The sequence below is a fragment of the Cryptomeria japonica genome, chromosome 10 (genome assembly GCF_030272615.1).
Source record: "Cryptomeria japonica chromosome 10, Sugi_1.0, whole genome shotgun sequence".
Taxonomy (NCBI): Eukaryota; Viridiplantae; Streptophyta; class Pinopsida; order Cupressales; family Cupressaceae; genus Cryptomeria; species Cryptomeria japonica.
This window is the reverse complement of record NC_081414.1, coordinates 731,324,070-731,396,158: the sequence shown is the minus strand read 5'-3', so window position 1 is coordinate 731,396,158 and position 72,089 is coordinate 731,324,070. Positions and strand designations below refer to the sequence as shown.

Genomic DNA, 72,089 nt, shown 5'->3' with positions numbered 1-72,089 from the left:
TTCTTGGAATTCATTGATATTGTCTTCCTCTTCTTCTTCTATTTCCATTTGTCTTGTTCTAGATCTGGTTTGAGCCATTTTGTTGACAAGTTTTTGTTGAAGTTGGGTGAAAATGATGATGAGTTGTTGATGGAATGAAAGATTGATGTTTGGTGAAGTGTTTTGCATATGGATCTCTAGCACTTAAAGGTAAATGTGACCAAAATTCTTTCTTGAATTGCTTGTTTGTATTTGATAAGGTTTGATATGATAAGGTTTAACGAAATCTGAGATGTGTTACAGATTTAACTACCTAGTAATGAGAGGATTCACTCATACACTAGTTTTAACCCGCATAGATATGTCTCTTAGGATGAGCTTATCCTAGATGTAGAAACAATATAAAAAGTGATTTTGTTGTGTTTGATTCAAGTAATATCCAAAAGAGAACTTAGGACAAGAACCTCTTAATGTTTTGAGAGTTGAAATGAAGTGATGAAGTGAAGGTGATAAATGAATGAAATGTTTAACTTCAATAAAATCTTTGTGTCACATATGGGACAAATTCTACCTCTTCCCTTTCAGGAATTGGTGGCATTTCTCGAGCTACGTTGTATGTGATACAAATGTCTGGGAAGAAGTTAGGATTGATCTTGCCTCTTTGGTTTTTGTGATAACTCAAAGCTCTATATTGCATAAAATCTCTGCAGTTCAATGATTCTGGATCAAATTCGTTTGATTTGCCTTGAAGATAAAGGTACATGTGATGCAGAAAAGATCTATGAGAGACAAAGATTTGTCTATTTAGATAGAAGAATTTTTGCCTTTTGATCAAAACCTTTGAGCTCAATGGTCTTCTTTTCAAGTTGATGTGTTGATGAATATTCTTCTTTCTCAAGATGTGAAGAATGGTCATATAATTTGATACTTGTCTCTTTGTTTTTGATCTTTTTGGTTGTTTTGAAAAATGTTTGGTTGGATGAATACTTGTTCTGAAATCTTGGATTTTATGATGTTTCTTTGACAAGAAAACAAAGCAAGAACACAAACACAAGCATGTTGCCTCAAAAAGGCACAAATGAGTATGGGTCTAGATCAACCCAATCCTTGGACTGTTTATGACCCTTTAAGTGTATTTTAGGTGTTTTTCTTTCCAAAGCCTGAAGTCAGCTCAATTTGTACTTGGTCTTGACTATAACGAAAACATTTCAAACACTTTGTATCCCTAAGGTCAAATGGCCAGTTGCGATAAATTCAGCCCACATCTTGATATTTCTTCGACTTTGGTACTACATACCTTATGAATCTCGCTGTGGCAGGTAAGGATGTGATATACTAAGTCTTGCGCGAGCACAACAAACAGATGATCCCTATGATGGGGGAGTCACCACTTTTATCAAGCCACAAATGACTTTTGAAAAAGCTATGTTTTTACTCAAGGAAATATGTATGGTGAGTATCTTGAGAGCAAAACCATCTATGCTCTTGCACTGAATTATATCACAAATATTCTCAATCAATAGAACGGGTGGGCTATTACTTAAAGGTGTTTAGTAATTTTCGATGTCCTTGAATATAAGTTCATTCTGCATTGACTCACTTAAGAGCCTTATAACTTGTGGTGGGGTCCATTTGTCCTTTCAGCAAGTTACACTGTAGGAACAGCTATACCCAAGGCTACAACTTTCGCTCTCACCTAATTTCTATAGCGGCTCGAAGGATTTACCGCACGAGGTCGTTCCCAAGAGTAGCGATCCCTTGGCAAGTTTCTCTTAAAAAGATAAAAATTTGAGTGTTACTAACACTTTTCTCTTGCACCTAGGACCACGAAAGCCAAGGGAGAGGATAGTGTGTGTTAGAAGTAGGACCACTCGACCAACTTTTTGCACAAGTGTGCCAAACATGAAAAGAACTTGTTCTTTTTAACTTATTTTCATCACAATGTGATCTAACTATTTGGAGATGTTGCTCCAACCATCATGGTGTTTTTTTTAACTTCAAAGGCAAAGGTTTGAGTAAACTATAATTTTGAAAATCCTGGTCAACTTAATTTAAAGCACGTATGCACAAAGTAAATCGCTTGTAAAAATTGAAACAAGTTGATTGTGAATTTTATTTGCACCAAAATGGAAGTGTGGATTGTGAAATTTTAGTTTGATGCAATAAAGAAATTTGTCTTGTCTTGTTTTAAGCACCAAATAAAATGAACCTAACTTGCAAGGAAGTAAATTTGTTTTGTTCAATTTTTAGAGCACCAAATGCAAATGATCCTAATCTTGCAAGAAAACAAATTTGTTTTGTTCAATTTTAAGGCACCAAAAACAAATGATCCTAATCTTGCAAGAAAACAAATTTGTTTTGTTCAGTTTTCAGGTACCAAAAATAAATGATCCTAACTTGCAAGAAAAGAAAAGTTGTTTTTGTTCAATTTTAAAACACCAAAAACAAAATTTTGATTTTTAAGGAAGTAAGTTTTAGACCTGCACAAAAAGAAAACAGTTAGTAAAATCCACACCTAAGGGGGGCTTCCACAAGCCTAAAACAAATCAATTTTCGGTTACAAGGCCTTCCTTACAATGCTCTGTTACAATAGTGCTAGTTTGTGTGAAAACAGAAGCGCTAGTTAACCAAAAACACGTTTTTATAGAAACAAAAGTGCTAAAAGAAGAATTTGACAGTAAATGCAAAAGTGCTAGAATAAACTCAAAAGCGTTAAAATAAGCACAAAAGCGCTAAAAACAAGCACAATAGTGCTAAACTTGAGACAATAGCGCTATTGTAAAAACAATAGCGCTAGAATAACAAGTTGCAATAGCGCTACAACGCGATCAAAAGCACTAAAGCGTGACCTGTGTGTCAATTTCAACATTCAAACATGTTAGTTGGTTTTTTTTTTTTTTTAAGTTTTAAGTGTTTGTGTTCATGTCGGGTTCATCAAATGATGCTCTGCAAAACCGATAGCTTAGATCAAAACCTATGGTCGTATAACACACACAATCAACAAGAAACATGATTAGTGTTAGTGTTATTCAACCAAAAATTAATCTAAGCAAGCATATCAAAAGAGATACTAAGATCATGCTAACATATCCAAAAAATGAAACAAATATGAGAAGGCATCTCCAAATGCCTCTTAACATGCTCTTAGCTCCTTCTCCCTTGTTCCTCTCCTCTCCAAGTTCCAAACTAGTGTAGCTCTCAGCAGCTTTTTGCACTATGGATGCTTATGGAGGTTTGAGATTGAAGTATTTGCTCTAAATGTGAATAAAAAGCTAATAGTAGATGCTATGATGCTAAAATGATTTATTTTAGACCAAAATAGAAATATATGAGTTGATTTATACTATATGCTCTCTAGAATTCACTATAGCTTAAATGCATACAAGTTTTTAGGATCTGGATTATGAAGAAATGGGCTCTATTTATAGAAAAAATGGAACAATGTATGGTTGAGATTGAGTAATCTCAACAAGGGTCAGGATTGAATGATATTCAATCCATGTGATGGATTTCAACCCAATCTCAAGATGACAAGTGTCAATATGAGAGAAGTTGAGAGGAGAGGGAATAAGCATTAAATGATTGACATGACTTGAAGGTTAACTTGGGAGTTAAGGTCAAGGTTGGGTTGAGTGAATAAATTCTTTATTCAAAGAATAAAGCTTTTATCCAATGGATAAACTCTTATGCAAAGGCAAAAGGGATAACCATGGTAAAAACAATAAATGCTTGAGGAGACCCATGAGTGCAAGTGGAATTAACCATTAATGGTCATGTAAGAGCCATAAGTGGTTTGGAAGACTTTGGAGGTTAATTTGTTGAACACACAAAGCATTAATTGCTTTTCAAAGACTTTGGAGTCTTTGAGAAGTGACTCCAATTTGCTTAGGAATGTGACAATATTTAGGGGATGGATTAGGTTAATTGATTAGGATTAGAAGAATCTAGAAGGGGGTAGGATTGCAAGTGGATTTGGTGGGTGAGGGAAAATAGGATTTTATTAAAATAAAAATTCATTTATTTCAATAAATGTGTGCAAGTTGCATTTGTAGGAAAATGCAAGTAGGGGGGGACAATGATTTAAATAAATATTTTATTTAATTTATTTAAAAGAGGAAAGAGGATTAAATTGAATAAATAAGATTTATTCATTTAATTGATTGTGAATTTGGTTTAATGAATTAATTAAAATAAATTGAATAATTTATTTAATTAATAGGAGAATGTATGAAGATGAATTAATTAAATATTGATTTAATTAACTAATGGCTAGTGGATTTTTAATCAAATAAATAGCAAATATTCATTTAATTAAACTGGACAGATTTATGTGACTACAAACATTAATTTAACTAACTGTTGGCTAGTGGATTTAATAATCAAATAAATAGTAAATATTCATTTAATTAAATAGACAAATTTATGTGACTACACTAGTTATCTATTATCTCACTATCTTATACCTTGGGGGATGGAACCTTAAACCTCCTCCACAAAATAATATATTTGGCTATAATATATAATCCACAAGAGCTATATTTCATCATGCTAAACATTGACATATGTATGTATTTAATTACACAAGTTATCCTAACATACACATTCAATCCTTTATAGATCACTGTGCATTATGTATTACTTTGATGTTCAATCTATAGCTAATCATTTTCTCACTTAATTAATGAAAACACTATAAAATGTTTCTGCTCTTTAGCTACTTATTCTATGGGTTTCTTTCTTTTTCTCACTTATCATTTCCTGAAACACATTAAAGTCAGTATAGGATTGTAGGTTAATTTTATCAACGATGCACTGTAATCAAGGCATAAATAAGGATGTTATGGATTTTATCTTCTATTATTAATGCCCTATTTCATAGATCTCCTATATTATTTTTTATTGTAATATCAAGAGGGTAATTATGAAGAATATTTTTGAAAGCTTTGCAGTCAAAATATCTTGCAGAAATATCCAACTTTTATAACACTTTGTACCACCTTGTATTATAGGTGATAGATCACTTTAAGGTCATCTCTTTGACCTTGATGCCTTTATTCTTTTACAATTCTCTCTTCTTAAGAAACCCATAATTCTACAAAGAACATTAATAGCTTATAGTTTTCTCCAAAATCCAACCCTAGAATTGACTAAAATAATTGGATTTTTGTTACTCCTCTTTGTCATAAAAACCCCTAGTTTCATCTTTCATTACTTTCTTTGAATTACCTTATCCAACTTCATCCTATCCAACCATTGAACCCCAACCTCTTCTTAATCTACCCATTTCACAAATTCTTTCGTTTTGGTATATAGACCTATTTTTCTTAATTATCTCTTTGGAATTCCTTATCACTGAATCATATTCGCCTTAATTAAATATTATCTTTTCATAGACTCACTTTTATATGATTCTCTTAGGATAGGTTTGTATTAATCCAACCCCGGTAACTACTAAAGTCCTTTTTCTCTTTTTTTTAAAGCTTTTGCATGACACATTTTTCTTGAGTTTTCCTATTGTTTTCTTCTTTGTATTAATTTTGAATTTCCTTTTTGTCAATGAGGATTCTCCTATTCTACATTCACTTTCTATATTTGATTTTTTGTCTCCTATATTTTAGTTATCATGCCTTCTTTAGCATCACAGGTTACATTTGGACTAGACAATTATTCTTTTTCTAATCAATGGTTCCAACACGTTATGGTAGAGCTATTAAATTTGGAAGAATTATAAATATCATGTGATTTATCACCACAAAATTATATAAATATTTTCCTCCTTTTTTTATATTGCACTTATTAGAATAATGTCCTAGTTTACCATAGTTATAATATCTTTGGCCTTTTGGTCCTTTGTTTGGTACTTTTATTATTATCGTGGTAGCCTCCCCTACCATCTCGTCAATAGTTATCATGGTAACTCATGGAGGGTTATATATCTTGATTTGTAGTACCATATACTATATATTGTTAAGTGGTCTTATACTTTCTCTCAATTAGAGTTCCCATAGCCATAGGCCAAACAAACATTGAATGCTCTTATGGTTAAACCCTATGTTCTATCCATACACATCCAAAAAAATCTTCCCTAGTCAATCCATGAACTATTGGTTCATATTTTTCTTCTTCATGAAGTAACATTGGACAACTATTTGTGTCATCTTTGTCCCACTTTATAATTTACAATATATACTTGCTATATTTCTAAGTAATTTCTCAATTTCTTTTAGCGTGGCAGCCCCCTTCATGGCTTTGATTATCAAATATTCATTCCTTACATATTATTTCCTAATGTAATTTTTAAACCAAAAATTGTACTTCCTCTAGGTGGGGGAGAAGTCTCATATTTTTCACCTTTCATTATAATTTGTCACTTCAACATTACATTTTTTAACCCTAATTAAAATGACCAATTTCATTATTTCCTATTAAATCATTCTCCCTTGTCTTTGACTATGATTCTATTATGGCAATCAATTGTACTACATCCTTATATCAAGATAACATATTCTCATCTATTTCTTCTATAATCTGAGAGGTTAACCCTAAATAAAACATTCAATTCATTTCTTTTATGTCAAGGTATCTTCTATCTTTCTAACCACACTTTTGAATCATTGTGAACTCATAATATTCTATTGATTCCTCCTTAGTTTTGTCATCTTCCATATTTTTTTATCTTTTTGTTCAAACATTAGGTGAATGGAAATAGGTTAGCAATTATTAATGTGGTGTATCTACTGCTGGAAGAAAAAATAGCAAGGGAAATAAGGTGGAAGACTTTCAAGGTTTAAAGATTGGTTTTATCATATGCTTTATACCTTTTGGGTATGATGGTATGAGTAATCCTACAAGAATGGGTTCCACAAAAAGGAAGGGAAATGGGAATTGGGTTGAAAAAAATGAGTAGGGAAAATAAACAAATCCAAGTTTTTTAGACTTAAAGGAAAAGTGAATCCTCAAATTAGGAATTAAGGATGGTGAATGCTCAATGCTAAAGGAGACAAATCATGGAAATTGTAAATGGAGAATAATTGAGGCTCGTGGATTAGTCTTTTAGCTTAATAGGTGCATACATACATGGAGACATAAATCCTAGTGCCAAAGGTAAAGTAGTGAGTAGAAGCATACGAAAATCCATGATAAAGTACATAGGTAAATCCATGGTAAAGTACATAGGTAAATTTATGATAAAGTACATAGGTAATGAGGAGTCTAAATGACTAAAATAATCAAAGGTATTAAAGAAAAATGTAAATGTTTGGTTTCAAGGAATGGATGGAAATAATATTGGCAAGAGGAAACCTATAAGCCCAATAAAGGCTACAAATAGACATCATTACAAAAGGGTCAATCTCACTTCCTTCTATGGTGCGTCTATATGTGTTTTTGTGAGAAGATGCTTGAGAAGAGAAGAGTATCTGAGAAAACATGGAAGAAGGTCAATGAATATGGTTGTCTTTTCTTACAATTTCCTACATTCACATATATGAGAGTAGGATGTTTTGATGATCATCCTTATATGCTCCCAAGGTATCCTACAGATAAAATCATCTTGATGAAGTTAGGAAGGAAAATGATGGTTGTTCATGTGAAACAGTTAGCTACTCAAAAAATAAGGTTCACCATATCCACCCAAAATCCTCTTATCATCAAAAGGTATTTATTGACAACCTCTACTAAACATAAGGCCATGGAGACTGAACTTCAAGAGATAAAATTGAAGAAGTTCAAAATCAAAAAAGATTTTGATTATAGGGGAATGAAGGACAAGATAAAGAGATCCTTTACACATGTTCATCATGTTGAGGATATTTGGATCAATCTTCACACAAATGAAGGCATTAGGAAACTGGATTACGACAAGCTCACTCTAGATCAAATTTTATATCTAGATCTAGTTGATATTCCTGAAGGTGTGGTAGATAATGGAGAAGTTTTAGATCCAGTTTATGAACAAAAGAGTGCAGAAACCCGTCTTCCTCCTATGTAGTGGTCTCAAAAGGAACGTGCTTCTATCAAGGAAATATTTCAACTAATTCTTGGTTAAGAAGCAAAGGCATAAAATTGAAGAAGCTTAAGACTGGGTTAGAAGACCATACAACAGGCTCGGTTGGTCATAGATCCGAATTGAGAGAAAATAATTGGGAGCATGCCTCTTCTTCTAAAGGTACTAAGATCATAATTAATGTTGGGAAAGCCAAGATTAAAAATCAAGAGGATACATCTGCTAAAGGAAAAGAGTATATTGAAGTACAAGATGTTGACCATGGTGAAGAAGATCAAAAAGACGAAGAACAAGAATCTTTTGTTGCATTAAATAAAGAATTTACCCCTAATCCAGTGCTCCTCAAGTATCTACCTCTGTAAATATTTATGTGTTTCCTCTAGATACTAATGTTGATTCTTTCTCCACAATAGTGGTTATTACTATAACACCCATTGCTTCTACACAGACTATTGGCTTGATGATGATTGTAATGGATGACTTCATCTGTTGTCATTGATGGAACATGTATACACACACATATGTTCACATTAGTTTAGACAAATTGCTATTAATTCTAAAGTTACTTGTATTGCAACCGGTATTGTTAAGATTGTTTAGAAGGTGTCTAACCAGTATATGCAAAAATGGCCTGGCACCAACTTGGAGCTTCAATGGAAACCATCAAAGAAGTGAATGGAGGACAATCAGTTTATATGTTGATAGTGGTTAACTCCAAACCGGTATCAATATTCCAACCAATATTCATTGATTGTTTGATGAGTTACCCTTAACCGACATTTTAGCAGTAGTTTGTGATGAGTTGTGTTTGGTTGTCTAGATACATTGCACCTAGGTAATTGTGATATAATTTTTAAGTCGACATGAAATCTAGTGTCTATATAATGACATTATGATGAGAAATTTTGATATAGAACAAGAGATGATATGATGCACGATAGAAGTTGAAGGCATTGCACAATATGTTGGTGATGAAATTGGTGATGCAGTTTTGAGCAAGTAGAAGAAGATCTATTAAAGCAAGTTGTGCTACTATTAGATCACACCACCTGTTGTTTTCTAATCACTACAACAGTCAAATCCCCTAACTGGGTAAGCTCTAACAAGCTTCATTATACAAATCCTCTAACAAGGTGATCCATTAGTTTGGATTTAGAAATCCTCTACTGAGGTTACTCCTAATAGGGTATATCTCCTAACGGAGCTTTGGGATCTTTAACAGGATTCGCTCCTAGCAGAGCATTTTTTGTAGGCCCTTATCGGTCAGTTGTCTATTTTTGCAAATAGTTAACTTGTGAGTCCCATCTCACCGTGGTTTTTCCCATTTGGGTTTTCCACGTATAAACACTTGTGTTATGATGGATGCTTTACTTATTGTGGATGCTTCAATATCATTTTGGATTGCATGCACAGTGTTTTGTAAACTTGTTAAGTATCTCAATCGGTCAGTGTTCAAAGTGTTATTGTCTTTACTGTCACTGATTCACCCCCCCCCACACCTCTCAGTGGTTTATAAGTCTATCAATTGGTATAAGAGCCAAACTTCTTTAAGGCTTAATCACTTGGAAGGAAACCCTAAAGCCACCATGGGGGATATGAGCTACTTAGAGATGGTTAGAGTGCTTGATGCTACTAAGGAAGAGCTTGAAACCCTAAGGGTCAGATTTAAAGGTTTGGAAGTCAGAAGGAGAGAGCTGAATGAACAACTATTGGAGATATCTAATAATAGTTCTTCAGATGAAGCTAACATTGATGCATTCACTGAAGAAGTTGAAAAGCTTAACAGTAAGAAGGTAAATCAAAGAAGAGAGTTAGAAGCCCCAACTATCTGCATGAGCCAAGAGCTGGAAGCTAGGAGGGTAGCTGAAGACCTTGTCAAAGAAAGAGATCATGATATTGTTAAGATCAAATAAGAGAATGCAACTTTGCATGAGCATTGGCATGCTTAAAAAGAAAAAAAAAGAGTCTTTGCAACTAGATCTTGAAATGGCATCATCCCTAAGAGAGACTCTTACAAAACACAATGAAGATCTTACTAGAGAACTCATTGAGGTTAATGGAAAGCTAGAAAAGTTCAATAAAAGTTCTTCTATGTTAGATGAGTAGATCCAATCTCAAAGGATGAAGGAGATACATCTAGACTAGGCTTTAACTCATCTGATAAAGGAGAGTCTTTTGGAACAAAGAGCGACATTCACAAGGACAAAACTGCTCCTAAGGCTAACAAGCCTACTAGTAAGAGATTTTTTAAACCTGTTTTCTTTATCTATCTTAAACCTGGACATACTGCAAATGTGTGTAGAAATAGACCCAATGAGAATACTGGCTACAATGCAAATACCAGGTATGTATCTAAGAGATTTGAAGGTCATTGTTTTGCATGCAACATGTATGGACATAGATCAGTTGAATACAAATATGGAGATAATAATCTAGTACCTCACATGAATCCAAAACCTAATGGTAACAAAATGAGAATCTATGACAACTGGGGAAAGATGAACTAGGAGAAACCCTATGTCAACTAGTTTAGTCCATTTGAGATGGAAAAGGTAACTAATATCATTTGCACCATTTGTAACAATTGTGGTCATGTGGCTATGAATTGCAGAAGGAGAACTGGAAGAGGCAATGCAGGACCTTGGAGATTATTCAGAATGGCTTGTTATCATTGCCATAAACCGGGGCGAAGTTCTGTAAAACTAGCAAGAACAAACTAGTCAATCATCCTGTAGACTGGAAGGGTAAGTAGAAGGTAAATGTTGAGAAAACCAGAGAAGAGATTAACCGAATATGGAAAAAGAAAAGTGATGATATGCCTGTAGAAGAACCTGATCCTTCACCCAATATGGAGAATCCTGCATCAGTGAATTAAGCATTTTCATCAAGGCTAAGGGGAGCATAGCGGTAAATCTACTTCTGGACCCCTTGAAAGATGAGTGGTAAGAAAGCTTGCATTTTTTAATCATTCTGTGAGAAATCTTGATATCTTTGTCTATCAATTTTTTGAAAGTTTGTCAACAGTCTTTACATCTGTTAAAATTAAATGTATTTTTAAGCAGTGTATTAGGGGTTTGTAACCCTATCGGTCGATCAATTAATGCAATAGGTAAAGATGATAAAAGCAAATTTTTACTATGTTATTTTTACCCTAAACGCATTTGAAGAGAATTCTTGAGAACTTGTAGAGTGAAGAGAGATTTGCTAACTGGACTTAGATGAATTTGTGTTGCAAATTGCATGTTTGAAGTTGATTCGAAGATCACTGAAGGTGGAATTGGTGTGCATTTGAGTAATCAACCGGTAACTGAGGCAAAGCATGAGAATTAAGGCATTTCTTTGTAAAATCCTTCTCGAATTGAGTTTATCAAGAATGGCTTCATCTTCTAAGCAAGTAGAGAGAATAATGATCACATTAGAACCTATGGAGGTTACGAAATCAGAACAAATAGTGTCTTACAATGCTTTATCTCAAGTTCCTGAAGTTGTTATTATAAAAGGTGATTTGTCAAGTTATATTGATTGCAAAATTGAAAAATTAGGATCATTGTCTATCTATTCTCAATTGAAATCCCTGTGTGATAAGAACGGCCAGATAAAACCCGAGTTTATTAGGGTTTATGAGAAGGGTTTTCATAATGCAACTTATTTTCTTGAGGATTTTGAAGAGGAACACATTAGAATAATTCTAAGTCATGTTCATGGTGAAAATATGTATCTAGAAAGGTCACACACTATAACCAAGGAAGCTATCCATGTTGTAATTGGTTTTTGTCAAATCGGTGAAGTTCCCAAATTGAGGTGAATATCTAAAGAGACTGTAACCATTTTAACCTCGTCTACCTCTGATGGGTGTGCATTTTCTGTTAATAACATTAAGGACCCAACGGTTAAACTGGATACTATGGTTATAGCCTACAAGATATTCTATTCTAGTAGGATGAATAGTGTGCCATCTACAACAGTGCATACAGCCTATAAGATGATTGCTGAGAATGTAGATTATGACCTATGTGAGGCCATAAGAAGTCAATTAATGGTAAATCTGTACTCAATCAAGAAGGACAACAGTCTGAAGTTCAAACTTGGTCAGTTATTGATTGGATTATTCTTTTATTTTTCAGAATTTCCTACCAAAAATTAGTGATATTGAATGCTCAAAATACCTATCGGTAACTGGCCAGGTCAAGAACAACATCAAGGTTGTTAAGAACATTTTTTCTGCTGCAATGAACAGGTACTTCAATGAATTTCAAAAGAAAATGATTATGAGGGTTAGGCTCCCTGAAGATGTCGTGAAAAAATTTGCTAAGGATATCATTTTCACACTCACCACTAATTTCTATTTGATGGAAGCTATTGAATCTAGAGAGGATGAAATGGAAGACATGAGATATGAAGTCAATTATGACTTATTGATTGGTTATGCCAATAACTTGTTGGTATCTCCAATGGACAAGAAGAAGAAAAGACTGGATACTATTGAGGAGCAAACTGTAGAAGCTGAAACCAGTAGTGCTCCACCCAACAGTGGTAAAGGGAAGAAGAAGAAGGCTGAGAAAGTGCCTTTGGTGTCAACAAGTATGAGAGTGACACGAAGTTTCCAAGTTAAAAAGGAACCGATACCAAAGGTATACATAAAGAAGCAACCTGCAACAAAGAAGAGAGCTTGACAACTGATTCTGCCAATAGAATTTGATGACACCGACATTGAGGAGGAGCCAAAGAAAGTGAAGGCAACTGGTAAGAAGGCCAAACCAGTTGAAGCTACCTCTTAGAGTATTCCCATTAAAGCTTTGTCTTACAAACCTATGTCTGATTTTGAGAGAACGGTGAAGACATTAGGAAGGAATAGGTTTGATAATGTTAAAGAATGTTTTGATTCATTCAATGAAGATCAAAAGGAACACATTGTTCAATGGGTAATCAACCATTTGTGTCATTACAATCGATTACCTCATGATCTTAAGAATGAAATTTCTGACTCTTTATATTCTATTCTTTTGAATAAATGGAAGAAGTTGCGAAGAAAGAAAAAGAAATTATTGATGATGCATTTCTTCAATACTTTCTCTGATTTGTCTAAAGATGAGTTAATTGCATTGATTGATAACTACAAAATACAATTTCCTTTTAAGTCAAGGAGATTAAGGTTAATAAGTGGAAAGATGCAATCTGTTGAAGTTGAGACTTATCAGATAGCAAGGGGCATTTAGACAATGTATAAACAGATAGAGTCCCAACGGGCTAATGAACAAGATACTGTGGAAAGACCGGAAATGGATGAAGAAGAAATATAAAGGCTTCCTCATCCAAAGGGGATGACTATATTAAATATTAGGAAAATTCAAAATATATAGGAAAATTCTAAATGTTCATATTAAAACATGGATAAAGCATGCATCTATACATTATATTCATATGAAAACATGGATATAGCATGTGTATGATACTATGAAAACATTTTAGAATGCAAACATCGAACATACAACATTATCAATAGACTCAATGCTCAATATGCACTCATAATTCAAAATTTCAATTCATTCACGTTGTCAATATGCATATCATAATAGATATTAAAGAAATATCATACAAAATGCCCAAAGGATACATTGTTGCCATATTGTTTCATTGTCAATTACGATATGGAAATCAAAATTGTACTAAGTAATTACTAAAAAGAAAAGTATAATGTTGCCCCTAATTTTCATCTCCTAACATTGCATCAAAATCAGAGTCCTCTGAGTCTATGCCACTGTCCTGGTCAATGTCCACCTCATCCAATGGAATCCAATGGAATCCCAACAAGATACTTTATTATTGATTTTCTATCTCCTCGACTGACCCTTTGGCTTTATAAAGGCTTCTCCCCTCATTGTAGCATTTAACTTTGACAGAGAGTGCAATACAGGACGATATGGACACGGTTCTAAAGCTCAAATGTTCTAAGAGACAAATGGTTGTAACTAGTGAGATTAAGGCAACTCGTTTGAAAGGTATTGTTAGTTCTCCTCATGATCTAGTTATTAACGCCATTTTACAAATCCTAGGGGAATATTTCATTCACAATGAGGACAAAGCCAGAGGAAACTCTAATATCTCCTCCATGTTTTTAGCAGTAGTGTTTCATTTTGAGCTTAAGAGGGAGTTTATCAGGAAGCTATGCTAAAATGTCTTTAAGCACATCATACTGGGAGAGCTTGACCGAGTAATGGTAAATGCTACCAATGATCTTCTGGCCCCTAAGCCCTAACATTATGGCATCCTAATGTGGAATAATCGTCAGGTTCCTCGATTCCCAATTCTGGCAATCGATAATCCTGTAAAATTCGCAAACAGGCATCCTATCATTCAAAGGAATATCAATTTCCTCATGTGGTGGCTTCATGTGAAATCATCCCCCTATAAGCACTGGCTGGTTGTATACCTCTGAGATGAAGGACTAAACATGGATTTGGCAAAAGGAGTGGAAAAGCCTGACCTGAAGTTTCCAGCTTCGCCAAAGAATTCACTACCGGATCATGCAGGGATACAAGAGAAAGGGTCTGCCGCTTGTAGTTAGACTTGTGAAGATGATCTTCTTCTAGACTTTTCGCTACTCGGACTTGGATTTACTTTAATTATCTATAGTTTGCTGCTGATTCTTTTTTTGAATTTTAGAACCTTCCATGTTGTTCTTCGTAACTATATAGCTGCCTCCTTTGTTAACATATCAACACTTAGACTCATAATAGATATATACATATATATGCTTAATCCTTCCCTGTTTAGATGTTTTTGCTTTATCAGATTATCTTAATTATGAATTGGGATATTTACAGAATTACATTATATATGGGTTTTCATATATGTAGGCATCTATAGATTTGTATTTCATTGGTATATATATATATATATATATATATATATATATATATATATATATATATATATATATATATATATATATATAAACACATAGATGCAGTTGCGTATATATACTCCTCTACAGAGATATATATGCATCTGCATATATGTGGATATAGATACATGCAAATATACTCCCATCTTTCATAAGCACAGGTATAAACACATACAGGTTTTATACTCTCTGCCATTTTCAAATATATTTTTGGTGGCTCATTCCTAGTTATATCTTCGTTAAGGGTTATCTATTAAATTGGATTACTTTTTCATCATTATTTGGATAACCTATAATTTACTCTACCCTCGGTCCCTGCTATGTTGGTTTCCCTTATAAAAAATAATTCCCTTCCTGTATTGTAAGTTGGCTTAATCTTCGTGTTGTTCTCTCTCTGATTTTTTGTTCTATTCTCCAGTGGTCTACGACTCTAATGACCCTGGCTTGTTTGATCTCATTTAATCTCTGGTTTTAGACTCTTTGACAAGATGTCGATGCAGGTTTCAGCCTCTATAATCTTTTTAGTTTGACTTAATATTGGCCAGTTTTAGGCCAATAGGGAAAATTAGTGATACACGACTCTGTGTCTGAGGTTTGCTCTATGAAGTTGGGCTGCAGGAGAACCATGTTTCAGTGATTCACAGGATCCATAGCCAATTAGTAATCCACTTCCTGATCAGAGAAACCAAGTTTAAAAGCATCTCTTCTGGGATACTGCAGAACGACTATTCTCAATTGGCAAGACTCTACCTTTGATTTGGAATCTCATCACAGAAGGTCAAGTTTAAAAACGATATCAGAGGGATTAATGATTTATGTAATCTCCCGAGCAGCCATCCATTGGCTATTTGGCTCTTCGTGGGCGTAAGAATATAGATTTAGGTGACAAGTTTGTTAACGAACAAGGTGGAAATCATTAACAAGTTTAAGGGGTAGAATGTATTGTATTTAGTTTCTACCATTAACTTAAAATAATCTAATAGCCCTCGTTTTATTTTGTGAGATAAAATGTTCTAACAATTTGTAATACTCATGGGGCCAAATATTTATTTTACAAGATTGATTTTCATTAAGGCCATTACAACTTATAGGTACAATTTACCTCATAGAATACAATGAAGGTCATTAGATTATATTTTAAATCAATGTTGGCAACTAAATAGTGTTGATATAACCCTAAATTAACTAATAATTATGATATATTATTGGTGAATTAATTTACATTTCTACAAAAATTATAAAATGTTAGCGAATATGATCCAATCATTTATTGAATACTGTGGCGAATCTTTGAGTTAAAAAAACTAAAAAAAAATTCTCTGGCAATTTAAATAACAGTAAAATAAAAATTTGTAAAAAATGTGGTGGTTCGGGTCACCTCAAAAGATAAACTTATTAGCTAAATCTTGATTCCCGGATTTGAAAAAAATAGCCAATTGGTGAATATTAGCCACTAAATTTTTTACTGGTGATATAATATTGCCTAGCCAGTGAAGCCCTCGTGTGCATTCCTTGAGTTCTCGTATAGGCTAAGGATGTCTTGGGAAGACATGTACTTTTCTTTGGGGAGGAGTGTTGGAATTATATGATTGGGTCTCCTCGTCTACATGAGAGGACTGCTCGGTTTTATGTGAGCCATCTCTTTGAGCTACATGATGGCACTCCCCTCTCTTGTTCTCTATTACCCAGCCTTGTAGTTGAGTAGCATTTAGAAGATGGACATGCCTTTGTTATTGTTATTGATAATTGATGAATCTCATGTGATTGCATGTATGTCAACCATTGATGTTGTGTTATATGTTGCGATTAGATACCATATATATTCCATGCTTAATGCTAGGTTATTTTGATATTTAGATAAGTATTGAATTTCTCGTCTTTCTTTGTGTATGCGAGTGCTTGTGGCCTTTGTGAATCTCTCATAACATAGAGGGAGTGGACCTTTTTGGTTTAATGTAGTTAGTGGCACATATATCATCATTGGAGTCTTTAAGTATACTAGATTGAACATGCTCAATGAATCCTTTCCATGCATTTCCTTCATATTTCTTGTAGTTTCAATTTGTGTAAATATATAATTGAAGGACGTTGGATTTCTATGCTATGGAATGAATGCAAATTATTCATCACACCTCAGATTAAGATGATATGAATTTGGATGACTTATGTAATTGTTTGTACTTGATTTTCATGCATCAATGTTGGAGTCGAGCATGAATACTTTATATATTCATTTTGATGATTATGTGTCTTAAGACAATGTTAGTATGAATCTTCTTTTTGGGCTTAAAATGATCCTATATGTGTTTTGTGTTATCTTTGAGGGTATTGTAGTCACCTCTTGAGGATGTGATACATTCTTGTGGCATTTTGTGTTATTTCAAGTCATTCTTGGTTTGTTTGAGGTCCTCTCACAACGTCTTGTGTAGTGTTGTGAATATGGAAAGATGTTGCAATTCTATGTTAATGTGTGTCATTACTTAGGGAAGGAGTTTAGGATGTTGGTGAGGTCACTACATGTCTCCCCATCCTTTCCATTTGTTTGTTAATGGCATCTAGTGTCTAAGGGAGTTATTTTGGCATGCTACGAGATTGATCCCTAACTTCGGTTCACCCACTAGTTAGGACACTAGCATGATTGGAGGATGAAAACACACAGGCAATTTACTAGGGACATTGGTGTCAAAAGAAGACATTATCATGCCTATATGATTAAAATGCAAGAAGAGGACTATAACATGAAGTACTAGTGTCATGAGTGGGTGTCTAAGTCTACTTGGGGCATCATATTCCTAAATTATTTGTCGTGGGCTTTTTGGGCCCTAAAGAAGCAATTCTAGTACACTAAAGTTGCTTGTCAAGGCTTGAAGAGTCGAGGGAAACTTTGAGGTGGTACGAGTGTATTGTCAGTGAGTTGTAGTGTTTTCAACTACATCTATTTGTGTGACAATGTTCATAGGAAGCTGATCATCACACCTAGGACTAAGGAGAAAGTCTAGTTTGTTGAGAGAAGACTTGTAAAGTCTTTGTTGTCTTGTAAGGCGTAATGGTGAAAAACTAGGGTTTCCACCATAGAAGGAAGAAAACTGCTAATTTTTACTTTGGGACCATCACATTAGGGAAAGATAGGAATTTGATAGATCTAAACCCAATAGATCTAGATTATGATCAAATTCTAGGGGGTCTTTAGATATGCCTCATCTTTCCCTTAGGTTGAATAGAATTATTGAATTTGTTAAAATTAGTGTAAAAGTGTTGGAAATGAATGTAAGAATGCAAAAATAGCGAGCTATAGTCGTTGGATTGAGCCACACACCTGGATTTGAGAATTGTAAGAGGATTCAAACTTGCTCCCCAAAGGATCTATTAAAATGTCAAGGCCGTTGTCGGTCGCCATGGTCCTTCGAACTTTTCATACTCCAAAGGGGGATTGATTCATTACTGTAAATAATGTTTATCTCGAAGATCACAAATCTGTACCTATTTCCTACACATAGAAATAAGGGGAAATAGGTTGGGAATATAGGTTTTCCCAAGTCAAACCTCGGTTTGGAATCAACCTTGAATGAAATAAATTTGTAAATGGTGAAATAAAATGATGGAAGGATATACCTTAGATTTGCAACGAGTAATAATGGTGCTTTGCTTCTTGAATGTAATAACATATGCTGTATTAAATAGCATGCACATAACAAAACCCTAATCACACATATATGATTGCATATGAATGATGTAATGTTGCTCCACAATTGATGAATGAAGAATATGCAGCCTTAAAGACCTCTTCAAATTCTTGATGATGAATAATTCAATGCTTCAATACCTGGATTGCTTGATTCCTTGTGATTAGAATTTCACTCATCTATCCTTGTATCTCCTGTATCTCTTGTATATCCAAATGAGAGAGGAAATCCTCCTTATATACTTTACCGTTGAAAAACATATTAATTTTTTGATATAGGATGATATAGAGCTAGGTTTCTTGCTCAAATTTGGAAGTGGCAAAAGGGTTCAAAGGGGGGCCCAAATAGGGAAGACCACAACGTGGTGCCATGGTCCCAATGAAGACCAAGGTGCCACGCCCTGGTGCTACCCCATTTAGGGCCAAAACTAAGGGGCCATGTGGTGTACAAAGTGAAAATAAGGCCATATTGGCATGATGTAAGTATAATTGGTTCATAGTCAAGCATTGGGATGAAAACACTAAGGTGAGTGCCCCACATGTGGACTAAATTGTAAGGGAGTACAATTTAGGATGCTACATACGGCTCAAAACCACTTGTTCATCCTTATGGTATCTTGAGCCTTCCCCTATACTTGAATGTTTTAAGATATTACTAGTCTTCTTCTTGTGCGTCACTGAGTTGGAACAAGATGGCATATGGTTCCATCATTATTTTTATGGTAGAGGAATGAACAAGAGAAGAGTTTGTATCAGGACTATTTTTCAAGAGAGAGAAATGAATAAGAGAAATGTCTATATCAAAACCCTTTTTTCTAAGAAAGAAGAATGAACAAGAGAAATGTTCGTATCAGGACCCATTTTCCAAGAGGAGAAGAATGAACAAGTGTTAGTATCATGACCCATTTTTCCCTGGAAAATTAGCCCCTTTGCTAATTTTTCGTAGTATCTTTTGTTTAATGTGGAATATAATTTTGTTTGGAAGTGAAAAAGAGTATCTTTGTTACGCAAGTGGTTGGTAAAAACAAAAACACTTCATCATTGCACGACTTCACATTTTTTAAGAGATAAAGAGCATTCCTTCCACGACACGACATTCAACAAGTCTTGCAAATATTTTTTTATATTAATCTACGTAGCTGCTACGCAATTTCAGTCAAAGTTGAACAAGTCTTCCGAATATTTTTCCACGAAGATTGGACATGGCCGCGTCATGTTCACCGTTCTGTTGCTACCAAATATTCGCACACCACATGACACTGAACTAATCTTAATCTTAATCTTAGTTCTAACTTGGTCATCCTGCAGAGAGCTATATAAGGATGCCAATCCTACCAACAACAAACATAATTCCAAACAAAAACAAAGATATTCAACAATAACAAAATCCTACCAGTTAAAAAAAATATTATAATTTCTATGGTAGATAAATGTGTGTTAAAAAACGTTGAATGAAAAATTAAATAGAATAACAAAAACATCAATGGTAAAATCGAAGAACACACAAGCTTTTAAAAGTTGTTAACCATAGATGATTGAAATTAACTTCCTTCACTTCAAATAAAAAATACTTTCAAGTTAAATATAATATATAATAAATATAAATTACTATTGTTACTACATTACTAAAAAATAAATAATTTTAATTACTATTGTTACTACATTACTAAAAAATAAATAATTGTAATTAAGCCGATAGGCTTTTAGTGGGGGAAAGGCCCCGGAATATTGCAAGACATTTCGGCAGCCGCCGGAATGTCTTGCCAGTGGCAGTAACCCTCCGGTCCGTGCGTGGTGGCAACATTTCTTCGGTGCGTGCGTGGTCTCTGGTGCGTGCGGTCTGTTTTCCAAAGGACGCTGCCTTTAATGATGTGTTTAATGATTTTTTCCTCGAGCATGTGCACGAACACCGACATTCTTTATGCGTCTTTCGAACCTTGAAATGTAGTTTGTTTTGTTGTTGTCACTGTGCAATTTTCGGTTTGCAAATGTTCGCATAGATTGTTGGGTTTTGTCCAAATGTTTGGCTCTGCAATTTCCCCTCTGGAAATGTTCACATAGATTGTTGGGTTTTCTACGAATATCGGTCTGCAAATGTTCGCATAGATTGTTCGGTAATGTTCTCGTTTTGACTATTTTGTGACTATTTTACTGGCTTTGCTTCTGAGGTTAATACCGTTAATGGTTTGAAGTTGGAAGGTAAGCTTCTGTTTTTTACAAATGTGCATTTCGCTCTGCAAATGTTGCAATAGATTCTTGGGTTTTACTGTTTTGCTGGTTACGTTTGCTTCGCGTTCTGAGTATTTTGGTGGGCTTCCTTCTGAGTTTGACACCGTTAATGGTTTAAAGTTGCAACTTTTGTTGATTTCTTGGTTTCATGTGGTTGCAGGGTTGCTCCTTTGTTTGTGTTGCTTTAATGTTTGTGGGCGCGATTCCTTGGAGTTTGCAAGCAATTTTCCAAGTGGTTCTGTGAGTTTGAAGCCGTGAAAGCTTTGAATTAGCAAGGTAGTCTTTGCTATTATTTTTGCCTTCTGTGTGCTTGCAAGATTGTCAGTTTGTTTCTTTATGTTATTTAACTGTATGTGGCCATCACTATTGAAATTGCAAAGTAATTTTCCCTTTTATTTAGATTCTTTATAATGTTCGCATAGATTGTTGGGTTTTGTCCGAATGGTTGGCTCTGCAATTTTTGGTCTGGAAATGTTCACATAGATTGTTGGGTTTGCTTCAAATACCGGTCTGCAGATGTTCGGATAGATTGTTGGGTAATGTTCTCGTTTTGACTGTTTTGTGAGTATTTTAGTGGGCTTGCTTCTGAGGTTGGCATCATTAATGGTTTGAAGTTGGAAGGTAAGCTTCTGTTTTTTTGTAAATGTCCATTTCGCTCTACAAATATTCGATCTGCAATTTTCATTGTACAAGTGTTGCAATAGATTGTTGGGTTTTGTTCTCCTTTTCACTGTTTTGGTGGTTACGTATGCTTCGCGTTCTGAGTATTTTAGTGGGCTTCCTTCTGAGGTTGACACCGTTAATGGTTTTATGTTGCAGGTTTTGTTGATTTCTTGGTTCCATGTGCTTGCAGGGTTGCTCCTTTGTTTGTGTTGCTTGACTATTTGTGGGCATCGCTCCTTCGAGTTTGCAAGCAAATTTTGAGGTTGTTCTATCATTTCCAAGTTGTGAAAGCTTTGAATTAGCAAGGTAGTTTTTGGTATTATTTTTCCCTTCTGTGTGATTGCAAAATTGTCGGTTTGTTTATGTTCTTTAAATGTTTGTGGGCCTGCCTACTTGCACTTTCAAAGCCATTTTTAGGACTAGTTTAATGCTTTGATGTGCTTGCAGGGTTGTTTGTTTGTTTATGTTATTTAACTGTTTGTGGCCCTGACTATTGAAATTGCAAGCTAATTCCCCGTTTTATTTACATTCTTTATGGACCCTTTGAACCATAAATTCTAATTGGTTTTATTTTTGTGGGCAATGTTTCGGTCTGCAAATATTCGCATAAGGTTGCATATAGTTGTCAGTCCTGAATCGTTTGAATTGTTAAGGTAAGCATTGATTTTATTAAATTCTTTTTCAGTTTTTTAATATTTTTTTATTATAATCTGCTTATTTCCTCCTTGTGTCTGCATGCAGGGCTGTTACTTTCTCTATGTTATTTAACTATTTGTGGTTGTGACTAAGTCCAATTTTGTAGGCAATCTCACATTGCTTTCGATATGGTTGTTGCGTTAGGTTTTGTTGTCGCTCTGAGTGAATGGTCTGAATTTGCAAGGTGAGATCTGCTTTTAGTTTGATTCTCTTTTCCTTGTGTATTGCATTTTTCTAAAGCTGCTCATTTCCCGCTTCTATTGTCACTCTGACTAAATGTTTTGAATTTGCAAGGTAAGTTCTATAGATTATTTTTCATTTTGTAATGCCTTTTTGTATAGTCTGGTTATTTCTTGGTTTCGTGTAGTGGCATTTGACTTCGGTTTTTCTATTTATAGATATTGATTCGTTTAATTTTTTTACTTTGTTTTGATCTTTTTGTCTCCGATGATGTGCACCAATGCTGGATGTTTTATTGGGCTTGTTTCTGAGCTAGCCAACATTAATGGTTTTACGTTTCCAAGTACTTGTTTGTTTTGTTTTTAAACTTTTCAAAATTTGTAATGCATTGTTTCATACCGTCTTGATATTTTGGTATGTTGTGCTTGCAGGATTGTTACTTTGGTTATGTCATTTAAATCTTTGTGGACGTGATTACTTTCAGTCTCCATCATCTTTGTTCACTTTGAGAGGTATTTAGCTTTTCTGCATTCTGTTAGAAATGAAATTTTGGCTTATATTAGAAGTGTTTTAGCTTGCTACTTAGAACCCTAAAATCTAATTTGTTTTGATGTTGTCAAGATTGTTTTGTTGTGGTCATCTCCATGAATGTCATGTTCTTTATGTGGATACTCTATGTTGTAGTGTGAAAGTAGTCACATCCACAAATAGTTAAATAACATAAACAAAGTAGCAACCCTACAAGTACTTTGATTATGTTGTTAAAGTATTTGTCTTGTTTTAATAGCTTAAAGAATATTTTGCTTTGGCCATCTCCATGCATGTGCTCTGTTTCTCAAACAATGATGTGTTTAATGATTTTATTCCCAAGGCTGTGCATGATTGTCAATGTTCTTTATGTCTGCAAAGATTGCAAAATTCTTACAGTATTAATATATGTATATAAATCTATATGTATACGTACAGACATGTACGTATATATATACATGTGTATATACAATTTTATTAAATCTCTGTTCGAATAGGCTCATTGAAACTGTCTAAGAATTGTTGATAGAAGACTACACTGTAGTCTAGATGTAGTCACGTCCACAAACAATTAAAAAACATAAACAAAGTCTATATATATATATATATTTTTTCAGAACACTTTCAAGTACTCATATATGTATATGTGCATACACATATGTACTTATATGTACATGCATGTATGTGTATGCATGTATACATGTATATGAATACACACATGTAGGGATATATATATGCATGTATGTACGTATAGCCATGTGTGTATGTATATATACATAGGGTGAAATATAGCTTACAACAATAAAACACATTACATTTTATGGTTGCACCCATCGGAACTTAAATTGCAAATTCATAGCATGCAGCCCATGAAACTCACAAAACAACCTGAAAATAGCCTTCGAAAGTGCAAGTAGGCATGTCCACAAATAATTAAACAACAGATAGAACAGCCTTGAAAATCCTTACCTTGCAATTTCAAACCATTAACGGTGTCAATCTCACAAGGAAGCCTAGTAAAATAGTCACAGCGAGAACCAAATGAAACCACCAAAATAATCAGGACGAGAACAAAACCCAACAATCTATGCAAACATTTCAAGTACTAATATATGTATATGTCCATACACATATGTACATATGTATACATACATGTATGTGTAGGCATGTATACATGTATATCAATCCACATATATATATATATATATATATATATATATATATATATATATATATATATATATATATATATATATATGTACATATACCATCTACGTATGTATATATACATAGGGTACTCTATGTTGCAGTCTGAAAATACTAACCTTCACAATTAGTTTAATAACATAAACAAAGTAGCAAGCCTACAAGTACTTTGGTTATGTCATTTTTTATAACACATTCAAGTACTGATATATATATAAAACCCAACAATCTATGTGAACATTTCAAGTACTAATATATGTATATGTACATACACATATGCACATATATATACATACATGTATGTGTAGGCATGTATACACGTATATCAATACACATATGTACGCATATATATATGCATGTATGTACATATAGCAATCTGCGTATGTATATATACATACGGTACTCTATGTTGCACTCTAAAAGTAGTCACAACCACAAATAGTTAAATAACATAAACAAAGTAGCAATCCTGCAAGCATAAAGGAATTTTTACAATCTGAATACTTATATATATATATATATATATATATATATATATATATATATATATATATATATATATATATATATATATATATATATATATATATATATATATATATATATATATATATATATGAATCTATCTCTATACAAATGCAATTATATATATACATGTTCAGATATATAAACATGATGTACATATATATATCAATTTATCTTACTAAATAAAAACCCTTGTGTGCACACAGCAGTAGATACAAACCTAAATAACATAAACAAAGAAAGCACCCTGCAACAACATCAAAATATTGAAGTCATGTAGCTCATATACGAGCCCAATATATATACACATAAACAGAAGAAACCTTAACTGAACCTCTATATACAAACCCATGTGGAAAGTTAACACACTGAAATAAAGCTTAGAACAATAAAACAGATTACATTTGATGGTTGCAACCGGTGGATCTTAAATAGCAAATTCATACCATGCAGACCATGCAACTCACAAAACAACCTAAAAAATGCCTTGCAAACTACAAGTAGGCATGTCCACAAATAATTAAAGAACATTACAAAACATTACAATAAAACAGGCATAATACGCTGTGAAAGTCACGAACCAGCCCTAAAAATGGCTTTGAAAGTGCAAGTATGCACACCCACAAACATTTAAAGAACATAAACAAACCGACAATTTTGCAAGCACACAGAAGGGAAAAATAATACCAAAAACTACCTTGCTAATTCAAAGCTTTCACCACTTAAAACTAATAGAACAACCTGCAAAATTGCTTGCAAACTCAAAGGAGCGACGCCCACAAACAATCAAGCAACACAAACAAAGGAGCAACCCTGCAAGCACACAGAACCAAGAAATCAACAAAACTTGCAACTTTAAACCATTAATGGTGTGAACTTCACAAGGAAGCCCACCAAAATACTCAGAACACGAAGCAAACGTAACCACCAAAATAGTCAAATCGAGAACAAAACCCAACAATCTATTGCAACACTTGTAGACTGAAAATTGTAGACCGAATATTTGCAGACCAAAATGCACATTTCCAAAATATAGAAGCTTACCTACCAACTTCAAACCATTAATGGTGTTAACCTCAGAAGCAAGCACACTAAAATACTCACAAAACAGTCAAAACGAGAACATTACCCATCTATCTAGCCGAACATCTACAAACTGCTATTTGAAGTAAACCCAATAATCTATGTGAACATTTCCAGAGCGGAAAATTGCAAAGCCAAACATTCGGACAAAACGCAACAATCTCACAGGTTTGAACTCACAAAGTAACCTAGAAAATTGCAAAATAATCAGAACAAGAACAAACCCAACAATCTATGCGAACATTTCGAAAGCGAAAATTGTTGAGCGAAATATTGGCAACAACAATAAAACAAATTCCATTTTAAGGTTGCAGGCAGCCATAAAGAACGTCAACATTCATGCATAGCCTTGAGGACAAAATCATTAAAGACATCATTAAAGACAGTAGTTCTTGAGAAACAGAGCATAAAACAATCACATAGAGAACAAAAGGTAATAACCTTATGTGGAAATTACCACACCAAAAACTGCAAACCAAAATATTGTTGACAACAACAAAACAAGATAGATTTTAAGGTTGCAAGCAGCCATAAAGAATGTCGACATTCATGCACAACCTTCAAATGAAATCATTGAAGACAACATCTTTGCCCAGCCTAACACAAATCCAATAACTGACTCTGTGCACATGAAGGCTTTTAGTCTTAAAGATAAATATAGATACATATGTATATATGTCAGATGTATATCTATAGAACTATGTACACTAATATACACATATCTACCTGTATATATACACATGGCTATATATACACACATACTCTAAAATAAATGCAACTAAACCATTCTTTCATAGAGTGAAAGCTTTGTAGTTTGAGTCATTAGACAATTTACAAATCTTATTGTATTGTGGTAATTATTACAAGTTTTTAGAGTTTGTTAATAGTAAATTCATCATCATTCACAAAAAAAAGTGATCTACTTAAAGATTTGTTGTATTATTCTTGTATGTTCACTTTTTTTAGTAATGCTTTTCGAATCTGTCATTCAAACAGAAAACAGCCACACTAACACAATCAAATTTCAAGAATGGATACAAACTTGAAAGCAATAGAGGACATCAACAATGTAATTGATAGCATGTTGCAAGAAAGCAAAAAATTAAAGAGTAAACTCAGAAAGATCATTGCCCACTATGAACATAAATCACCAAAGCAAACAACAGTCAACCTGTCTACATCTTGTAGTGTTGTAACAACCATACATAGTATTGAAGTAGCACTTTTTCCAATATCAAGTACTGAACAATTACTTGATCCAACGGTTATTTTCGCATTGCGAGACAAAGAATTTAAATGGAGTGATAATGACCTCGGATGGGTTGCTTGGGTTGATCCTATGTTGTTGTAATTATTCAATCTTTGAAAAGTTACATTCATATTTTGGTTAGCATTCAAAACAGACAGAACCATACTGTATTTTGAAAGATCTTTGATCGGAAAAACTCATATTTTGCTAATATGCTCTCAAATATATAAATCATTATGTCATATTGCTCTCAAATATATAAATCATTATGTCATATTTAATGTTTTTTGAGCTTTTCAGCATATGAGCAATTATCGCTTTCAATGCATTTTCAATCACATTATGATCAATTCACTAGCATTTGAAACAAAAAGAAAACTGTAGCAACATTACTCCATGCTCAGTTTATTTTACTTTGCTTGTGCATATATACCTTTGATAGGCTTACATCATCTTGTGATTGTATTCTAATATAAGAACTAGAATTCATCATGCTTATAATTTACTTTTAATTCTCAAAAGGTATATATGCACAATGGCGTCTTTAGCAACTACCTCTGAATCCATAGACCATTCCACTATTGATAATTTGGTAAGCTAAATTATCAAAGTTTTTCAATATAGAAAGCTTTTATGCTCTTTTTTTCGACAATTCATTGCTCTTTTGCATACCATCCTTTTCATTACATGCATCATTTTTTTATAGCATAGTACAAAAGTAGATGCATACTGTATACATACCATACCTTGATTACATAGTTTACTAACATAAGCTTTACATTGACAAGTAAGCAAATATATGAGTTGCTTCTTGTTAAAATTAAATCCTCTACACTCATATTATTTTTTGTAGGCAAAAAACCAAGAGTATGTCCCTACCCCTTTTGCAATCCAATCTATCAATGCTGGGGATGACCTTCCTTCAGCATTGCTACAAGTTTTGTCATTTCAGAAAATGCAGAACACCACAGATGATACTGATAGACATAAATTAGTATTATCTGATGGCAAATACATGCAGTTGGCAATCTTGCCTTCTAAATATGCTACTCTGATAGATTCAGATATTCTAAAAATAGGCACAATAATCCAGTTATCGAGCTATACATGCCGATACATATGGAACACAAGGTAGGAAATCAACTATGATTATTAAATACATTATGTTTCAACTTTTTTTAATTTCATTTATGTACAATTAACAGTAATTTAAGAAGAACTCTTTTGTTTTCACAGGACTATTATAATACTTAGTCTGGAAGTGAAACAAAGTGTTTGCCCGTTCTTTGGAAAACCAGAATATCTATTCAAAGAACAACAACCAGAAATTATGTCTGAGGACAGGCCATCAACATCTAAACGGTCGCTTCAGTTTGCAATTGAATTGCCATCCCCACAAACAACAACTTCTGAAAATATAAGTCCTATAAAAACTTTGAATCCATACCAAAATAAATAGATAATAAAAGGGAAAGTTACTCATAAACGGCCTATTAAGGCATATAGCACAGCCACCAAAAATGGCCATGTGTTTAGCTTTGACATTGCTGATTGTGATGGTTCTGAAATTAGAATTACATGTTTTGATGAGATAGCTAAGTTACACTATAATCGTGTGGATATAGGTTCACATTATATTATTTCAAAAGGATCTGTTAAGGAGGCAAATGCAAGGTACAACAAACTAAACAGTCATTTAGAAATCACCTTGTTTGATACATCCATAGTAAAACGCTGCACCAACGAAGAACAAGCATATCAACAAACTGCTCCTTTCACACCTATTGGTGAATTGTTTCAACTAACAAACAATACAATGGTTGACGTTATTGGTCTTGTTCTATATGTTGGAGATATCATTCCTATTCACAGGAAAGATGGTAGTCAAACACAAAAACGTGTTGTGAAAATTAATGATCTATCTGGCTCAACAATTGACATCAACTTATGGGGCCCAATAGCAGAACAAAAAGGGTCTGGAATTGAAAAATATGTTGACCAATGATAGTGTGGTAATCCTTGCTTTACGTAATGCTCGTGTTGGCTATTTCAATGGAAAGCTTGTGAACATAACAGCTGCAACAACATTACATATCAACCCAAGTTTCCTAGAAGTAGAGCTTCTAACATCAAGAGGAAGGGACCCTTTGCTTTCTCTACCCTTTGTTGCAGAAACTATCCACATAGAGGGCAAATATACTAGAATGACAATCTCTTCGATCCATGAGCAGATGAGCATCAAACCAGAAACAATTCAAACAACATTGCTAGCTATTCTACGCTATGTCAACGTCAATGACCAAAATTTCTATTACACAGCTTGCCCACTAATAGTCAATGGAAGGCCTTGCAAGAAAAAATGTACACAACAAGCTGATGATTCTTGGTTCTGCTCTAGATGTCAAATGAATAAGCAAGACTGTAATTATAGTTACCTCTTGCCTCTAAAGTTGCAAGATGCCATAGGTACTCTATGGGCCACTACTTTTGATGAGGGTGGCAATCACTTGCTACGCAAAACTGCAAGACAGCTCTATGCACTACAAAACGATGCAACAACAAAAGAGACACCTTCCTCAGTGATCAAGACGGTACTTTCACATTACTATTCATTCATAGTGTTGGTTTCTACTGAGACATACAATTTAGAATCCAAGATGAAAGTGACGGTCAATAAAGTTGCTCCTGTTGACTTCAAAGCTGAGTGCCATGCACTGCTTGCAAAAATTAGCCGCCTAAGTACAGACACTTAGGATTATAACGCATCTTCTCTAATTATTAAACTTTCCAGTTTACGATACAATTATACTATTAGCTATTTTTCATATTTACTATTTTTACGTATACAAACTATTATATTTAACAAAAACAAGTATACTTCTATAAATATCTGTATGGACATTTCTTACATGTGCCAATTATCTCTTTGAAAGTTTTTCCTCTTCACATAAGTTACTTTCAGTCATACTCATTGCTTTTAAATGTATTAAGACTATGTTATTTGGACAAAAAATATACATATATGCACGTATATTGTTCTTTCTTGGTCTTATATCTTTGCATATAACAATACAATGCAGAACTATATACAAGTATTCATAGTTATAGTGTTTTTGAAATACGCATGTAGTTATATATGTGCATATGTTCATATACAAAACTTTCATTTTTTTTAATTATATGTATATGTACATGTGTATATGTATACATACATCTGTATGCATCAGAATTTACTATAGTTGTGCATACCTATATTACAATCATGCTTTTCAAAACACTAAACAACTAAGAACAACAAACAATTATACATATATACACTGATATATATACATATATATACTATTATTATTCATAGTGTCAATTCTTCTGATATATACATGTGTAGTTATATATATGCATATGTTTGTATGCAACACTTCAAATATTTAATTGATATGTGTATATACATGTGTAAATGTACACATACATGTGTATATATCAAAAAATACTATATATGAAGTATACCTCTATGATAATACTACATTTTGAAAATCCAAGTTGCTAACAACAACTTGTGTACACAGTACAGCACTACAAAGTCAATTTATGACTTCCCACAACCAATAGTTTTCAACTAAAGTCATTTATAAATATATGAAAAGCTAGACATATTAGTTCAGTCAACGACCGCAACAACACAACACAACAAATCATTGGAGTTACAAATAAACACAACAAAAGCAATTTACATATACAATAAATCCTCCAAAATCACATAACCATACATGAAGGAATTTTCAATTCTCATACATTCTTCATACATGCTTCAAAGTAAACTACCTTCAATTATAAAATTTCTGACATACGTATGCTCTCTTTCAAATATTAGATATCTATCCAACCTTGCCCTCAAGAAATTGATGCTATCAAATTGAAGAGAAGCCAAACAAATAGAACTTATTATGCAAAGAACAGAGGCGATATCTCCAAGAAACACCAACTGAAGCGCCATGCACTTCATAGATCGTCCAATAACTCAGGAAAGTTATTAGAAATAGAAAAGAGTGATGTTGAGCAAATTAATCTCAATCAAACATTTTCTACTGCTCTTGAACTCACTATGAAGGGTGCTTCATTTCAAAAGACATTCTCTAATTTCCGCAAAAAGATTGATATGTTGGAGATGACACAACCATGTTCTATTTGTAAAGAAATGTATGTGGCCATGACTATTAAAAAAGTCAATGATGTAGTTGTGTGCATGAGATGTTATGCTGAAAAAGGGCTCCACCGCTTCTCGTTATCAAACAATATGGACCTAGGTCAGCAACCTTCTATTTTAAGTCTCTCTCTCAAGTAGAAGAAATGCTCATATCAAGAATTGCCCCTGTTTTACAAGTAACACATGCAAGGGGAGGCCAATACAAATACTCTGGCCATACGATAAACTTTCCACAAGATATTTCTGATATTGCAATAGCATTACCTCGACACATTAACCAATTAGAAATTCTAATTGTCCGTAAAACTAATTTGCAAGGCTTAAGTTATGACTGTTACGTGAATAGACTTCACGTCATGAATGCATTGACTTACAAAATGAAACATGATCAATACAACAAGGATGTAATCATTGATCCAGATGCAGTACTTCTATTGCCAGATGCAGTACTGACATTATAGACCTGCTGCATGCAGTCCATTCCCTGCAAGAAGATGTTGTTGAAGATACCTCTATTCTACCGAATATTGATAACGAAGAACAAAACAGGGAAAATACTTCCTCATTTATCCCACAACTACCATCATCAATACCTGAACTTGATGCAATCAAAAACATCCTCCATTTAGATAATAGCATCAACAACGTTATTCCTTGGCCAAAAATTAGTGCAACCCCTATTAATGAATACAATATTGAGGGCCTCCTTTCCATGGCATTCCCAACGCTTTTCCCTAGTGGAATCGCTTTACCACTACAACAAAGAGAAAAACAAGTACATTTACACGAATATGTTGTCCACTTGATCAAATACTATGATCAAAGATTTGGGCAACATGTCCGCTTTAGATATTATATCTACAATCTCATGATGAGACACCAATCCCAACAATCAGTTTCTGTCTTCATTAAGACTAATCTACAAGATAGTCTTCCACAAAATCTTAATGGTTTAAAGGAATACTTGCAGAACACACCGTCAAGTGAATTACCAAATCACATCATGCGGTATGCAACCTCATTGCGTGGTACCCGAGCATTTTGGAGCAAGTCCCGACGTGACCTTACATCAATGATACAATAGTTAGGTGCACCTACACTATTCTTCACCTTAAGCTCAGCTAACACAAAATGGCCAGACTTGCATAAGTTATTTCCAAAGTCAAAGTCAGCTACAACACCTAACAACAAAAGACAATTTACCAAAAATTTAATCAATAATCCTCACATTACAACTTTGTACTTACACTTAGGATTTCAAATCTTTCAAGATGAAGTGATTGTCAAAGAACTGAAAGCTATTGACCACTGGTACAGATATGAATGGCAACACCGAGGATTGGCACATATACATGGCTTCCTTTGGTTACCACATGCACCAAATGTTGATAACCTTGACTGGTCAGATCCTGCAAATATCCAGTCGGTTAAACACTTCTTTGACCAGTACATCATAGCATGGAATCCACGTTCTGCAAAAGCTCGCTTGAATAGGCAATATATGCCTGCAATTTCAGATCCATGCCTTGCAGATACAAAGATCATATCCAAGACAGATCCTTGTACTGATTACACTGAATTGCTCAATTTTGTTCAATGGCATACGAAATGTTCAGAGTCTACCTGCTTGAGGAAAAAAAACTCAATCCTTCAATACCGATACAAAGCTCCTTGGCCTGAACAACCTGACTCCTCACTCATATTAGACCAAAGCAATAACCCATCCTACAAACCAGCAAGAAATGATACCCGCCTAAATGTACATAATCCTACAATGCTCGCCATATGGAGAGCAAATGTTGATTGCCAACTTGTCTGTTCCAAAAAAGTAGTTCTACAATATATTTCAAAGTATGCATCAAAAATTAAACAAAAGTCAAAAAACTATATTGATATCTTGAAACATATAGTTGACTAAGCAACTTCAGATGATACAATCCTCTTGGCATACCAAAGGCTACTAATGGGAATAGTTGCTGATAGGGACATTAGTGCACAAGAAACTTGTCACATGCTGCTTAAACTCCCATTGATATCTTGTACACGCCAATTTGTGACACTAAATGTTGGTAAAAGAATCTTCCAATGCATAGCCAATTGTGATGACCAAACTCAAACAACAATATCGTACACCTCAAACTACATGAACCGACCACCAAAATTAGCAAACCTCACTCTGCTTCGTTCAGCCCAGCTATATACATACTCTGAGCACCATAAATCATGTAAATGGATGAAAAGAAAGCTACCTGCAATTGTAAATGTCTACCCACAACACAAATCATTACCTTCAGAAGAGGACAATAGTTTTGAAAGTTTATGTTTGACAGAATTGCTTCTTTACAAACCATTTTGAATTATTCCTCTACATATAGGGAGCACACCTGAAGAAATTATCATAAATTGGAAACATCTTCAAAGTACACATTACATTCACTGGCATGTAAATGGTTTTGAAGAACACATTACCACAGAAAATGACGAATCCCTACAAGCAGAAGATATTCATCAAACAAATCAAGAAGGCCTGTACGAATGGGAGTTTTTGTCATAAATGGGGCATCGAACAACTTCAACGTTGCTGCTCTTCAACTCCTTCGCAAACATGATTTTGATCTACAGTTCAATTGGATTGCTTCTATACCTGATGAACCACTGCATTCAAAAACATTTAACTTTATTTTGACAGAGAAAAGCCATGCATCGCACTATCTTGCCAACCCACATTTAAATGCACCTACTAACTATGAACTTGCACGAAACCAAATGATTGCACTTGATATTATTAAGGCTCATGCTGAACACAACCTACATGCTTCACCATTACGATTAATCATTCAAGGCACTGCAGGTACTGGAAAATCGTTTCTAATTGACTACATACACAGACAATTAAACTCTAATACAGACCTTACACAATGCCCTTTGCTTGTACTAGCACCAATAGGTGTGTCCACATATAATATCCAAGCAACCACAATCCATGTTGCCCTCCGTATACCCATTCAAGAATATAAACCATTAACAGGCCATTCCCTATTAATGTTCCAAGAATAATGCAAACACTTACATTACATTTTAATAAATGAAATGAGCTTTGTTGGCCCTCAATTACTCATTAAAATTGATAAAAGATTACGAGAGGCTTTCCCCAGCAAACAACATGAATCATTTGCAGGTGTCTCAGTCATTTTGGTTGGTGATCTTGCATAGCTTCCACCCGTTATGGATAGGCCATTATATGCATCGCACTCAATGGCACTAGCACTATGGCACATATTCAATATTGTTGTCACCTTGGATATTCCATCTCGTCAACAAGGCACGAGTTCTTCACACATAAGATTCCGTGAAATATTGCATAACATCCACAACTCAACACCATTACAAATAGATTGGGAATCCCTCCAGTTACGGTCAACCCATGCTTTGACACTTGATGATAATGATCACTTCAGCCAACAGAAGCATTTGTTTGCAACAAATGCAGCTTCAAGTGCACACAACATTAAAATGTTAACACAATTGCACTCACCCATTGCACGTGCAACAACAATCATCACACATCAAAGAGATAAGCAGCCACACCAAGAAGAACAACTGGCATTTGAAATTCTTCTTTCTATAGACCAAGAAATTATGCTTATTACAAATTTATGGATAGAAGTTGGCCTGGTAAATGGTGCTTTGGGCCAGATTAAACAAATTGTCTATGATCTAGGTTCAAAACCGCCTGATTTGCCAAAATATGTTGTTCTTTTCAAACATTATACTGGACCTTCATGGGATCCATAGAATGCAAAACATGTGCCAATTGCACCAATTACTAGAGGAAACCAAACACAAATTCCACTAGCAATGGCACGGGAAATTACAATTCACAAATCACAGGGGTTGACCTTAGACTTTGCCACAGTTGACATCGGGAAAACAGAAAAACAAGGCCTAACATTCACAGCCCTTTCAAGAGTCAAAGCAATTGAACATCTATGTATACAACCAGCATTCAGCTACCAAAGGTACTCCCGTTTAAAAGGTACCACATCAACGGTGCTTTGGAAGACAGAGGAAGCCCAGTTGCTGCAAATTTCACACATCACGGAACAAGCATACCTGCAGATGAAACACAACCAGGTATGTCAATCAAATCATCATTATGTTTTCATGTATTGCATTTCTTATACTCAATGTATCAACCCAAAATAATCTTTCTGCTTTACAGGTTCAACAACACAATGAAGAACTATGAAAGTCCATAGCACTTTTCCATCCCCAAACCCTGCAAGATAAAAGGTACACATGTAACACCTCCCCCCTATTCACCAATTCCATACATTTCATGCAGTAACACAACATTCTCTTTGCCATTTCACTTCTTCAATAGATTTAATATTAACTGATAATGCACTAATACAACATTCTTCTTTAACTGCACCTCTTCCATTTTACAGGTTTTACACATTTATTTGTGCTTATGTTCCCTCGCACTACCACTCTTTAAAACGATTGGGTGTACTCCAAAGGTTTGGTCTTGTTGTTTCCAGATGTTTATTCATTTAAGTAAACAACTTTTTTTAATCTTTTCAACCCAGCTGATGTGCACCACTGCAGGCTGTACGATTATTACTTTGATTATGTTATTTCACTGTTTGTGGACGTGACAAGTTTCACTCTCCAAACTCTATGGCCACTCTCACAGGTATTTGCAATTCGACCGTTCTGTTCTTAATCAATATTTTACTTTGCTCATAGTACCATAATATCTAATTTGTTTTGTTCTTCTCAACAATACTTTGGCATTCAATCACAATGTTCTTTATTACCAACATTAAACTCTGCAATTTTCAATCTCTCAATATTCACATAGATTCGTGACTTTTGTTCTCATTGTCAGTTTTCCATGCTTACATTTGCCTCTCCTAGTGACTATTTTACTAGCCTTTCTTGTGAGCTTAACACCATTAATCATTTAAAGTTGCAAGGTAAAGTTCAGTTTTACTTAAAAAACAATTATTTTGTAACCTCTTTCCTTTATAGGCTGTTTATTTTCTGCTACCATGTGCTTGCAGGGTTCCTACTTTATTTCTCTTCGTTACTTGTTTGACGCTGTCACTGCTTGCAGTTTGCAACCAATTTGAAAGGCTATATGAGAGGTTTGAATTTCTAACGTAGATTCTGGTATTATTTGTTTTTGGACTCCACATTACCTGTTCTTTACTCACTATAGCACTATTTGCTCACTATTTAGCATTACAACATTCCTTCACACCTTACAATCATTTTCATCCAATAAATAAGCTTTCAGTAATGAAGACCATCGCATCCATCCACATCGTTGGTTACACAGTATGTAAACCTTACTTGCTCATTCAATAGGTTGAAACCTAATTCTAGATTTACTGCTTGTTCTGCCTAACACCCGTCCAGTCTTTCAGGATCTCTTCACTGCAAAGACAACTTTAGATAAAAAAAGATCAGGTAAATGCTTATCACATTACATAAATACTGTTAAGTTCCTTTCACATCTTAAACAAAACTAAATTTTTACTATTAGAATCCACTGCAGAGAAACTGCCTCACAACAAAGAAGTACTCACATGCAACATACATGGCAGTCCAATTCAGCAATTACACAGTCATCAGGTATTATATTGCTACAAAAAAATATCTTTCAATTTTCAAGTTTTTCAAAAATTTTCACTTCACCAGATTTTTATATTATCCAAAACTAACATATATAAACGGAAAAATACTGCAGGTCTTTCACCATAAACATCACATGCAATTCAACAAAAGGCTATATAACATGCTGCTCTTAGCAGCATGGGGGATGGAGGGTGGATAAGAACAAGACTCTAGGTCCAACACAAAAATTGGTTGGGAACAATATAGCCTACAAATAATTATGTATAACTATATTCATAACATATTCTTCATGTACATCATGCTGCATACGCCAGCATGGGGGATGGTGGGTGGACAACTGTAAAATTTGGGAACAACCATTGGTTGGGATATGTACACAAATAAATTATTGTTTCACTTTAATAAAATTTCCTTCTTCAAGTATATAATATACATAACGTCATGTCACTTTATTTCCCTATCTTCTCTAAGCACTTTCATTTATTCAACAACCTTACTTTATAAAAACAAATAACGATGTCATTCACAACATCATGCTAATCACGACTATTTCAATAACTGTATTAAAAGCTTCTACCCTTAACTATATTATGTTGCTCATTGATTTTCCTTAAAGATCACACCTATTGGCCTCCCGTTGCAGGCACTTCTCCTGCAACTGCTAGTTACTATTGTTACTACATTACTGAAAAATAAATAATTTTATTTTATATTTTAATACTTTTTGATTCTTGTATGCATATCTGATCCTACAAATGTGTGTCCTTACTAAATGAACTAGAATCTTAGATATAAATAATTAGATAAGTTGTATTAAAAGAATAATAAATAAATCAGCATTTAAAATTGATATGCGAATTAGCTATAACCACTACGGATAGGCTTCCTATTGTGACCCTTCTTTGTAACGGCATTATTAGCTTTTGAATTTGGCGCCCCTTCGAAAATGAAAAGGATAAAAAGCAAGGAAAAGTATTGGCCCCGCTTAACGTGACTCTCCACTCAATGTTGGTACGTACGTACTCATTGAACATGTGAAGAGATAAGACATTGCTCTCACTGAACGAGTGACAAGATATTTCTTCAAAGTTTTTGCTGGCCACTAAATGAATTCAGAACTTCTGTCACTCGCAGTATATGACAAGATGTATAATACTAATAAAAACTAGACGTTATTGAATTGGAAACAGCTGTAAAGTTGGGAATCTCTTTTTTACACGTACAGCCTCTGTTGGCTTTATACATAGAGATTTTGCCATTATAACGAGAAATTCTGTGATAGGAGTTCAAGTTCTGGATAGAAGTGTTTGGGTTCAATCCTTTCTGCCATTCGTTTCAGTTGCAACTTTTAACAAGATGGAAGAATTCAAGATTGAAGAATACGTCCCTCCCACAACCAAAATTCCTTTTCAAAGCGATAAGGAATACCATGTGTTTCTGAGTTTCAGGGGAGAAGATGTGAGAAAGAATCTGGTGGATCATCTCTATCAAGCTCTCACTGCTGCCGGACTCCATGTTTATAAGGACGACGACAAATTGGAAAAGGGAGATCTGATTTGGCCGAGCTTGGAAAGAGCAATTGAGAGCAGCGCTGTACTCATCCCTGTATTTTCAAGAGGCTATGCAGAGTCCACATGGTGTCTCAATGAGGCGGCCACAATGGTGAAGACCAAGGGTTTTATCATTCCTCTCTTTTATGACGTGGGTCCAACTCATGTTAGATATCCTCTAGGCAACTCCAGTCCGTACAAGCAAGCATTTCTAAAACATTATAGCCATTCCGATCAAATCCAAAGAGAAGAAATTGAATGGTGGAAGTATGCTCTTCAACAGATCTGTCCATGCCTAAAACTTTATGGGCATTCAGTTCGATACCCAAGAGAAGAGATCGACGGATGGAAGGGTGCCCTTGAAAAGATCTGTTCGCGCTCAGGGTGGTCCATGGATTTGACTGGAGGGTAAGTAACGGACCTCTCTCTGTGTCTCTCTGCTTGCTTTTCTAAACTAGATGACATTTATTCTTTCATTTTATTATGGAGTGGCTTTTTTGAAGTTTTTTTTTATAGGAACAGTTGAATTTGTAAATGTTTCTTTAATATTATATATAGGGGTTAATATAATGTCAAGTAATATATATTTAAATTAGATTGAAAATTGTATGTAAGTTAAAATTTTCAAATACATAAAGTTTTGTTCAAGAATTTTTTAGTTAAATTCAATTGTGTGATGTAAGTTAAAATTTTCAAATACATAAAGAGTTGTTTAAGAATTTTTTAGTTAAATTCAATTGTGTGATGGTTGTCATAATCACACTTAAAAGAAAAGAAATTTAGTGTTCTTATATGTATGTTCATGATAACATATATAATGTCAATCCAAAATTTAGTAAGATAGAATTAGTTTGAATGCTAAATATGGATTACATAGGAGCATAAAATTGTGAGATATTGATTTCTTAAAAAACACTTCTAGGGAAATATTATCATCTTAAAACATAGTAACATAAAATGACTTGTAAATTATATCTAATGTGAATAAGCATGGTAATCATGGAGGATCAATTAAATATCATAGAAAAATATCATGGTAGTAAAGCATACGATCAACAAGAATAATTACAAGTATTGAAATCATATGGCTAATCATGGAGGATCAAAGTGTGAGAATGAATCATAAAGGATCAATAAGCAGCATAGGTAAATATCAGATCAGTAAAACATTTGATCAACAAGAATAATTATAAGCTTTGTAATCATATAGACTAATCATTGAAGTATATCTCATCAACATAGTAGGATAGTGGCTAATACCGTAAAGGAGATGTTCCATTCCAAGTGGAAGACACCACCTAAATGATGTAATCGATAAATATGTAGAGCATGAAGGCTCTAAATCTCAACCAATTTAATTATTCAAAGGATCATATTTTAATAATTTCTTTTCACCCGAATAGTATGGTTTGTAACAATTCTTAAGTAATTGAAGATCAATATGATGTGTAACTATGTGAGGAATGGGTGTGGCAACTTTAATTATCCATTGCTCTTCCACTTTTAAGATTTAGAGCATGAAAGCTCTAAATCTTACCTTCTTGTTCATTTGTGGATAGGGATGAATTCTTATCCACTTTGTATATTTATATATGAAGGATGATAAATAGCTTACTTTTGCTTCTTTTATGGGGAGGACAAGAATTCTAGGTTAATCTTTATTCTAGAGAAGTCTCGAGGCAATGAAGATGGATTTATGTGCTTCTTATCTTGTTTTTGAATTTTTTCCTGATTCCTTTTTTATAATACATATTATATAAATTTTGAATTGATCTTTGTGCTCATACTAAAAAACTTCACCAAGATTTGCCATTTGAGGGTCCTTGTCCTTATGGTCACAAATAACTTCAGTTAGAGTTTCTATATAATTATTAAATGTGAAATGAATTGACTTAAAAATAGGTACATATTCATCAATCCCTGCTCTCAAAATTTTATCTCATACTTAAAATATTGATGGACATTGAAGGAATCACATTAACTATTGTAACCAAGGCCTTTCTAGTAACATGGAAAACCTATCAGAAGATGGAAAGATATGAAACAAAACTTCACAACTTGAAGAGGCGATTGTAGCTATAATGTCCCTTCTTGGGGTCTTCCTATTTTTGCCCTAGAATAACAATTTCCATTTAAGTCTAAGAAGATAATTTAAAATAGTCTTGGTTTAGGTCCTACAACAATATCAATCATTAAGAAATAAGAACATGTTCATGATAACATCTAAATCAATAACATAAATATCAAGATTTCATCATAACATATGTGTTAATATCAACACCATCCATATTTAATTCAATTTACATTAATAGCATAATTAATAATTATTCCAAGGCATATTCTTATAGTAACTATATAAGGAATTTGTTAGAAATGTTTGCAAACCTCAATCTCAAGGATGGTTGTCCTTGTATTGCGAGAGCATGGGTGGATCCTTGTCCATCCATCTCAGGGTGGTGTACTTGGGAAGACCCTCGAGCCTAGGAGCAATCATATGCCTCTCAGCCCACGAGTGTTGCATGTAGCATACTTGAAAGTCCCTCAAGTGTAGGAGCACTCATTTGCATCCCTCAAGCCCAAGAGCACACACTTGCCTCCCAACCCATGAGAATGTTAGGATCTTCTATCCATCCATCTTGGGGCGGCATGCTTGATAAGAAGCATGAAGATTGCCTTCTTCACCAAGCTCAAGAGTAGTCATACAACTCCCGACCCACGATAATTATATCTTAGGGTAGTGTACTTGGTGAAGGAATGGTTGATTCTTTACCTCTTGTAAATTTGAAAGGCCAGTTATCCTTCCTATTTGCAAGCTATTTCTAATAAATTTAAACCCAATTAACTATATGAATTTGCTATTAATTATTTTTAAAAGGAAATGCAATTAAGTTACTATGAGCAATTAATTTTTGCAAGGTATACTATGCATCTATATATTTATAAAATATTTCTATTCTTAAACTTATCTTACAATATTTTATTACTGATGATAATATTTATTTATACTTTTGTATTTTAATTTTCATTTTTGTTTTTCAGATTTTCGCTTGATGGATTTCTCTCCTTTACAAATAAAATGGCTTCCTTTATATATTTGCATATCTAGGTGAAGTCTCACATCTCTTTCAATAGAGACCTACTTTCCAAGAGTCATGACTTTCCCTTCAACCTTTAAGTGTTGCTTTATGAGTTGTAATAGCTGCCTTTAAACTTCAATTAATTTTCCTAGTTCTCGGTCAGCCCTCTTGCTAATTATATTCTTTTAATTTTGGTTGGCCCTTTTGAATGAAGGATGTTTATTATCCTTGGTCGGCCACGGTTTTGCTAATAATTGTATTCTTTAACATAGGTTGGCCCCTGTATGGAGTGCTGGCATCATTTCCTCCTCCCGAATTTGGTATTAAAAGAGCTACTATTCCTTCTAAATTTGTGAGGCATGACAGTAGAAATAAGCATCATTTCCACTTCCCAAATTTGGTATTAAAAGAGCTACTATTCCTTCTACATCGGTTTGGCATGACAGTAGAAATAATACCAAAGAGCTACTATTCCTTCTACATCGGTTTGGCATGACAGTAGAAATAAGGACACCATTAATTACTTGAAATAAATATCTAGATGGGTGTAACTATCTTGTCGTATGTTGTGATCATAAAAACTTCCTCTGTACAAATGTTATGTTCATTTGCCAAATGAATAAACTTACCATTGCATGGATGACAATGAATGTTTTTTTTTTTTTTTTGATAAAAGTGGATGAACCACTGAAATTATATTAAATCTTTATATATTTTTTTACATGGTGTTTGGTTCAATGAGCACTGAAGGGAAAGAACCAGTAAGAAAACCCTTCAGTATTGCTTAAAAAACAAAAGCCTATTTACCCATTACAAAAGCCCATAGGCAACCCAGATACAACCCTTGATTACAATATCAATCGCATTAGATATAAAGGAAGCTTGGAAAAAGCTTATAGGAATCAGTGAAGAAGATGGCACCCGAAAATGAGACCACCATGTCCACAAAAATAGTGTCATCACCCAAAAGGGACCAAACTGCCCATGCACCGCATGACTCCAAGGCCCTATAGAGAACAAACCCACAACCAGAAGAGAACCAAGTAAAAGCAGTCCTGACAACACAAGAATAGTTAGCAAAACATATGCCCACCCATATAATAAGCAGAGAAGGATGGAAAAAACCTTCAGGAATCAGGGAGAGGCCTATCCATAAAAGAATCCAAAGCAAAAGCCATAACAACAACAACAAGATAAGGAGCCATCTGCACCACCAAATAACCTGTCCCTCATCCAGAATATAACAGAGAAAAGGACAACCACACCAATAATAGGTAATGAAGGAAGTTTTTGAATGAAAGGTCTATTAAGAGAGAAGTTTCATGCAAGAGATAGGAAAATCCGAAGGGGCAAGTTCTATATGATCAGCACCCTCAACAACAGCCTTGTTTGCAAGAAAATCCGCGAAAGCATTAATTTCTCTAAAACAGTGAGAAATAGAGAAAGTGGAAAATCCATTTAGTTGAAGAATCTCCTTGCCTAATTCCCCAGGAGGAAGCAAAAAATCCCGAGGGAGAACCATTAATCAAAACTGAAAAGCGAGCAGAGGATATACATGAAAAGACCCACTTGACCCAACTATGCGAAAACCCAAAACGATACAAGACCGCCACCAAGGATTGCCAATTAACATGATCATAGGCTTTAAGCATGTCTAGTTTAAGAATCATTGCTGGGACCTTTTGCTGGGATATGGAGTGCAGGATTTCATGTGCTACAATAGCACCTTTAGGAGTTTCTCGTCCAGGCACAAAACCACCCTGCTCCAAAGAAATTATCCGAGGAAGGAGTTTAGACAGCCTAACCGAAATTGCCTTAGTAAAGATTTTGTATAAGGTGTTACACAAGGCAATTGGACGAAAGTCCGAAAAAGAGGTAGGATTATCTACTTTTGGAATAATAGCTATAAGAGTAGTATTGATTTCTCTTAAGATCGACCTATTCCTTCTAGACTCCTCCAAGGCTAACAACAAATCTTTTCCAATAAAATCCCAACATCTCTGAAAGAATCAAACCGTAAATCCATCCGGACCCGGAGCCTTTTTCAGATGCATGGAAAAGACTATCTCTTTCAATTAAGCCAACAAAAAGGGGGCCATAAGCAACCTATTATCCTCAAGGGAAACTAAAGGGGGGATCGAATTTACAAACTCATCATCAACCACCACCGACTCCACTGAAAGAAGAGACTTAAAGAACCTTACAGCTTCAGTGGCTATATCATCCTCATCTATCAGAGTATTACCATTAGAGTCGTGAATACAAGAGATTCGATTGCGAAGTCTCTTGAGCTTAGAAGAGGAATGAAAGAATTTAGTATTTCGATCGCCTTCAGAAAGCCAAAGATCCGTAGACTTCTGTCTCCAATAAGATTCTTCCCTAGCCAAGGTCTCACTCAACTGTAGGTTCAACAACTTTAGCTTATCATATATTGCAGGAGACAACCCTGAAGCAACAATGCTTTCATTAAGCTGCTCAATTTCCCCTTGAATCCTGGCCTTTTCACCAAAAATATTCTTAAAATGCATCACATTCCAATCCTTAATCCTTGACTTTAAAAAGCTCAGTTTCTTAACAAGCTGAAACATCCACGACCCAAGAAAAATTGGAGTTGAATACCACCAATGTTTTAAGGAAGGCAAAAATGATTGGTCCTTAAACCACATTGGCTCAAACTTGAAAGGTAACTTTCTAGGAGCCCTATCCTCGAAAATAGAAAACTGAATAGGGAAATGATCAGAGCTAGTAAAGGGGAGAATTGAGGACACAAAATCCTGACCCAAATTGAACCAATTATCCGAAACCATAAAACGATCTAGTCTTTCCAAAATTAGACAAAAGTCCCTATGCATATTAGTCCATGTAAATGTTCATAACATCATGGAAAGATGAATCAGCATATTATAGATCCATACTTGATTTCTAAAACTTTTGTTAATTTTGCATAACAGTTAATAGTGCAAGGTATAATGTAAATCCAAAAGGATAATGACATGCTATAAATCTATTTAGAAGTACTTAAATAAAAATCCATACCCATGATTAACTAAATATATGATAGTCACACATCTAGAAGAAAATCAAACTCTTAAAACTTTTAATAATTCATATTGATCTTATGCTCAATTAATAGAATAATAAAGGTTACACATATTTGCAATAGATGTGTACACGTACATATATGTATGTAAAATCTGTATTGATCAATGAATCGAGAAAGAAAAGTGTATGCCTCTTACATGGAGATACCTTTGTCAAATGTTTACTTTGAGAGCTTGTACACTGTTGTCTTCATTTTGAGGATCGTAAACTTAAAACTTCTTCCCTAATCTGCAATGTTTATTTCAATTCCCCACATGCAAAGTTCTCGGTTGCAAAAGTCATTAAGTTTTGGGACTGTAAATACTACAAAACTGTTTACTGACTTGAGGTAATTGCAGTTAAATGTTTGATGAGCCCACTAACTATGACTCATCATTGGATTACCCAGCATCTGCTTGGCAGACTAGAATCGTTGGCAATTATGACATGAAAGTGAGCCACACCACCATACCCAACAATACCAATATTGCCAATAGAAGGCTTTCTTAGCATGTTAATTCCTCTTATGGTTTGGATGAGCTCTTACCATTCTCTCTGCACAGCCTACGGCCCTACACTATACAAGCAGAGAGAACAACTTGCCATTTTTCGGAACATTTACTGATGGCTAATTTCTTTAGCCTCATCAGTCTATTTGCCCTTAATTGGATTTGCCATGGTAGATTCTGTTCCATAGGAACTAGCCTTTGCCTATGTTAGAGGAAATCAAGATCAAAATATTGCATTACTTACATCAACAGAAATTTGTTTTTCAAGTGGGATCATTTCAAATTGATAACCAGCTTCCCTATCCCATATATCCTGTAATAGATTAAAGAAAATAACTTTGATTCTGTGGTGGAAGAAGGTGCAATTGACATATATGACCTTTCAAATGAGCCTGTATTCTACTTGGGTGCAGTGAAGTGGTAGAAAAGACAGGGTCAGAAATTTTGAAGCCCACAGTTTTTCGTTCCAGAACATCATATTTTTAGGACACCAGGAGGTAACTTTCAACCCAAAATATAGTACATAATAAAAGAATCGATAAAAATAGAGACATTGGATGTTTATGAGTGGCTGATATTCTCCCTAGTCATGTTAACTATGCAACTTCCATCTGTCATACCCCTTTTTAGAGTGACATCGACAAGTTCAACAACGGGCATCAATAGATTTTATGGTATAAGTTATGGCGTGGCAGATAATCAGTGCAATTGAAGTGTGCAGGTGTATTGCAACTGTGGAACCTTTTTTCGATAAAACCCACTTCATCGGACCTGATTTATACTGAAATAAGGGAACTGATATTCTCTGTTCCTGAGATGATGTTCTCTCCAAGTGGGGCGTCTCCAAGAATCACCTGATGATGTTCTGTTGGAGCATATGCAATATCATCTGATGAATTTATAAATGAATTGGTTGGTTGAAAATCTTGCAATACTGTTTACATGAGAGGGAAGCTACCTATGTGGGTTAATGTTCCTGTGTTAGATCTGCTATCTATGTGGATTAATGTTCCTGTGGATGAAATCTGGGAAGAACTTGCAAAAGCAAGATATGCAAAATGGGAGCTTGCGTCATCTATTCGTTTCAAAAAGTAGCTATAGTAGAGGTGATTTATGAAAAGGCCCATTATACATAGGAGTCAATCTAATGGGAGCATAAAAAACACAAATGATAGTATTTTGGAATCAATTAATTTGGAAGGAGAATTCATATCTCGTCAAAGTTTATCAAATTTAAATTTAGAGAAATTGTATAAGAAACATTGTGAAATCCTTTACAAAGCAGCAAGACAGAAAAAATAAAATTATAATGCAAAAGAACTTTGTGATTATATGCATCAAAACCTAAAACATAATTAACATATATTAAGAAAAAATTTCTAACAAAATTAAATAAAATAATTTTTAAATAATTTTCAAATAAAACATAATAAATTTTAACTAAATAAAAATAGTTTTGTAAACAATTTAACTAATTGTTTTGAGCAACCCATATAATTTTAAAAAAGATTTAATGTAATATAAAATAATTTTTAAATTAACTTCAAATCTGGAAAACTCTAAATCTAAAAAATATAAAATTAATAAAATCAATTTTTAATAAAATTATAAATTAAATATTTTTAAAAATAATTATAAGAAAGAATGAATAATAATAAATAAAATAACTGAAAATCATATTTTTACTATAATTAAACAAAAAATTATTTAAGATAACTATACAGATATACAATAATATTTTATTATTTTCCAAACTTTTATTGGGACTTTCTTATAACTATAATGAGGATAATGGTTAGTATTTTTGCAATTTTGGACATTAATTTGATTTTCTAATTATTTATGAAATCGGCTAGTTGCAGTTTCCAAGCCCAGCTAGTAAAGACCGTGGTGAATGATGTCATTAAGACATTGGATAAAGTGCCGTTAGAAGTTGCCAAGCACCCAGTTGGACTGGAAAGCGTGACGGATGATCTCATTCAGAAATTTAAACTCAATTCAAAGGAAGGTGTTGTTAAAGCTGGATTGTGTGGCATTGGCGGTATTGGCAAGACCACAGTTGCCAAGGCCCTCTACAACCAAGTTTATACTCAGTTTGACGCTGCTTCCTTTGTGTTCAACGTCCGTACCACTGCAGCAGACAAAACAGGCCTTACAGATTTGCAGAAGCAAATTCTTCGAGATTTATCCAACTATAATGAAAATGTGCAGAGCGTTGACAAAGGCATATCCTTGTTTAGAGATCGTTTGGGAGGAAAACGTGTGCTTCTCATTTTAGATGATGTGGATGCTGAGGTGCAATCAAATGCTTTGGTTGGGGATTGGTTGGCCCCTGGTAGCAGAGTCATTATTACTTCTAGAGACAAACACATGCTCCATTTTGCGCGGGTTTCATCTGAATGCATCCACGAGATGAGTGGATTGCAGATAAATGAAGGTCTCAAATTATTTAGCTGGCATGCATTTTTGAGAGAATCTCCAATCCCCACTCACGAGGATCTGTCCAAAAGAATAGTGGAAGCTTGCAAGGGGCATCCTCTTTCGCTAGAAGTGATTGGAGCCTTTTTGTATGACAAGCACAATGAAATAGATTGCTGGACAGAAGCTGTTGACAACATTACACTCCATGCAGACATTCACAAAACACTCTACATCAGTTATAGTGCTCTTAGTGAAGAGGAAAAAGAAATATTTCTTGACATCGCTTGCTTCTTCATCGGAGAACACAAAAAAATTCCCATTATTTTCTGGAAATCTTTGTACAGGAGGGTACACGCAGCTATATCCAATCTTTCTCTGAAGTTACTGATAAAGATTGATGAGAAAGGTGTATTTGATATGCATGACCATTTGCAGGATATGGGGCGGACCATTGCTGAAGAGGAAAAACAGGGTACCCGACTATGGGAGACAGCTCATTTAAGCACCGCATCGAATATTATCAATTTCTCTCGCATTCGATTGAATGGAGGTAATTTGGCAAGGCTTGAGACAGTGAACAGACCTGGTCTACGATTTCTTCACTTGAAGAATCTTTTCATTGACACGCTACCCATGCTTCCTTCAAGTTTAATATGGCTACAGCTGGAAAAATGTAGCTTTGCAATACAAGAGACATTTCAATTCAGTGTTGTGGGTGACATTTTGCAAATGAGGATAATGCAAGTACATGGCGGTAACATTTCCTTGGACTCTGATATGATTGGCAACCTATCACAGTTGCAGTATTTAGGCTTGGGAGGGTGTATAAATCTAAATAACCTCCCTGATATCATTGGCAACCTATCACAGCTGCAACATTTAGGCTTGGGAGGGTGTACAAATCTAAATAACCTCCCCGATACCATTGGCAACCTATCACAACTGCAGTATTTAGCCTTGGGAGGGTGTACAAATCTAAATAACCTCCCCGATACCATTGGCAACCTATCACAGCTGCAGCATTTAGGCTTGGGAGGGTGTAGAAATCTAAATAACCTCCCCGATACCATTGGCAACCTATCCCAGCTGCAGCATTTAGCCTTGGGAGGGTGTACAAATGTAAATAACCTCCCCGATACCATTGGCAACCTATCCCAGCTGCAGCATTTAGCCTTGGGAGGGTGTACAAATTTAAATAACCTCCCCGATACCATTGGCAACCTATCCCAGCTGCAGCGTTTAGACTTGGGAGGGTGTAGAAATTTAAATAACCTCCCCGATACCATTGGCAACCTATCCCAGCTGCAGCGTTTAGGCTTGGGAGGGTGTAGAAATTTAAATAACCTCCCCGATACCATTGGCAACCTATCCCAGCTGCAGCGTTTAGGCTTGGGAGGGTGTACAAATTTAAATAACCTCCCCGATACCATTGGCAACCTATCCCAGCTGCAGCGTTTAGGCTTGGGAGGGTGTACAAATTTAAATAACCTCCCTGATACCATTGGCAACCTATCCCAGCTGCAGGGTTTAGGCTTGGGAGGGTGTACAAATTTAAATAACCTCCCCGATACCATTGGCAACCTATCACAGCTGCAGTGTTTAGGCTTGGGAGTGTGTACAAATTTAAATAACCTCCCCGATACCATTGGCAACCTATCCCAGCTGCAGCATTTAGGCTTGCCAGAGTGTACAAATTTAAATAACCTCCCCGATACCATTGCCAACCTATCACAGCTGCAGCATTTAGGCTTGGGAGGGTGTACAAATTTTAATAACCTCCTCGATACCATTGCCAACCTATCACAGCTGCAGCATTTAGGCTTGGGAGGGTGTACAAATTTAAATAACCTCCCCGATACCATTGCCAACCTATCACAGCTGCAGCATTTAGGCTTGGGAACGTGTACAAATTTAAATAACCTCCCCGATACCATTGGCAACCTATCACAGCTGCAGCATTTAGACTTGGGAATGTGTACAAATTTAAATAACCTCCCCGATACCATTGGCAACCTATCACAGCTGCAGCATTTAGCCTTGGGAGGGTGTAGAAATTTAAATAACCTCCCCGATACCATTGGCAACCTATCACAGCTGCAGGTTTTAGACTTGGGAGGGTGTACAAATTTAAATAACATCCCCGATACCATTGGCAACCTATCACAGCTCCAGCATTTAGACTTGATGACCTGTCCAAATTTATATAACCTTCCTGAAACCGTTGGCAACCTGCGAATACTGAGCCGTCGACGCCTGCAAATACTGGGCCGTCGACGCCTGCGAAGAGAAGGCGCACAGTTGGTGGGAAGAGAGATTGAAGTGAGGTGGGTGCACGATAACTAGTGTTACTTTCTTCATGATCCGAAAATGATGTTTAGAGTAGAAAAATAGATAACCCACTTACTCTTTTTTTGAATTTGACGCATTTGTGTTTGGTGATGAGTTACTTTTCAGAGATGCGCTCAAATTTGGAAGTTCGGAGATGTGCTTTAATGATGATCAGCGGTAAGTTCTTTCTTATATTAGTTTATTTCTCTCAAACGAAATACGTGAGAGTAAATGATTTTTTAGTTGAACAAAGCAGAGTTAATAGATAGGGCAGAAGCAAGCAAGCCCAATCTTAGATTTAGGTTAATTTTTTCACAGGTAATTTAGGCTAATTTTTTTACTGGTAATAAAAAAAAATGTATGGGTTTATTTTTGTGTGTTTCTATTGTCTTAATATTTTAAATGATTTTAACTTTTATAATTATTTCAGTAATGTAATAGATTTTTTATTTTATTTTTAAGATAAAAGAAGTTGTGACATATTAGAATGTTTGAAAGTTTAAAAATTTGTCAATGAAGTGAATTTTACATACATTTAGAAATAATAAGTTTGTAAAATTTATATAATCTTATGATTCATTTAAATTAATATAAGGAAAGTATTTTTTTATCATATTTGATATTTATTTAAATAATTATTGTCATAATTATTTTAATTTTAACTAAAAAACTATTTTATCAAAGATATTATATACATTAATTTTTTATTAAACATCTATTTTGGTTTTTCAGTAGTAGAATAAACATAGAAATCATACACAAGTTTTTAAAACTTAAAAGAGATAAATCATTTACTTTGATTTTCACTTCAATGTTATTTATTGATATACTTATCATTTATATGGATGCATACAAAATGGTCTCAAAACCAATACTATTTTAACTATTTTTTTTTTAATTACAAAACTATTTTAATTTTCAATAAGATTTTTCATGGGAATAAAATAAATAATTAAACACATGAAAACATATATAAAATAATCAAATAAAAATAAAATTCAAACATAATAATTTTAATATATTTTTTTCATTTATCAATTATTTTTATTGATAAGACATCACCCATAAATTATGTTTTTATTAAATGGTATTATTTTTTTATTTTTTTTATTAGATATTAATAGTTCAATGTGTAAATTTAGGTCTTAGAATTCATTTTTTTAATATCTCAACTATTTTCTACCAAGTTGTATGAGCTAGTAATAGCAGGAGCTGGTGCATGGTACATATACAAATAGACAGTTAAACCTCCTTAATTGGTGGCAGTTCCAATAGTTGACTGAACACACATCCTCCTTTATTCCAATTCTAGTTAAACAAAATGAAAAAGTTGTTACAAACAGGTGTGATGCAACTGTGCCCCGCACACACCGTGCCTTTTTCTAATATGCAACTATCTTGCATCAAAAATTGTCCTCGTCAACAGGAAGAGACAACCACTTCATAATTAAAGACTTAGTCGCCTTATTGTAGACAGAGCCTTAGTGCTATGAGGTAAAAGGGGACATGATTGGATTCGCAAGGTCACTTCAAAAGAATAAATGTAAAGGCAAGATCGAAGAGATTAAAAATCTCAAGCTATAGGATTTAAGTGAGGGTAATGTTGGAATTTGGCTCCCTCATAGGCTTTTGAACACTGATCAAGTGACCTACTAAATAACTGTTAGCTTGCTGCTTTCAATTTATGCTAGTATGTGTTTGTAAGCTTTATGTTTTATAAGTGTGGCCATTGCTTTTGGCAACATAATTAATGGCTTTTTACCTCAGTTTATGAAGACTATTGCAAGCCTGTAAGGTATTTTGTTGGTTACTTCGTGGAACTATAGTGGAGGGCTTCTACTTTAACTAGTGATCATTCAATGTATCAATGCTCTTACAGACTAATGACTATTCAATTTTCTTAAAGATTTGTTTTCTGTTCCTAAGTTGAGAGGGTTAAGCTGCAGGTTTTTTATATAAGATATTGATCAAATACTCTTTTGCTGTTCTGTGATTGGGTTCCATTTGTGGCTGTAGATTGTCAGAGGCCTCTTCAGTGGTACGAGCCAGGAGAAAGCGCAAGAGGCGATTCTGACATTTCTGTTTTGAAATGTCCGGCGTTGCAGGAGCTGGTGCATGATACAGATACAAATAATCAGTTGTTTGGACAGTTGACAATCAGGTTAGTTGGATGAACGCATATTCACTTATTCAATAAGACCTCGTTACCTTAACGAGAAGGCCATGTTTTTCTGTAGAGCAGTGGTGAATCGTCTCGCTTGCGGTTCGAGAAATGGCCAGAGGTTGTGTAGAAGTGGCAATTATATGTTTAATGGTGTTATCTAGGAAAAGTGCAGAGGCCACGGATAAGATCCAGGTTAAGCTTCCTTCAGAAATCTTTAAATTCAGTGCCATGACAAAGCTGATGAAATTCAAAAACTAAAAATAAAATAACAATAATAATTTTTAGCCAGTTTGATTTATTTGTTTCCTTGCTGCTGTAGTGCCTGTTCGGTCAATAGGGACTACTATATGAAGTGATTTTTTTAGTGGTAAATCGTATTTCGTCAAAATAAGAAGGTAAAATGCAGAAGCATGTTTTTGGTTTGTACAGTTGCAGGAGTATTGAACATGGAGACACCCCTGGCATCAACTTAGCAGTTAGCACACGAGATGATTTGATTTTGGTATTTTACAATACTTACTATTTTAAAATATTTTCTTTTGGCTCTCATCTTTTGAGCCCCAATTACTGTTCGTTGAATTTCTATCATTTTCGTGGTCCAAAACTTTGTGCCTTGCAGGCATGAGAAAAACTAAAAGCCCATACCAATATCACTTTACAGTAGTAGTTATAACAAGAAAAAGGCCTACAAGGTAAAATACGATTCCTATACCATATTTCATGAAGTGGAGTTGTTTATGATGTTTATATGACATAATTATGTTGTTGTTAGTGTTAAGTTTCAGGCAGGGAGTAGTGAATCGCCTCCTTTCGGTGCCCAGAAGCTTTGTGATGTCAACTCGCTGTTGATGACCGTTATGGAGAACTTCTAGACATCTGGCAGGTAATTTATTTTCATTCATATTAATCTTGGGGAAGTGTATTCAATCTGAATCGCTATGAACTGCTTTATTGGTTCTTTTTTCAAAGGGAGATTAGAGAAGACCAAGCCAAAAATCTTCAAGAACTTCCAGATTTTATGTCTGCTGCTCTAGATCAAATTTACAAGAAGGTAAGTTAGATAAGCTTTTACATTCCCATTGACCTGTTTGGTCATTTTGTGGAGATCAATATAATTTGATCTAATTTGGTGTTGTGAACAGGTAATCGAAAATTGTGTTCGTAAGAGAATGGCTTTAGAAGTGAGTATTGCAGAGAGCGAAAAGAGGCTGAAAGAACTCTTAGGCACTAATGTTTATCAGGTAAACCAATAAGACTGATTGGATTGTCCTAGATCAGATTTTAGCTCTTGATGCAGGGGCATGTAGATCAACTCAAATTTCTTTGTAGCTTCTTTATTTTTGGACTAGATTATTAGAACATGTAAAGATTAAAAAACAAGCAGACAAACGAAAATAAAATAGAATAAAGAAATAACAAAAGACGAGACACGATTTATAGTGGTTCGGCAATTACTTACGTCCACTCTCAAACAGGGAAATCTTATATATTAACTGATATCCAATTACACGTAGTACATAGATTGCACACATATATTTATACGTATATTCAGGCATGAGACAAAGAGTTTGGGGAAGGCAAACAGTCATGTGATCGTTGGACGGGGAAGGCAAACAGTCATGTGATCGTTGGGCTTCATATACCCAACAATCTTCTCGTGAAGTCCAACCGGTACAGCCTTCCCTGTTTTTAAAACTCACGTAGAACATTGCTATTTAGATCCTCCTTGTAAATCACTCTAAAACACTAATCGTAGCAGAGTAAGATCCTAATTTCTTATACGGTCAAAATATCCATCTCAGGCGTGCCAATATTCTCATTTTTATTCCATGTGTAGAGTGCGAATTGGGGATCAAATTTGTCTTGATAAGAAATGCAATGCTTTTAAGAAGTAGGAAATTGCGTCTCATTCAATTTATCATATATCCACTGTTTTCTTCGGATTGTCTTTATCAAATGGTGTGTAATTGGTTCACAAAGATTTTTAGCATTATGAATCCCATTAATTTCTTATAGTTCATTTCAAGCTTTAATCTGTCTACATTAGACTTCAATTCATTTGCATTCTAATTTAACACTCATCATTCACAAATATCATATTCAATATGGTTTATGGTATCGTGTACGTTTCTTGGTTGATAGTTTCTGTTTCGATGGATTAAATTTCCCAGCTTTGTAAGCTTTGAAATGCAATATCTCATTTTTTGTTGGTGCTTTCATTTTTAGATAATTCTATTCTTTGGGAAGCTTTAACTCCTTTTTAGAAGCTTCAGTATTAAATTAGTAAGCATGCATATACTTGGGAATCTGAATGATTATGTTCTATGTAGATGCATACTCCTTTGATTATAGAATTGCATGAAATATTTCAATAAAGTTTCATTAATTTTCAAGATATTAATTTTGTAGTCGTTTTAAGTTTGATCTGCTTACTCTACACCACAGAAGCAGACAAAGTGGCATCGACCCTGTTCTATGCAAGTTCTTCTAGCTCCAATGGTTGCTGCATTTATGGGAGACATTGGGTCTCTATTATGAACACAAAGTATTGGTCTGTAACATTTCTTCTTGTAAACAATATTTGCTTGCATGAATTTGTTGCTAGAAACTTTATATGTTAAAATTTATCACCTATCATTTGGAACTTAGTTTAACCAAGTCTTCAGTGTGATAATGTCTTTTTTATGCATGTTTCCAAATTATTCGTGTGATTATTATAGATGTCTATAAGTGATGAATTTCTGGATATAAAATTTGTATTCTATTGGGAAGTATCAGTTCTATGGTTAAATGGTTATCTATCTCTGAACAGATGTTATGATGGAATGTATATTTTTTAATTTCTAGCTACCTTTACCTACTTGATTTTCTTTGACTTTTTGTGAGTACAGGTGAAATTTGCTTGGATGAATATAGCAGGAACCGGATATCAACAGTATTTTGAAAATCTTCATGGTTAAGAGACCAGTGAAACATGTAAGGACCTCATCGAGAAATTAACTCTCTTGCCGGGAATAATGATAAGTTAATCAAGATTACTTCTAGTTGTTTTAAGCATTCTGCAGATGAATATGACACCAAAGAAAACTTTTGGAGTGCTATACAGAAACGTTGCATTAATTATCTTCAAATCTCCAGGTATGTTTTGGATTGCTCTGCATTTTCAAAAGACGTAAAATACATAATTCAAAAGTTGACAGGTATTGATGTATTTTAATTTTTTTTAGGCTGAGTTGGCTGAATTACATGCATTGAGAACAATACTGCAAAGCTATGTTGTGGAGAAGTCGCACACTAGCTTCTGATGTTCTTTCTAATTCAACCCAGGTACTGATGAAGCGATGCATTTCTTTTTAAAATTACAATTTAGATACAAAGTTATTATAAAGAGACCTAATTGGGCTTATTTTGTTCTCTTTGAACTCATTCGTCTTCAATTTATATTGTTCAAGGGACCACGTCGAAGTTTGGCAACGACTCTTCCTGCTCCAAAATTGGCTGTGTAGTCATCAGCAGCTAAAACAGAGATGTCTCCACAGTTGGACTCTGTCATGTTCACCTCCCATATGGTAAAACCAGTCTGAAGAATGAAGAAGACTATGACTGGGACAAATTTCAGTGTCTTCCAGTTTCCACCAGAGTAGTTTCTGAAGGCACATCAGCATGAATCTATTTTAGAAGATTCGTCCAAACAGGGAATTGATTTTCCAGCTAAGGATTGATGATTTTTAATCATTTTCTGGATCTCAATTGCTTACAGGTTCAACTATAACAGGGGAAATCCTATAAGATACACGCAAACTCACTTTCTGTAGCTTTTGAAGAACATATAAGATAACAAAAGTGAACTGAACAGAAAGAGAATCTCCAACAAGAATCACCAGATAAATCAAGTGAAGATGGCAGTCACAAGGATCTTTCTTCATTCCATTCGTAATGGTGAGGTAGCTGATGAGCTACATATCAACTCCAAAAGTCCAGTCTATACGAGAAAACAGAAGCAAAACCTCAAAAATCAAATGTCTTGCCATCCCAAAGGCTTCTCAATCCTTTGACATCGTTAAGCCAGGCGATTTAGCCATAATCTTGGTAGATGGCATTGTATTTTTTTTTGGGTAAAAGATAGGGTCATTCAAAAATTTGTTTTGTAATTATTTACAAATTTTATAATACTCAAAATTAAACACACTTGCTAACATAATTTTATAATTTTCATCGCATAAAAATTTCCAAATAGGTTTACGTATGCTCGAGTTTTTATTGTTACATCTATAATAGGTTGGCCTTAATGCATTATGATTTTTTTTTTGGTATTTTTTTAATATTTTTCATTTTTGTTTCATTGTCTTAAGATTATGTTATTATTTTATGATCATTTGTTTCATTTAAGGAGTCGATTCTGTAATTGTGTATTAATTTTTATCTTCTTTTTGATGGATCATAGAGTGATCTAAAATTCCAATGCAAAAAATCTATCCTTAGTTTTCTAGTAGAACCTTTACAATACATTACATGTACTATCAAAACATCATATATTTAAAGTAATAGTGTGTTTGAAGGTCAAAGATTCAAATCTCTTCATCAATATTTGTTAAAATAATATGATGGTGTTATGTCAAATTGAAGATATTAGTGTAAATTTAAGGTTTTTCCTATTGTAAAACATTCTAAAAACATTTTTTTTTGTGATAATTGTACATAATATCTTATAAATTGAAAATTTGTTGTTTGATAATGATCTCGAACAATTTCCAATTATGTTAATTGGAAATGATTGATCATTTTTATGAGCTATTTTCAACTTAGTAGATTTTAAAACCTTACCATCAACCAATTGCTTTATACCCAAGATATGTGTGTTCATGTTGAAGAGTGACACAAAATTAACGTTCTGTTATTAAATATGATAGAAGACTAACCAAACAAGAACTAATGCAATTTATCTTGGAGTGGCAGAAACTTTAAACATCAATTATTTAAGAGCATCCTTCTATTTCTGCAAAATAAGGAAGAATTTACAAGACATTGATGTCAATTCATTTACCAACAGCAGGCTTTAAACCTCCCTCTAAGACAGTGCCTCCTTCCTTCCCATTTGGCAATTCTTTTATGTCTGTAATCCTCCCAAGACAGCGACAACTTCCACTAATTGATCTTCCTAGCCAAAATCGTCTCTCCTCTCCTATGAAGCTATCTAACGTTGTGTCAACAATCTCTTGACATGACAGCCTCTTGCGGATCTTTTCTTTCCTTGGACAGTTCCAATTACTGTAAATTCTCCACCGCCCTCTGCCTAAGTTCTTTTCTCATTTTAATTTCCATCCTCCATAACTGTCCAACGAAAATTAAGAAAGGAAGACAGAGTAAACAAAACAAAAACAATAGAACAAAATATAGAACAAGGACGATGCCCCTGCATCAGGCTCCTCAGGAGACAAAAGAAATCATGTACTGTTGCACATGAGGTCATTAATTAAAACTTATATAACTCTGATCTTTTCTTCCGCCTTTTCTACAATCGTTCTAGAACAACTTTGAAGTTATAAACACTGTTTACTATGCTCTCCTCGAAACTCTCCTCACCCATTCATCTTCACACAAATCTATACAAACAATTTCATGTAAATTGAAGAGTTCCATGTCTTCGAACCCATTCATTTATCATTGCATATTTGTCTTCCTCAATGGCCAAACCATTCAACAACCAATCATTTTCAATAGAACCCTCAATATAATTATGAAAATCACACACTATTCCATACTTTTTCCCATACTTCTCATCTTTCAACTTGTCAAACGAAAATGAAACATTTCCCGACAATGTTAACTCTTCCTCTTTTGTTGCAATAACTTCTTTATCATCAACTGCAAACTTTTGCTTTGCATCCTCCACTATCCTATTTGTCCTCATATCTCTATCAATAAGCTTCTCCGTCAACTCTTGTTCTATTGCTAAAAATTGTACCCAGAAGTTTGTTTCATTCCTTTCCACTCCCATCTCTGTACCTTCTTCATCTTGCATTTGTTTTCCTTTATGCTCTTTAATCATTGTTGCTCCAACCTATGCTTCCTTCTTATCTACAATTTCCCATGTGCAAATCAATATCATTCACACCCTTGCAAAACGAAGAAACACCTCTTTGGTTGCTGCTGATAGATTGTCTTCCTTGCCACCATCTACAAACTCTTTCCCACATGGTAATATTACCTTACTATTGCCACTATGGTTGTCCCCTTTTGGCTCTTTTAAATTCAACCAGGTATGTTTAGTTCCATCCTTCTCAATAGTATAAGTATATTTTCTACCATCATTCATTGCATTCTAGTCAAACTGCCAAGGTCTACCAAGAAAGACATGGCACACATCCACAGGCATGATATCACACACAAGAGTATCCTTATAGCTTCCTATTTGAAATTCAACCAAAGCTTGCTCATCTACCAATAATTGATGACCCTTTTGTAACCAAGAAACTTTGTAAGGTGTAGGATGTGTAACCTTCTCAAGACCTAGTTTATCCACCATTTCAACTGCCACTAGAATATCTTGTAGAAATATTTACAACACTTACCTTTTCCCTTACACTTGTTTTGAATAAATCTCTCCTTTGTACTGGTTCTTGACTTTCCTTTGGTGGCTTCAATGATACTCTTTTTAACAACAATGACTCTCTAGACTCAAGTTCCTCATTGTGATGAGAAGGTGATCCCAATCTTTCTTGATTTGCTTACACAATCTAATTGTTCCTTTCAAGCTTTGTTCGACCTTCTTGTAGAAACTCAGGACACTCCCAACTTTTATGATCGGCATACTAATTGCACTTAAAAAATTTACTCAAGAAACTTCTTCCTCTTCCTTGATAACCAATAAACTTACATTTTGTTTTGAATAAATCTCTCCTTTGCACCGATTCTTGGCTTTCCTTTGGTGGCTTCAACAATACTCTCTTTAACAACAAAGACTCTATAGACTCAGGTTTCTCATTGTGATGAGAAGGTGATCCCACTCTTTCTTGATTTGCTTACACAATATGATTGTTCCTTTCAAGCCTTGTTCAACCTTCCTGTAGAAACTCAAGACACTCCCAACTTTTATGACCAACATACTAATTGCACTTAAAAAATTTACCCAAGAAACTTCTTCCTCTTCCTTGATAACCACCTCTTCCATATGATCTACCTCCACTATTTTGATAGCCTCCTCTTTCTTGATTGGTTGGTCCAATAAAACTATTAGTTTCCTCATCTTGATGTTGTTGTTATTCTTTATTAGCATACTATCATCTTCCTCTAACTTTTTCTTGTTGGCTTTGTTTCCTCGTAAGCTTCTCCTTTGCCTTAATGGCAAATTGGTAGGCTTCCTCCAATGAGCTAGGGGATGCAAGACTCAACTCATCCTGCAAACTATACTTCAACTTGTTCACATATCTAGCCACTTCCTCCAAATCCTCTTCACTATGATTTCATGGGCTTGAGATTTGATGGGCCTTTCGATTTCAGGAGAATAGAGAAGACGTTTTGGAGAAAGAAATCTCTAGGTCAAGGGTCGAGCTCTGATAAGGTATTTCCTAATATTGAGTATACTATAGTTGTATCCTTATCTATTAATAGTCAAGCTTGGAATGAATCTGTTAGTAACCTGAAGGAAAAAGCTTTTTTCTTAAATTGGACAGTCCCGTGTATGACTTTTAGAAGGGTAAGGGATTGGTGTAATACACACTGGGGGAAGATGGATCTAAAAAGTTTACTGAATGGCTTCTATGTGGTAACTTGCCCAACTATTAAGGACAAAGAATGAATCTTTAATAGTGGTCCATATATGATGGGTGGTAAGGGTTTCTATCTTAAGGACTAAACTCCAAACGTCAACCCTAAAGAGGAAGTTATAACGGAAACCCCAATGTGGATTAGGCTAATATAATCTTCCTCATGAGTATTGGAATATGGAAACCTTGCAACATATTGGGCATAAGTTGGGTACTTTTGTTAAAGTTGATGAGGTGATTGAATCTAAAGACTATAGTATGTATGCTAAATTGTGCATTCTCTGGCAGACAAAGAACCCATTACCAAAAATAGTTGAACTAAGAACTGATGAAGGAGTGTGGAAACAAATAGTGGAGGTGGAAGAACATATAGATATGTGTAAGGTTTGCAAGGGCTTGGGCCACCTAGAGAACGAATGTTTGCACCTGTCGAAAGGCAAAGGTTTGGAACAAGATTCTCTAACAGATATGCTCCTTGCTAAGGAAGCTTCATTTGGTGTTGAAGATCCAGAATTTTTGAATGCTATGACACAGAGGAGAGACCAAATGGACGGGACTGAACAAAGTCTAGGTGATCCTGACCTAGGTCTAGACTTTTGGCCCTATTCAAGCAGGGAGGTATTTATGCCCTTGAGGAGACTCCAGGCTATGGAGATTGAGTCTCTGAACACGGTAAATCCAAGCGTCAGTGAGAACCCTCAAGGTGAGAATAATTTTCCAGTAGCTTTTTCTAGTGATAATGAATTCAAAAGGAGGGTTATAGAACCAGTACACACTCAGAATACATTTATGCTACCCCTCATAATGGATAAGCCTAGAGAAACGGGTACCAATGCTCAGATGATTGTTGGGTCCTTAGGGGTTACTTAGACACTCCCCTTTGGTGATACAGGAGATGATTCGGATAACATCTTTAAAGATATTCAGATATCTCTCATTAGGAATCTAGAAAGTTCATTTGAGGAAGATAAGGAGGAAGATAATTTTTCAGTGGATTTAGATTAGGAGTCTCATTCGGAGGAGGAAACAGAAGATGGGGATGAACTTGGCTTATCAGCGAGCATGGGCATAACAAACAAAAGGTACTTGGATTAGACCTTGACTCTTATTTCAAAGCCAACAGTTGGTGAAAAGGAAAAGAGAGGTAGGAAATCTGTTCGAGTTAAGCTGGAAATGGTCAACAATGTAGTTGGTCAGGAAAAGGCTATGCCTTTTCTTGGGAGCAATGAGAGTCCTTTCGTGGAACATCAGGGGCTGTAATGCCCCTGACATGGTGCGTTTGGTCAAAAGATGTTTTGACCAAATGAGAACTAAAATAGTTCTTTTGCAAGGGCTAAAACTAGAAGGTGATAGTGTCAGTAAATTTGCTAGATGTTTCAACGATTGGAAATACCTTTTTATTGATTCGATTGGTGCTTTTGGGGGTCTCGGGGTTCTGTGGAAGGAGTCATTGGTTAATATTATTCTGATAAAATCAGAGGGGCAGTGATTGAGGTGTGGTCTAAGCCGTTACATTTCAATTTTAATCTGATTAATGTTTATGGTTTGAACAACCCCAGGGAATTGAAACTGGTTTGGGAGTCCCTATCGACTATTTTGGATAGTAATGGGGATAAAATTTTCCTTTTGGGAGGTGATTTTAATTCCATTCTAAGACCCTAAGATAAGAGTGGGGGGATTGGAAGGAATAACTTGAAACAAAAGGACTTTAGTGATTTTGTTTGTGCCAATGACCTTGTGGATGTTCCCTTCAAGGGGAGAATTTACTTGGAATAACAGATGTAGCAGGTTCTCTTATATTGTGGAGAAATTGGATAGGTTCTTGTTAGGGGGTGAATGGGATAGAGATCAACGACTATTGTAGGCAGAAATACTTCCTATTACTGGGTCTAATCACTATCCAATTTGTGCTAGTATTCATGAAGATGTGGTGTTGGAGAGATGTCCCTTCAAATTTGAGAAGATGTGGCTAAGAGAAGATGGATTCTTGGAGATGGTGGCCAGTTGGTGGATGGAAGCCCCCTAGAGGTCAGACAACAAAGATTTCCTTTTCTTTAAAAAATTACAGTTCATTAAGGAGAAGCTTAAGTAGTGGAATAGGGAGGTTTTCAAGAATTTTTTACAGAAAATCTCAGACTTGAGAAAGAACTTGCAGATTTTCATTAGAAGGTGATTGATGGTGGTTTGGGTGAGGAGGAATTCAGGTTAGAGAAATCTTTAAATACAAAATATAATGAGATTTTGATCAGGGAAGAAATCTTCGGGAGAGAAATCAAGAGATATGCGGTTGAAGGAAGGTGATAGAAACACGAAGATCTTTCACTATTCAGTCAAGGTTCGGAGAGCGAGTAATAATTTTTTTCTATCCAATATGATAATGGTTTTGTTCTTAAAGAGAAAGAGGATATTTTTTTAGAAGTAGTTCATTTTTTCTTTGGTAATGCTAACTATCAAGATCAGGACTACCACAGTGAAGGAATTTTGGATGTTATTCCACCCATCATTTCGGAGGCTCAAAATGCTTATCTCATTAGCAATATTTCTTCCGGCTTTGATGGAGGGGAGCTACTTCTTAGGGGGAGTCGTTGGTTATTGTAATTGGTTCTATGAATTGGTTGTATCTGGTATTTATATTGCTTTGGCATTTGATGTCAAAGGGGGAGAGATATCTATGGAAAAACATTATCCTTTGGGGAGAGATTATTCATTGGGGGAGTGATATATACTCTCTACATCTGTATTTTGATTTCTAGTATTGATCTATTCTGAAGATTGTTGGTTTTTGGTTTTTGGCATTATGTTTTGGCACCTAGATGTTTTTCCATCTTGTGTTGCCATCAATGCCAAAGGGGGAGATTGTTGGTATTATGGACATGTTGCATTGGTTTTGTCATTGATGTCAACACTTATCAACAATTATCCTTCTGGAGATCTTTGGTTATGTTGAACCGACACATTATTTTCACTGGCAAGTTCAGTGACTTATGCACAGTCACCGATATATCACTCATCGGCAGGTTACATTATTCACCGACACTGAAGATGACTTGTTATCATCTGGAGATTACTTGGTTATGTCGAAGACATGGTTTGGACACTTGGTTTTGGTATTTTGGTAATTTGTCTAATTGACTTGACATATTTGTTGTTACTGGCAAATTGGTCCAGGTTATGACCGACATGCATTATCTATTCCAGATCAACACGATTTGTTATGAAGGTGATTTAATTAATTGGATATTGTTGTAAATGTATTGAGCTGACATGATGCATCACATCTTGACTTATTTGTAATTTATTTTGTTGTAATATTCTTGGTGAGCCGACCTACACATTTGGTCCTAGGTTTTGGTATATATGTAAGATCTCATTTATGAGATAACATAAGAGATAGAGAGACGGTATATGGTTATGGTATTGTAACATGTATGTGCGAATATTGAAGATCATATGAGCAGACCATAGAGAAGGTTCAAGGAAGGTTTGAAGGTGATTATCATAGCTTAACCAGTACCGAATCCAGCATTGGAGATGCTACTTTGAGCAGTACATTATCATTGGATTTAATCATCCAATTGTAGTCAGTGTGACTCTTATTTTATGATTGAGCAGTGAGCTCTAGGCGGTTGGCCTTTTTGCTTGTGCAGACCCGATTTGCATACACATACTATATGCAATAATATCATCTGATTGTGGGTAAGGTTTCCCACCGTGGTTTTTCCCCTTACAGGGTGTCCAAGTACAAATCTTTGTGTTATGTGTTGTGGATGTTGTTTCTCTTTATGTTCTATGCATTGAGTTTCACCGATATTAATATTAACTGCTAACATGTCTACCGACATTAAGTTTGGTTTACCGGTATTAAGTATGATCAATTTTTATTAAGTTATATTTGGGTTGAAATTAATAGACAACTGATTCACCCCCCACCCCCCTCTCAGTTGCCTCCGGGTCCTAATTGATGGGTTATATAGAGATATAAGATAACTAGAGGGGGAGAGAGGCATGAGAGACCTAGATAGGGTGAGAGAGAGAGAGAGGGTTGAGATAGATGGAGGGGGGTAGAGAGAGATTGGTAATAAGATATGGATGGAGATGTAGAGAGGTGGAGAGGGAATGAAGGATAAACCTAGAGAGGGATAGAGAGGGTGTGATGGAAAGCTGATGATATAGATAGTAAAGAGAGAATAAGAATTAGTAGGGAAGGGAGAGAGAGATGGGGATAAGGAGTGAGAGGGAGATAGAGAGGGAGAGGGGAAGAAAAGAATGGAGATGCCTATAAATGGGAGTGAGGGATAAGAGGAGAGATGAAAGAATAAAGAGAGAGAAGAGTATGAGGGGATTGAGGGAGAGGTAGACATGGAGGGAATACAAGACCTAGGGAAGGAGAAGATAGAGAGGTAGGGGGAAAGAGATAAGAGGAGGAGAGAGTTAAAAAATAAATAGGGGTAAAGGGGGAGGGAGATAGAGGGGAAGAGAGAGGGAGAGAACTAGAGAGGGGACAAATAGATAGGTGAGAGAACTATATTGGGAAAAAGAGATAAGATACCTAGATGACAAGAGAGAGGAATGAGATAGATAGAGGGGGGAGAGAGAAGTGAGTAATGAGACATGATGCAGAGGTAGATAGGTGGAGAAGAAGGAAGTGATAAACCTAGAGAGGTGAGAGAGAGTTGATGACCTAGAATGTAGAGAGAGAAAAAAATAGGAAGAGAGAATTAAAAAGTGGGGGAGTGAGATATATATGGGGGTATGTATGGATGGGGAGGTAGAGAGGGAGAGGGGAAGAAATGAAGGGAGAGACCGAGAGAGGGGAGGGAGGGAGAAGAGAAGAGATAGAAGAATAAAGAGAAGAGTAAGAGGGGATGGATGGAGAGGTAGACATGGAGGGAGTGAGAGACCTATGGAAGGAGGAGATAAAGAGGCTAGGGGAGGAAGAGAAAAGGAGGGAGTTGATAAAGGGATAGGGTTAAGGAGGAGGGAGAGAGAGGTAGAGAGGGACATAGAGAACTATAGAGGGGGCATATAGATAGGTGAGAGACCAAGATGGCTAGAGAGGAGTGAGATAGATAGAGGATAAAGAGAGGTGGGTAACGAGACCTCTATGAAGAGGTAGATAGGCGGAGAGGAAGGGAGGGAGAAGCCTAGAGAGGGGAGAGAGGGTGGGATGGAGAGGTAATGACCTAGACAATGAAGATAGAGAATAAGAGAGGAAGAGAGAAAAAAGAGAGAGCGGGAGAGGGAGATAGAGAAGGAGAGAGGAAGAAAGAAAGGTAGAGACTTGGAGAGGGGAGGGACGGAGAATAGAAGAGATAGAAGAACAAAGAGATGAGTAAGAGTAGATGGATAGAGAGGTAGACATGGAGGGAGTGAGAGACCTAGAGAATGAGGAGATAGATAGGTTTGGAGAGTGAGAGAGAGAAGAGATGGAGAGATTTCATAAATAGATAGAGGTAAGGAGAAGGGAGAGAAAGGTGGAGAGGGAGGGAGAGAACTAGAGGGTGGACAATTAGATAAGTGAGAAACCTAGAGGGGGAGAGAAAGGTGGGTAATAATGTAAGGAGGGAGAGACAATGAGGTGAATAGGGAGGGAGGGACAACCCTAGATATGGGGAGAGAGAGGATAAAAGGGATAGGTAGCAACCAAGAGAAAGGAGTGGGAGGGGAGAGAAACAATAAGAGAGTGAGAGAGAAGAGAGAGGGAGAGAGTCAAGGATAGAGAAGTCAGAGAGACAAGAGAGGGAGAGAGATAGTTCTAGAGTTTCAGGAAGATAAAGAGAGTGGGATACATAGCTAAAGAATGTTGATAGGAGCATGCAGATTACTAAAATTTGACATGCTGATTACTGAAATTTGATTGTCTAATATTTTATATGATCCTCTAAAAACTAGAATCTACATTATAAGTCCTATAGAGCTATGCTTAAATGTTATATTTCATGTATATATTCTCCTTCGAGGGTGGATATAACTTGTGTCCGGATTGGAAAATCTACACACTCACAAAACCTTCACATTGGATAATGCAGAACACTTGGCGCGCGTCAAATGTGAAAATTTAAAATTTTGCATTTGGCACTCGCCAAATGGTTTGCTTGGGAGAATACCAACCCTTTGGGTTAGATTTTCCTTGGGTATCCAACCTATAGGTTTGGATGACCTTTTCATGCCAATGATGCGTTTTTATGAAAAGGTAAAAAGTGACACCTTTTTGGTACCACAACTTGGTGCACTTACCCTGCAAACAACTAGAATTCTAGGATGAATGATAAAAAAATAATTTAGCATCCTAGAATGTAGAAAATCTAATCTAAGCATAAGATGAATAAAGCTAGCATGAATGTAAGCAATTAAGTGAGCGTAATGAGGAAACTATTCTCTAGCTTCGAGCCTCCAATTCCTGTTTGATGCATCCCCCTTCTACCCCATTTTCCCCTCCTATTTATAGGAAACTCCCAAAGATAGGGGGTAGAGTGAATAAACCATGGTTTGATCAGGGTTAAGCCTTTAAGAATTTTAAATGGTTTTGGAAGGCCCAAGGAGAATGTCTTTTGGAAAGTCATGGGCAAAGGAGTTTTTAAAAGCCAGAGCAAGGGAGACAAGGGACCAGATTGCCTATCCCAAGAAATAAAGAATTCACTCATGGAGGAGTGAATAAAAGACTAATTTCCCAAGAATGGATAAATGAATACAAGATTCAGTCACGTGGAGGTGAATAAAAGATTGATTTCCTTATGACAGGAATGACAAGAATGTTCCCCACTATGATAGGGATGATAGAAATGCTCCCCATTATGACAGGGATGACAAGAATGTTCCCCACACTTTATATTTAATAATCAGAAAAAGGCTTTTTAAATGAAAGTGGTTTGCCTTTATTGATTTTTAATTGCTGAGGGATGATTAGGATTTAAATATTTCCAAAATACCTCCAGTTTGTTTTGATTGAATTATGAATTCCTAAAATTAACTAAATTAGCCATGTGTAGGATTTGAATGGGTTGGATTAATTTGATTTGATGAACTAAATAATTGATGAAATCAATTACATAGTTGTTATATTTTAGGGTCAATTTAATCCAAATAGCTTAGATTTAATTAACTGAAGGTCTTAATATTTAGTCAGATGCTCAAGATTTTAGATGATCAGATTGCCTTGATTAGGTCTTCGTCGAGTTTGTTGTCAAGATTAGGGGTCCCTTGGTCTAGGTGACCATTTTTAGGGTATTACAACATCATACATGAGAATGCATAATCTCACCAAAAATCATATAAAAATGAAATGTGTAGCCACAAACAACTACCCAAGCGACCTTCTCATCAACTCCTTGGCCTACGAGGGTCAAATAATAGGCCAAACTCCTTCAATGTGTGAATACTAGTGAGAAGGGGACATTACATATCACCAAGGAGGAAATACATGAGTGCAAGACATGGAAACACTTTTTTTAAAGGTAGATGAAGAAGTAAGAAGGGAGAAAAAGTAAACCTAACTAAATAATTGTTGGAAATTTTAATGTGGAGATCTTAGAGGATACCACAATCATTTGCATCCCATATGAACTCCTCATGTCCACAGTGGAAGAAATAAAGAAGAATGTTGTCTTTGCTAAATTTATTGGGATACAAACTTCTATGGCTAATATCAAGGCATGAATAGGACATAATAGGTTTTGATTCAATTCAGAGGTGAGCTTCTTGAACTTAAGATTTTTACAAATAGTCTTCCAATTCTAATTTGAAAGATAATTTTCTCAAAGAAGGACCTTGGTTCATGGGGAATGTGGGTTTATTCTTAAGAGCATGGATGCCAGAAATTGATCCCCACACATAAATTATTAAGGAAACCCCCCTTTAAATTCATTTGCATAAGTTGTTGCAAGATTATTGGATAGAGCATATACTTCGATTAATAGGGTATGCACTTGGGGATTTTGTGTAGATTTATTGAGCCTTAAAATGATGAAAAATAGTCACCTATTGTAGGATCTATGTAGTACTTAAGAAAACCTATTAAACACTCCATAAAGGTCAACATAAGCTATGGTGGATTGGATTTAGGAATCTGAGTACAAGTTCTTACCTATTAGATGCTTCAACTATTGAAAGGTAGGACATATTGCCAAAAGGTGTAATGCTAAAGAAGAGAATAAGAAGTTGAGGATCAAAATCAAGGTTTTTAGAGAGGAGATTCCCAAGGATTCCTTGGCATAGAACCCAATCTCTTTCTTACCAATGAACGAATATATTGAAGAGTGGAAGAAGGTCATGTTGAATATCATGTCAGATTAAGGTAGCTTAGATCCAACAACCACAAGTGTATGTATGGAGGTTAAGGGGGAGTGGGTTGCTTCCCCCCCATAGAATAAGATAGGGAATGAGCTAGTAAGAACAAATGGATATGCATGTCACCTCCCCCTCTCATGAAAATGAAAATTCATTAATAAGGCAATTACTTCTTGTCCTCAAGAAGGTGGGAAATTGTTGCCCCTCTTTAATTTTTTACATGAAGCAAAGTGACCTGGTCACTCCAATAATAACATATATAAGACCAAGGGAAAGAGCATGTTTAATAATTATTGTCGTATCATGTGTTAATGCCTTGGATGGAATTACAATCTCACCACCATTTTCATATGATCATTATGAAAAATGAAAACATGGAAGCAACTCTCCAAGAGGAAAGTTGAGAAGAGAGATTCAATTTTTTTGAAAATTTAATAATTTCATGTAAGGTGTATACTCTTTAAATATAAATTCCATTAAATTTATGGATAAATATGAAATGTCTCATTAATTGTGTTTTAAAATTTTGATTGCACATTGGAAAAAATATGAAATGTTTCTATAACATTCAATAAATAAAATTTAAATTATACATTAAAATGAATAGGTAAGATTTTTTTTTAAAATTCATAAGCTAGGCATAAAGGAGCCGTACCCATTAATATAATGCGAAAAAAAGAAGATAAATTACATAACCTTTGTTGGTAGTAGAGGCACTCTGAGAGGGGGGGGGAGGCGGGCGTGAATCAGAGTGTATGAACTTTAACACGAACAATTTTAATAAATTACAAAAACTAGTTTTAGAAAATAGGACAAATTAGTAGAGACTTTACACGATTCAAATCAGAACGAGTGAACCATAACTCAAGGAAAAATAAACTATTGTCAAAGCATGTAAAAGTGATCATCCAATTATCAAATGAATAATCTTTGTTATGTGCTTTGAGGCAAGACAAGATGACTAAGATCCTTTTACAAAACAGATATAAACTTAAAAGAATATTGCAGTGAATGCCAAGTAACATGAACTGAAACAAAGAAATAACAAGAAACTGGAATATCAGAGCTTTAACTAGTGAAATACAATGAAACAAGATTGAATACACAACACCAAGATTTTCATGAGTGGAAAACCCTCTTGGGGTAGAAAAACCACTCGGGAGCACCAACCCTGTACATTGTTCAAGGAGCACCAACCCCTGTTCCTCTACAATCTCAAGTTTCAAACAATGGTAGCCTTGAAATTACAGAATATTGTAATCACAAGGTTATCAATGGTTGGAACAAGAAAAAAAAATTGAGCACTATAAAATATTATTCCAACTATAAGGAAGTCTTTTTCAACTTCAAACAGAGAGAGTAAATTTAATCTCAACCTCTGAATCTAAAACACATTATTTTCTGTGTGTATCTCAATGCATACAAAAATTATTGTGAAAAATACTTTCAGGTGAATTTAATTTCAACCTCTGAATCTGAAACACATTGTTTTTTGTGTGTATCTCAATGCATACAAAAAATATTCTGAAAAATACTTTCAGTCTCAATAATGCTGAAAAATGCCTTTTTTCTCCCTCTCTGCCTTTCAACAAGAAAATCACATAGATTTTATGTCTTCATAAGTCTTCATGAGAAACCCTTTAAGTAGGGTTTTCAAACTTGCGTTAGGGTTAAAACTAAATACAACTGAAAACATATCACACAGTTACACCAACTGTTTTGTTGTTGTTTTTAAAACAAATGTAAATGCTCTGTATACATTTGAAGAGGATATTGCAAATAATGATTACTCTTAACAAACACTTACATTCTGATTTCCAAAATGCGGAAAGAAATAGAATAACCGATCATAACAGAAATGTAAGCAAGCGTGGATAACAGATTCGAAAAACCACCAAAGAGTAATTGTAAACTTTTCCTTATTTTGTTCTTTGCACTGCCTTTGTGAAATAAACGAAATAGACAATGAAATGTAGAAGATATTACCTGTCATTGTTAATCAAGAATCACCTGAAGAGGACTGTAGCAAATCTCACAAAAAATTTATATTATCCCAAGAAACAAAGCCGAAAATACCACCAAAAGATAACTTGAACTGAGCTGTTTAACATAGCAAAAAACCCACAAGTGCAGCCTTAAAGATAAGCTCTGCAATCATAGAATAGTTCACGACGACGGCTAGGGTTTGAGGTATGGAAGAAACACAGATATGATAAAGCCTTTCTTTCTTTTCAAACTTAACCAAGACTTTTAGTGTCCGTAAATAAAAATGAACTTCATTTGAAATCCATAACACATTGCCTCCCACGTGGATCATAATATCCAAGTGTTTTAAGTGCTTAGTCAAATAACTTGTTCACTCACCTTTACTACCACGCAACCACTTATGATGGACAAGAGTCAAAATGAACCATGATTAAGTTTAGCCACGATGCACACTTTTTGGCATCAAGGTCAAAATGGGGTCAACAACCTTAACACGAATACAAAATGTAAACAAAAAAGCATACATCAATCAAAAGATTAATATCCCAACAAAACTAGCCAATTAATGAAAGAATGGACTTTCATTAACACAACAGAAAATAAAAAAAAATAAAATAAAATAAAATAAAATAAAATAAAAATAAAAATAAATTATCATTTTATTTATTTTTATTAGATATCAAATAGCCATTACATGTCATCAGGAATGTCTGAGTTTCACGAGCACATCAAGGCATCGTAGAAGGATGCATACACAAAAAAATATAGAGTTTCACGAGCACCTCCACTTATGGGAAGAATAAATTATCATTCATAATTCTCATTTCTCTTTAATGATCTAAGTGTCTTTTGAAGCTTACGAAGAGAGGATTTCTTCCTTTTCACCTCAGTCCAATCTTGTTCTATATAAGGAGGAACTAATGAGACCTCAGATAGATCTGCAAGCTTCGTGGTTGCGTTGTTCAATAGGTGGAAGATACCGCTGATGCCACACCAACATCCTCGGCATCATGTTTTTCCCCAAATGATGTATCAGGCAAATCAAGCGTAGGAGAGGAGCATGGCTTCAAAGAGCCCTTTAGATCCTGAGAGATGGTAGCCCCAACCTGCACTTCAAGTGGAATTATATAGTGCAGGGAATTGATCCCAATCCACCAAGGTGGACGATCACTTGAAGATTGAGAACCTAGTGCTTGAGTCTTTAGCTTTTGGCATTGAAAGGTAGGATGATTTGTAGAATTCAAACATTTAAATGCAAGTTTCTCATAATCTACAGTTATCTCTAGCATCTATCAACCCACCTACAGAGAGACCTCGACGAGAAGGCCTTAGGAAAGATCCATCACAACACACAAGCGTGCACATATTGAACTTTGGTGATTAACCATTTCATTTGAGGTGCATTGATACTTGCCTAAACTATTCCCAATGGCTTGTAGGATTTCTAATTCGCATAATTGTAGGGGTAAATACGATAACTGTAGCTAGAGGAAAGTTGAGGACAAGGACTTAGTATGAGGGTCAAATGATGGGAAACGCAACTTGATGCATAGGAAAACTCCATTGCAGACCACTATTTAACATTGAATTTTATCTTCAAGAGAGTCAAATTCAAATGAAAAAGTCCTTGGAACAAGGGTAAATACAAATCTCTTCTTCCATAGCATGTTTCTAGTTTTTAAAGATCTAAGGGTGTAGATTACACAACTTCAGCCATATCTTTAAAAATTTACAAACTAAAGCATGTTCTTGAAGATATGCCTCCCTATCACAAATGTGTCCGCCTAATAGAACCTCACGAACAATAGAAGGAAATAACACTAGGTAGGCCATGGGAAGTGGCAAGAGGCGACTTGTTAGCGGTAGTTTTTACTTCATGCATCACAGCTTCATGCATTTCATGCATCACAGAACTCACAGTGTGCTTCCTCTCCGTAAATCGCATAACTGAATCGATAGTTTGCTTCACTACTTCTCTGTAGTTTATGGTCATTAAGCTCATACGAATTACTACAATAAGATAACTAATGCAAGTGTTTTAGCCTAGTTTTCATCAGTTTTTTTTCACCGTAATTTTTGTTTTACGGTAGTGCATAATGCATAATTAAATTCATTATAATTGTTGTATTGCATTGAATTCTGTTA

The 72,089-nt window shown here is 35.0% G+C and overlaps 2 protein-coding genes across 14 annotated transcripts; both read left to right on the top strand.

Annotated features, from left to right (window-relative positions):
* Positions 1-12,435: 12,435 nt before the first annotated feature.
* Positions 12,436-28,934, top strand: LOC131859162 (replication protein A 70 kDa DNA-binding subunit E-like). The gene is made up of 4 exons (XM_059212724.1): positions 12,436-12,615; positions 27,783-28,060; positions 28,166-28,300; positions 28,502-28,934. The coding sequence occupies exons 1-4, from the start codon at positions 12,436-12,438 to the stop codon at positions 28,932-28,934; spliced, it is 1,026 nt and encodes a 341-aa protein (XP_059068707.1).
* Positions 28,935-37,942: 9,008 nt separating this feature from the next.
* LOC131052662 (disease resistance protein RPV1) lies at positions 37,943-56,094 on the top strand. 13 transcript variants are annotated; one of them, XM_059212067.1, is made up of 15 exons: positions 37,943-38,734; positions 46,850-49,514; positions 49,700-49,738; positions 49,869-49,919; positions 51,759-51,903; positions 51,980-52,098; positions 52,336-52,408; positions 52,526-52,598; positions 52,679-52,789; positions 52,876-52,957; positions 53,049-53,147; positions 54,352-54,457; positions 54,798-55,044; positions 55,134-55,233; positions 55,359-56,094. In XM_059212067.1, exons 1-3 carry the CDS (start codon positions 38,133-38,135, stop codon positions 49,730-49,732), a joined length of 3,300 nt encoding a protein of 1,099 aa, XP_059068050.1. In that variant the 5' UTR covers positions 37,943-38,132; the 3' UTR covers positions 49,733-49,738; positions 49,869-49,919; positions 51,759-51,903; positions 51,980-52,098; positions 52,336-52,408; positions 52,526-52,598; positions 52,679-52,789; positions 52,876-52,957; positions 53,049-53,147; positions 54,352-54,457; positions 54,798-55,044; positions 55,134-55,233; positions 55,359-56,094. The 13 variants fall into 13 exon arrangements, with proteins under 13 accessions (XP_059068050.1, XP_059068048.1, XP_059068045.1 ...); XM_059212065.1 differs by having other exon boundaries at positions 37,944-38,734; positions 46,850-49,738; positions 54,352-54,451; positions 54,798-54,882; positions 55,013-55,044; XM_059212062.1 differs by having other exon boundaries at positions 37,944-38,734; positions 46,850-49,738; positions 54,798-54,882; positions 55,013-55,044.
* The last annotated feature ends 15,995 nt before the right edge of the window (positions 56,095-72,089 follow it).

Excerpts from the sequence above, each read along its gene's own strand:
- LOC131859162 (XM_059212724.1), top strand. The coding sequence starts at position 12,436 with ATGGACAAGAAGAAGAAAAGACTGGATACTATTGAGGAGCAAACTGTA. Across the intron at positions 12,616-27,782 it reads AAAAGGAACCGATACCAAAG|GCAAAAAACCAAGAGTATGT; the intron begins GTATACATAAAG and ends TATTTTTTGTAG. Across the intron at positions 28,061-28,165 it reads CGATACATATGGAACACAAG|GACTATTATAATACTTAGTC; the intron begins GTAGGAAATCAA and ends TTGTTTTCACAG.
- LOC131052662 (XM_059212060.1), top strand. The coding sequence starts at position 38,133 with ATGGAAGAATTCAAGATTGAAGAATACGTCCCTCCCACAACCAAAATT. Across the intron at positions 38,735-46,849 it reads TCCATGGATTTGACTGGAGG|TTGCAGTTTCCAAGCCCAGC; the intron begins GTAAGTAACGGA and ends GAAATCGGCTAG. Across the intron at positions 49,920-51,758 it reads TGCTTTAATGATGATCAGCG|ATTGTCAGAGGCCTCTTCAG; the intron begins GTAAGTTCTTTC and ends TTGTGGCTGTAG.